Source organism: Lactuca virosa, chromosome 2, assembly GCF_052849685.1.
Source record: "Lactuca virosa cultivar CGN04683 chromosome 2, Lactuca_virosa_CGN04683_v6, whole genome shotgun sequence".
NCBI classification, from domain to species: domain Eukaryota; kingdom Viridiplantae; phylum Streptophyta; class Magnoliopsida; order Asterales; family Asteraceae; genus Lactuca; species Lactuca virosa.
Window position 1 is genome coordinate 132,593,473 of NC_136427.1, and position 72,089 is coordinate 132,665,561.

At 37.7% G+C, this 72,089-nt stretch overlaps 3 protein-coding genes and 2 pseudogenes across 3 annotated transcripts; 2 read left to right on the forward strand and 3 right to left on the reverse strand.

Annotated features, from left to right (window-relative positions):
- The first annotated feature begins 21,623 nt into the window (after positions 1-21,623).
- On the forward strand, positions 21,624-23,237 carry LOC145156511 (2-methylpropanoate--CoA ligase CCL4 pseudogene; annotated as a pseudogene).
- A 3,273-nt stretch (positions 23,238-26,510) lies between these two features.
- LOC145157763 (uncharacterized) lies at positions 26,511-27,080 on the reverse strand. Its single transcript, XM_079076761.1, has one exon. The coding sequence runs from the start codon at positions 27,078-27,080 to the stop codon at positions 26,511-26,513; it is 570 nt and encodes a 189-aa protein (XP_078932887.1).
- A 2,046-nt stretch (positions 27,081-29,126) lies between these two features.
- Positions 29,127-30,824, forward strand: LOC145157765 (serine carboxypeptidase-like 49). The gene is made up of 5 exons (XM_079076762.1): positions 29,127-29,219; positions 29,289-29,439; positions 29,515-29,585; positions 29,679-29,928; positions 30,775-30,824. The coding sequence occupies exons 1-5, from the start codon at positions 29,127-29,129 to the stop codon at positions 30,822-30,824; spliced, it is 615 nt and encodes a 204-aa protein (XP_078932888.1).
- Positions 30,825-33,165: 2,341 nt separating this feature from the next.
- LOC145157766 (uncharacterized) lies at positions 33,166-33,612 on the reverse strand. Its single transcript, XM_079076763.1, has one exon. It carries the CDS (start codon positions 33,610-33,612, stop codon positions 33,166-33,168), a length of 447 nt encoding a protein of 148 aa, XP_078932889.1.
- LOC145156512 (uncharacterized) lies at positions 33,214-34,501 on the reverse strand (annotated as a pseudogene).
- Between the last annotated feature and the right edge of the window lie 37,588 nt (positions 34,502-72,089).

Consider the following 72,089-nt stretch of genomic DNA (forward strand, 5'->3'; position numbering starts at 1 on the left):
CTCCATAAGTTATGGATATGAAAAGGTTTTTAAAAAAAATTGATTCAAAGTTTTTTATGGAGTTATAAAACTTGGTCTTAATGTTTTAAAGAATTCCATAACTTGTTCTTAAGTTATGGAACATGAAAAGTTTCATCATAAAACAAGTATTTAAATCCATAAGTTATGGAATCCAAAAGTTTTCAAGAGTTACAAAACTTGCCCTCAAGTTTTGGAATTTGGAAAAAGTTTTTTTATGATAAAAAAAAGAATTGAATTCTAAAACTCTTGGGTTCATAACTTAAACAATGAATTAAATGGTTTTAATTTTGAATTTAATAATTGGAATTATGATGTTTTTATTGAATAATTCAATTAACTCTTATGGACTTTATTAATAGATAATTAAAGTGTTTAATTAAAAGAGAATTAATAATTTCATAATATGCTAGTTAGGATGAAACCTTGGAATAGTTAATATTTGCATGTATAATAGAGAAAACATAGATCCAAGGTTTATAGGGTTGCATGTACACCATAGGAGTGTTAGAATGCTCAAAACCCAACAATTGACACTTTGGTTTTGTCATGGGATGTTATTATGGATGTTTTCTTATACTGATGGTTTTAGAATAACTTAATTAAAATGAAATTTTTGGCCTTGAATTTTGGGATGTTACAAGTTGGTATCAGAGCCTTGGTTTGAAGGATTCGGACACGCTCTTGGGTGTGTCTGGACTCAAATCTGGGGATTGAAAGATTTTTACAAGAAATTAATTTTCTAAAAATTAAAATAAAGAGTTTTGATAGAGAACAAGGAGTGTGATATGTGCAATCAGTTGAGCTCAAGTAAGTTTTCCCCAAGATACCCATATATGTTATGCGATGATATGCTATGTTTATGAGAACTGCATGCTAGATTAGGGCTAAGGATCTAGGATGGATGTCTTATATGCCTACTGTATGTGCTTGTAGATATGCATGCTAGTACTGATCAGTCAGTGATATGATAGCCTGTTTAGGTTATGTCTGATTGTATGAGCCTTCGAATTATATGCTAGTACAAATTTCTGATTAGAGGATAGAATGGTTTGATTGGAGTATGATGGTTAGATTTTCCATTGTCTGAATGTTGTTTGCTTTGTGCTTGGTGGGACTCTTAGTGATGTGAGTTAGCTACTAAGTGAATATGCTAAGTCATATGGGACACAGGCCAGATAATCTCAAAGTGATGGACTTGACCCTATTGCACAGCTCTTGTATGAGTCCAACTGTTATAGGGATGGGTCTTTTACTCGAAGGATTATTTGATCACTGTTGCATGTGGCTATATTCATGAGGTAGCTAGTTGACATTACTGGGAATCTTTCAGCAGTTGAGGACTGGGTGGGTTCGGGAACCTAGGAAAGCCTAGGATATGTTTCAATGGGTTAGTAGTAAGGTTTAGTGAGACTTGGGTGCATCAATTTGAGGAAGTGACTTGGAGGATTCGGGAGGATTGCCGAGGAAAGTATGGATAGGTGTGGAAGGTAGTATTGGGCCCATACTACTGAAAGCACATAATCTATACTCGAATCGGTGAGAGTCTTGGAGAATCTAAGAAGCTTCGGGGAGGAGTTTGTGACCCGGTTTGGGAATAGAGGATGTTCCAACTGTTGCAGCTCAGCCATTGGCAAGTGAGCTAGTGAGCGTGACAGGGTGTCAGACCCTGGAGGATATGACTTCTAAGTCCGAGGAAGCAAGATCAATTTGGAGCACTTTGAGAAGAGGGGGTCGTGCCAGGTGCATATAGTAGGGGGCCCCGGGGAGAAACCCAAGACTTCTGATCATCAGGAGAAAGGCCAGCAGGGCCGGAGTCAGTACAACACGTGTGGGAAAGTACACAAGGGAGTTTAACATTCCAGGGATTTAGGTTGCTACAAGTGTAGCAGGGTTGGTCATGTCAGCAGAAGGAGTCAGGCCCTGCAGTGTCAGATAGGAGCATTCAGAACTCCATCAAGCGATGTTGTGGGTATGTAACCTCGCCTTCTTTCAGTTTTATCTACACATTGTTGTGGGAATTGTGTTGTGGATTGGGATACTGTAGCCGGATGAGTAAGTGTATACCTGGTTTATTTTTTTGCTCCTGTTGGGTTAGATCATCAAATATCATCATATGCCAATTGCATACCGTAAATTACTAGTGGCTAGTGTAAGATCGCTTCCCTTTTTGCTGGTTCGGGGTGTTCAGTGTTCTCTCGGTTCATAGTACAGATTTGTCACAGGGCAGTTATGGGCTCATCTGAAGACCAAAGCCTGTGAATCCTTAGAGTCCTTCAGGAAGGAGGGTCCTATTGTTGTCACACCCCCAAACCAAGGATGGCGGAAACGTCTGGGGGTGGAGGACTTCATGTATAGTATCATAACAATGAGTATAATAGTGCTCAAAGTAAATACAACCATCATAGATATAATTGAAAATTTTACACCATAGTATGTGTTTACATGTTTCAAATCAATTATACTATGATGACAAAATGAAATGTTTGACGATTTAACGTCCCATCCTCAAAAGCTGTGGATTTCCTGTTTCACTGATTTCCTGAGAATACAAGTAGTTTTGAAAGAGAGTCAACAATTAAGTTGGTGAGTTCATAAGAGTTTTATTTGAGAAATAAGTCATTTTCCTTGTAAAAGCGATAGAGTATGCTTCCAGAAAATTCAATATTTTTCTTATAAAAGTCATGTAGACTTAAATATCAAGACTGAGAATATGTGTGTGTTTTGTACTTATAATGTTTATAATAGTGATGTGTTTCCAAAGAAAATCTAATATTTTCCTTATAAAAGTCATGTAGTCTTAAATCCCAAGACCGAGAATATGTGTGTGTTTTGTACTTATAATGTTTATAATAGTAATAGGTTTCCAAAGAAAATCCAATATTTTCCTTATAAAAAGTTATGTAGCCTTAAATCCCAAGACCGAGAATATGTGTGTGTTTTGTACTTATAATGTTTATAATAGTGATGTGTTTCCAAAGAAAATCTAATATTTTCCTTATAAAAAGTTATGTAGCCTTAAATCCCAAGACCGAGAAGATGTGTGTGTTTTGTACTTATAATGTTTATAATAGTGATGTGTTTCCAAAGAAAATCCAATATTTTCCTTATAAAAGTCATGTAGTCTTAAATCCCAAGACCGAGAATATGTGTGTGTTTTGTACTTATAATTTTTATAATAGTAATAGGTTTCCAAAGAAAATCCAATATTTTCCTTATAAAAATTTATGTAGCCTTAAATCCCAAGACCAAGAATATGTGTGTGTTTTATACTTATAATGTGTTTGTAGTTTTAAATAGATAAAACCCCTTTTCCAAGTAGATTTTTCCCTGTAAACTTGAAAGGTTGTTAACTCCCTATGTGAGTCGTTATAACCATACTATAACGAGAATTAACCTGCAACAACGTTTTTCAGACGTCAAGATCCTATGACTCTTGTCACCCGTAGACCTGCAGGTCCGGCTGTAGCTAGCAGCGAGGTGTGGGGTGTCAATCCCAATATAGATCCATACACAATTATCATGCTCTCCCTACAAGAGAATCTGGTAATAACTTACATGAATTTGAACACGTACTCTAAGAGTACGATGGAAGAATTGTCCCACAACTTACATTAACTAGTTTACATATAGTTTGAGTATAAAACCTCTTCCGTGGTGGAAATGAAATCACCTTTTATGAAATAACTTCATGATATGAAATCCATAAACTATTATTATTATTATAGTTTATCATGTAGTATATGAAAAACCCGTTTGATTTGAGAGTAAAACCTTTTTCATGTAGTATGCTTTTATTGTAAAATCCATAAACTATACTTATTGCAGTTTATTGTATGTGTTCGAAATGAATGAAAAACCTTATCATGAATGACTAATTTCTGTTTATGATGGTAAACTAACAAGAAATACCTCCAACATTTAGAAACTTATTGTTATGCACTTTTCTCAACATACTACAAAGTGTTGTTAATATTGTAAGCTATGTAACTAGTTTTTAACCTTTCTGCACTGTTTTACGAAAATTATAGAAAAATCATACGAAGTCGAAACCTAAATCCGTAAACTCTGAGAGTTTCGAAAACGTGTGTAGTTTATTCATAATTTTTATTATGATTTTTAGAACTCTCTAACGTGTGTGAAAATGTTCATATTCACAGACTGGTCCGAATTCGTTTCTGAAATGATAGGCAGTTTTGTAAAAATAACCATAAATTGTAGAAAAATTGTATGGAGATGTGCAAGTAGTAATATTAAAGGTATGAACCTGAACTATTTGCATATTAAATAGTTTTGAATGATATTAAGTTTACGATGGTCAAAATAGTTCGTGAATGGAACTAAACTTTCCTATTGAAAGCTGATGTTTGAGTTTAGTTAAGTTCTTGGTATTTTAACTTGTATTCTCCCCCTAAAACTTGAAGAAAACATGAAAATGTGGGGGTATGAACTCACCTTGAGTGGTTTCTTTAGATGAATGCTGAAGAGAAAGGGTTTCCAAGTCAAGAACACTTGGTAGGAGCTTGGAGAGTTGAAGATCTAAGAACAATTATGGTGACCTTTGTTATGAGAGATTCATAATCTGAGTGAAGTAGTGAATAATGTTCAATGTAGGATGAGAATACTTACTGAATGAGGGTGAAAAGCTCAAAGGCAGCCTTGGAGTCTCGAGTTCCTTGAGAGGGAAATGAGAGAGAAGTGTTTGTTTCTTGGTGAGAGAGTGAGTAAAGTGGAAGGAGAGATGGGTGTTTCCAATTTTTGATCAAGATTCCAGTTGGAGGAGAGCTGTGAGAGGACAAATAATTGACTAGGTATGGATGAATACTGACTGAGGGTTGTCCTATGTGGGTATGGGGGGTTAACTTGAGTCATACTTCATGGAAAGATCAACACTCTATCTCAATATCTCACCCACTAGATATTGTTCTTAAGTTGAGCCTTCCCCCAAAATGTGATTAAAATATGAATATATATGATCTTATATGTCAAAATATAAGTTTTGGTGAAAATTCCACGCGAAAATCATGAAAAACGAGCTTAAAACGCAAAAGTGGTCGAAAACCGGGAGAAGGAAGCGAACCTGCGAGGGTTCCGGAGTCAAAATCACACTTCCGGAGCCAAAAGTAAAAATTGTGAAGTTCTTTCATGGTTTCCGAAGTTGGGAGTCCGAAGCTAAGGCATTCCGAAGCTGAGATGCGAAATTGTCCGGTTCCGGACCAAGAGGGTTCCCTCCTTTGGTTTTGGGCTGTTTTCGACTGAGGAAGGTACATAGAGAGATTTGGGAGAGATTTCACACACTTGGAGAGAATTGGGAGAGATTTCACATGCTTGGAGGGATTTGGTAGAGATTTCACATGCTTGGAGAGATTTGGGAGAGATTTCACATGCTTGGAGTGATTTGGGAGAGATTTCACATGCTTGGAGAGATTTGGGAGAGATTTCACATGCTTGGAGAGATTTGGGAGAGATTTCACATGCTTTGAGAGATTTGGGAGAGATTTCACATGCTTTGAGAGATTTGGGAGAGATTTCACATGCTTGGAGAGATTTGGGAGAGATTTCACATGCTTGGAGAGATTTGGGAGAGATTTCACATGCTTGGAGAGATTTGGGAGAGATTTCACATACTTGGAGAGATTTGGGAGAGAGATAGATACAATGGGAGAGATTGAGAGAGACTTTGTCGGGAGCCTTTATTAATGTTTTTCCTCGTAGTTCAAAGACCGTAGGCTTAATTACATCCCATTTTGAGTGTTATACACCTCCGAAGGGCACGTGATAGTGTTTTATAGAGTTGTTACATCCCTCATTCTGATTAGGGTTTAGAATTTTGAACATTTGAAACTTTCAAGTGTTAGTTTGGTTTTAAGATTTAGAGTCATACATTAGTAACCATAAAGAAAATACCTAATCATATTAGTACTAGTTGAGTTGACCAGTTTGACTTGTTGACTTTCTTTGTCTCTGACTTGACCAGAAAGTGACGGTTGTCACATCATCCCCCCGTTAGAAGGAATTTCGTCCCGAAATTAGCACTTTGACCGGGACTTCGAGAGTTAGGGAAAGATGCGGGTATTTTTGTTTCATCGGGTCTTCGCGTTCCCAGGTGAACTCGGGTCCTCGTTTTACGTTCCAACGGAGCTTCACAACAGGGATGCGACCTTGATTTCGTTCTTTTCATCTTTCGATCCATGGTTTCTACCGATTCTTCCACGAAGTGGAGACTCTCGTTGATTTTGATCTCGTAGGGAGGTATCACAAGAGTCTCGTCAGACCTACATTTCTTTAAATTTGACGCGTGGATGGTTGGATGTACATTATTAGGTTCTTGTGGCAGTCGGAGTTTGTATGCTACCGGGCCAATCCTAGCGAGGATTTCGAATGGCCCGCTGTACCTTGGATTCAGTTTCCCATGTTTACCGAAACATATCATTCTTTTCATCGGTGAGGCCTTTAGCAGAACTCGGTCACCATCCCGTAATTCCGAGGGTTTTGCGTCGCTTATCTGTGTAGCTCTTTTGTCGGTTTCGAGATGCTTTCAGCCTTTCTCGAATTTGTACTAAGTCATAAGTAATAACTTCTCCTCGGAGCGCTGCATAGGGCCTGCTTTAGTGTTTCTCGTTTGATTAGATCGGTAGGGAGCATATGGGTTCGGTTTACACGACTAGACTTATTCGGATGGTAGAACGTTCATTCGCACTCCTGGATAGTCTTGTCCCGAAGTTAATGGTAGGACTCGTACCTGGTCCATCTATCATTAACTTGTGCATATAGGTCCTATGTAATTAGGGTTGGTAAGACAGTTGGATGGGTGGCTCTGCCCCAAGTCCACAACCAGACAAGGAACAGGAAATAGGGCGGAAGCAGACATCCAATGTCCGTAGAATCTTAATTATATATTATCCTCGCATATACACTTAGTAGTGATAGACTAACTGTATTCGTCCCAAGCTTCTGTGCTTGAACCTTATTTGCTGCATGCGTGACATTCCCGAAGGGTCTTCTGGAAATACTTGTGGAAAGGTTTCGGAAGGTATAATACTCCTCTGGTGAGTGTTTTGGGGTTTCGCAGCGAGAGATGAGCCGGAGGTCCATGTCGGATTTGCGTTTATGAGAGACGAGGGTTTCGATATTCAGCGGGTTAGGTGAAGGGTCTTTTCGTAACCGTTTTAATTAGGGAGGTGAGGACAAAACCAATCCAAATCGAATGACGACTTCGGATCTCTTTAGTGATACATGTGTTAAGTTGTATTCGCAAGAGATATTCGTTAGAGTAATAGTGCATCCTGTGTTTCTTTTTAGTGTGTTCCGTTTTGATCGATGTTATTGTTACTGCAAATGATTCATACCACAGCAGCTAGTACTGGTAGTAAGTGTGTTCTGGTAGCTAGTAATGATACTTTATATCATGATCCCCGACAGGTCACTCTATGTTCGAGCGGTATATGCAAGTCGTATCTAATTTGGTATTGAAGAAATCGTCGAGTGAGTGGCTCTACCCTAACCCCACTACTAGACATGGAACAGGAGTCAGGACAGAATTATTTGCTTTAAGACTGCAGTACTTTAATTATAATTAACCCTGATGTATACACCAAGTCATCACAGCTCACCAGCAATGATCCTAAGATCATACATAAGTATCTTTGATTTGATTGAACGAGAGAGTATTTTAACTACTTTTTGAAATACGGTAATTTTAGCAAACATACCAAATTTATTACAAACAGATGGTACTTAAACGTTTTTGTTGTTGGAAACATTACAAAAGTCCTAATAAGGTTTCTTGTTGCTCCTGTTGGTTTGTTTGTCACGCTCCTCCTGCTCCCCCGTCATTCCTCTCAGTTGGACAGTCTCTTTTGAAGTGTATCGTTTCACCGCATAGGTAGCATACTGGATTTACATTGGTATTGGTGATTGAAGCGATGCGCTGGGTCTGGGTCCTGCAGAAGCGGGAAGTATGTCCGTTCTTGTTGCAGTTTTTACAGTGCGGCACCCGACATACCCCATTGTGATGGTAGCCACACTTGTTACACTTTGGGAGTGTTCCCATATATTGTCTGACCGATGCTTGAGTGACAGACGTTGTGGCTAGTGTCGAGGCATGAGTCGTGACTGCTGTTGTAATTACAGGGTCAGCCACGGATTGTTGTCTTTTAGCGCGTTTTTGAGATAGGTTGCGCTTCTTTTTGTCCCAAGACTCTCGTTTCTTGTTCTTAGGCTTGTGGCCCGAGGCGCCTTTGTTGGTAGACACCTGCTGGTGTTCTTGACTGTTACTGCGGTTAATATTGCCGACACCGCCTTCACCTCTGCTGGCGTTGTTAGCATTGAGTTGTGCCATGACGGCTGTCACGGCTACCGTGACCGCAGCTTGAAAAGTAGCAGAGTCTATCTGCAGGATTGCTGCCTTGCTTGTTGGCTGGTTACCTCCTTGTGAAGACATAAATCTGTTGCATGGGGAGAAATGATTTCGTGAGTGGGGATGATTATCTCTAGTTATATCCTTATCATTTATATGCACATATATAAATTTCGCACTTTACTGAACTATTCTCTATGTTTCTGCTAACGTTCCTGAGACAAAAGTTACGGTAGTGGGTAGAAGTAGGTTTTGTACGGGCGTTAAGTTTTTCCCATCCTAGGATTAGGTTTGTCCAAACACACTTAGCTGAGGAGTTCTGATGGGATCCGGTGTATTAGTGCTGGTATGATCGCACCCTATAGGTCTACGAAAAGGCACCTTTCAACCATGAGGTTTAAAAAGGCGAGATGATAATGAGTCTTGAATAAGGGCTTATACATCGTGAGTTATCTCAATAAGTTTATATTAGTTCTGAGTGTATCGTGTTCCAATTTTTGTGGTGTTCTGAAAATAATTCATAACAAGAGTCTATATATAATAAACTTATGAATTCTTAGTAGTATTGCTCCCAATGAAACAATACGCATGCTCATTTCATTTGTATGATACTAGTATATTTAGTTTTAGAGAAAATTTTGTGCCTGAAGCAGGCCTACACCACATCATTGCAAGGAAAAGTTTGGACCGCAAATAAATCTATGACTAGTGTAATCACTAACTCGCAGGGTCGGGCCTACACATGGAGGGGAGTAGCACCAACCCATACTCATAGACCTAATCTACAAGGTCTTGTGAGTAAAATGAAATCTGCTCACGACAATACGTCCCCAGTGGTGCTTGAAACGAAGTCGATGCGTCCTGCAGTTCTGCCAACCTACGCTCGGCTGTGACCACTCTCTCATCGAGTGTCGAGTGTCTATCCTGACGCTCCTTTTCCTTCGCCTGAGCGGCGATAAGGTCCTTAATGAGTTGGTCTCTGAAATAGCGATCGTTGCCGCTGCTGGCGACTCCACCTCTCAATCAATGTTGCCCAACGGGGCACAGGTTCGATTTAGTCGAATCGGTTCGCGAGAGCCCTGGCTATGTAAGGAGAGTTATCGACCTCTGGCTCCACTTCCGACTCTTTTCCTAATCACCCACTAACTCTCCGGGTTCGGAAAGTAGGGGTCTCCTGGTAAGTAAAATCTTGTCATGATGTCCGTGCGAGAATAGGGGTGAGGTAAGAGGCATATAATAATCATATTCCTAGAAATACTTATAGGGGTTTGATCCTCCTTAGTTATTTCTATAATGACATGGTGCATACCAGTTACATATAACAAAAGATATGATAGACCTTCGAATAAGTGATCATACTCCAAAACCACAACCAAACAAGGAACATGAAGTAAAGCAATGATCACAGATTCCAAGTCTATGATATCTAAGTAATATATAACTTTAGCGTATCCACTTAGTGATGTAGATCTACTAGTAAGAATCTGTTTAGTTTTCACATAAGCTATAGCACCACAAAATACTCCTATAGTATTTTAAATGTTATGTTTGGTTCTTAACGATTTTCTTGTATGGGTGTTGGTAGGTTGATAGACTTGTTGTCCACTATGACTATCCCCCGGCACATACTAGTCACTTCTCGGACGAATACAGTTGATCAGGCTATATTCCTCCTAGACTTGATTGCATATCCCAGGGCATATTCACATTTCACAACTCCTCTATTTTTAACTTTTGTATTGTCCTAGATATGATACTATACTAGTATGTATGCATGCACCAATATTTTTAACAAGAAACTATTTATTTCTAAAATTATAGTTATTTGAAAATGTTTAATCAGAGACTTTAGTCCCAATGCATTTATAGTTTGTATATCTTATGTGGTTCGATATACTTAGTTCACTATAAACAATGCTCTGATACCAATCTGTCACACCCCCAAACCAAGGATGGCGGAAACGTTCGGGGTGGAGGACTTCATGTATAGTATCATAACAACGAGTATAATAGTGCTCAAAGTAAATACAACCATCATAGATATAATTGAAAAAGTTACACCATAGTATGTGTTTACATGTTTCAAATCAATTACACTACGATGACAAAATGAAATGTTTGACGATTTAACGTCCCATCCTCAAAAGCTGTGGATTTCCTGTTTCACTGATTTCCTGAGAATACAAGTAGTTTTCAAAGAGTGTCAACAATTAAGTTGGTGAGTTCATAAGAGTTTTATTTGAGAAAGAAGCCATTTTCCTTGTAAAAGCGATAGAGTATGATTCCAGAAAATTTAATATTTTTCTTATAAAAGTCATGTAGACTTAAATCCCAAGACTGAGAATATGTGTGTGTTTTGTACTTATAATGTTTATAATAGTGATGTGTTTCCAAATAAAATCCAATATTTTCCTTATAAAAGTCATGTAGTCTTAAATCCCAAGACCGAGAATATGTATGTGTTTTGTACTTATAATGTTTATAATAGTAATAGGTTTCCAAAGAAAATCCAATATTTTCCTTATAAAAAGTTATGTAGCCTTAAATCCCAAGACCGAGAATATGTGTGTGTTTTGTACTTATAATGTTTATAATAGTGATGTGTTTCCAAAGAAAATCCAATATTTTCCTTATAAAAAGTTATGTAGCCTTAAATCCCAAGACCGAGAATATGTGTGTGTTTTCTACTTATAATGTTTATAATAGTGATGTGTTTCCAAAAAAAATCCAAAATTTTCCTTATAAAAGTCATGTAGTCTTAAATCCCAAGACCGAGAATATGTGTGTGTTTTGTACTTATAATGTTTATAATAGTAATAGGTTTCCAAAGAAAATCCAATATTTTTCTTATAAAAAGTTATGTAGCCTTAAATCCCAAGACCGAGAATATGTGTGTGTTTTATACTTATAATGTGTTTGTAGTTTTAAATAGATAAAACCCCTTTTCAAAGTAGAATTTTCCCTGTAAACTTGAAAGGTTGTTAACTCCCTATGTGAGTCGTTATAACCATACTATAACGAGAATTAACCTGCAACAACGTTTTTCAGACGTCAAGATCCTATGACTCTTGTCACCCGTAGACCTGCAGGTCCGACTGTAGCTAGCAGCGAGGTGTGGGGTGTCAATCCCAATATAGATCTATACACAATTATCACGCTCTCCCTACAAGAGACTCTGGTAATAACTTACAGGAATTTGAACCCGTACTCTAAGAGTACGATGGAAGAATTGTCTCACAACTTACATTAACTAGTTTACATATAGTTTGAGTATAAAACCTCTTCCGTGGTGGAAGTGAAATCACCTTTTATAAAATACCTTCGTGATATGAAATCCATAAACTATTATTATTATTATATTTTATCATGTAGTATATGAAAAACCCGTTTGATTTGAGAGTAAAACCTTTTTCATGTAGTATGCTTTTATTGTAAAATCCATAAACTATACTTATTGCAGTTTATTGTATGTGTTCGAAATGAATGAAAAACCTTATCATGAATGACTAATTTCTGTTTATGATGGTAAACTAACAAGAAATACCTCCAACATTTAGAAACTTATTGTTATGCACTTTGCTCAACATACTACAAAGTGTTGTTAATATTGTAAGCTATGTAACTAGTTTTTAACCTTTCTGCACTGTTTTACGAAAATTATAGAAAAATCATACGAAGTCGAAACCTAAATCCGTAAACTCTGAGAGTTTAAAAAACTTGTGTAGTTTCTTCATAATTTTTATTATGATTTTTAGAACTCTCTAACGTGTGTGAAAATGTTCATATTCACAGACTGGTCCGAATTCGTTTCTGAAATGATAGGTAGTTTTGTAAAAATCACCATAAATTGTAGAAAAATCGTATGGAGATGTGCAAGTAGTAATTTTAAAGGTACGAACCTGAACTATTTTCACATTAAACAGTTTTGAATGATATTAAGTTTACGATGGTCAAAATAGTCCGTGAATGGAACTAAACTTTCCTGTTGAAAGCTGATGTTTGAGTTTAGTTAAGTTCTTGGTATTTTAACTTGTATTCTCCCCCTAAAACTTGAATAAAACATGAAAATGTGGGGGTATGAACTCACCTTGAGTGGTTTCTTTAGATGAATGCTGAAGAGAAAGGGTTTCCAAGTCAAGAACACTTGGTAGGAGCTTGGAGAGTTGAAGATCTAAGAACAATTATGGTGACCTTTGTTATGAGAGATTCATAATCTGAGTGAAGGAGTGAATAATGATCAATGTAGGATGAGAATACTTACTGAATGAGGGTGAAAAGCTCAAAGGCAGCCTTGGAGTCTCGAGTTCCTTGAGAGGGAAATGAGAGAGAAGTGTTTGTTTCTTGGTGAGAGAGTGAGTAAAGTGGAAGGAGAGATGGGGGTTTCCAATTTTTGATCAAGATTCCAGCTGGAGGAGAGGTGTGAGAGGACAAATAATTGACTAGGCATGGATGAATACTGACTGAGGGTTGTCCTATGTGGGTATGGGGGGTTAACTTGAGTCATACTTCATGGAAAGATCAACACTCTATCTCAATATCTCACCCACTAGATATTGTTCTTAAGTTGAGCCTTCCCCCAAAATTTGATTAAAATATGAATATATATGATCTTATATGTCAAAATATAAGTTTTGGTGAAAATTCCACGCGAAAATCATGAAAAACGAGCTTAAAACGCAAAAGTGGTCGAAAACCAGGAGAAGGAAGCGAACCTGCAAGAGTTCCGGAGTCAAAATTACACTTCCGGAGCCAAAAGTGAAAATTGCGAAGTTCTTTCATGGTTTCCGAAGTTGGGAGTCCGAAGCTAAGGCATTCCGAAGCTGAGATGCGAAATTGTCCGGTTCCGGACCAAGAGGGTTCCGGACTAAGAGGGTTCCGGACCAAGAGAGTTGCCTCCTTTGGTTTTGGACTGTTTTCGACTGAGGAAGGTTCATAGAGAGATTTGGGAGAGATTTCACACACTTGGAGAGAATTGGGAGAGATTTCACATGCTTGGAGGGATTTGGGAGAGATTTCACATGCTTGGAGAGATTTGGGAGATATTTCACATGCTTGGAGTGATTTGGGAGAGATTTCACATGCTTGGAGAGATTTGGGAGAGATTTCACATGCTTGGAGAGATTTGGGAGAGATTTCACATGCTTGGAGAGATTTGGGAGAGATTTCACATGCTTGGAGAGATTTGACATGCTTGGAGAGATTTGGGAGAGATTTCACATACTTGGAGAGATTTGGGAGAGATATAGATACAATGGGAGAGATTGAGAGAGACTTTGTCGGGAGCCTTTATTAATGTTTTTCCTCGTAGTTCAAAGACCGTAGGCTTAGTTACATCCCATTTTGAGTGTTATACACCTCCGAAGGGCACGTGATAGCGTTTTTATAGAGTCGTTACATCCCTCATTCTGATTAGGGTTTAGAATTTTGAACATTTGAAACTTTCAAGTGTTACTTTGGTTTTAAGATTTAGAGTCATACATTAGTAACCATAAAGAAAATCCCAAATCATATTAGTACTAGTTGAGTTGACCAGTTTGACTTGTTGACTTTCTTTGTCTCTGACTTGACCAGAAACTGACGGTTGTCATAATTGTTAGTTCCGGTCATCGAGATCAGAAGGGAGTTTTGCACCATGTTCTCAGGATGGTCGAAGTATCTCTGGAGAAGGTAATCAGGCTTCCTTCAAATGATTGTGGGTGTGTTATTTTCTACCACTTCAAGAGGGATATCGAGAAATCGTATCACTTGGGAATTTTGGTTGAGTTCGAACAAGTTAAGATCTCGGGTCAGTTCTCTGCTATCGTCTGGGTTATCAAGGGTTGTCATATGCCATTCTGCATGCCGAAAAGTCCTTGATGAACCTACAGAGGGACATATCTTGCAGAGTGGATTTCGCATGTACCGTTATCATTCCGGATCTTTGTCGGGATCTGTGCAGGAGTATTATTTAGAGGATATTTGGGCAGGGTTAGAGTGTAGTTCTGAAGTGAATTTAGAGTTCAGTGGTTCTATCATTGTTCAGGTATGGTCGACAATTGTCTATGGAAGAACTTTGGAGTTCAAGGCACTACCGTTGCTAGGAAAGGACTGGTAGTATGAAGATAGTGGTGTCAGTTGCGGGTGTTAGATGCATAAGTGGTTGGTCATTGGATGTTCAAGAGAAGTGTAATTTCGCATGGGCTGTGTTCGGTTGGAGTTCAGTGGTGCTGCGAGATTGGAAGTGGGAACAAGGATTCGTTAGCCAGGGTGAAGATTAAGGCCTCCAGTTGTCAGCATAGGAGGTGGATTGAGGTGTCAGATTGGACCAGATTTCAAGAGTACTGTTCAAGATTTCAGAGGATGGGCGATCTTAAGGTTTAATTGGTAATTGATCGTTAGCATTGGTAAGCACAGGTTGTCGACAGTGGAATTAGGTGTGAAATAGGTGTGAAACTAGGATGCGTTTCGCATCCCCGTCAGGGAGGAAGGCGATCGAGTGGCCGTCTTGATTGAGGATTGGGTGAGTTGGGAGTTCAAAAAACGTTCCAACATTTGGGTTACGCTTTTCCTTGGCATCAGATAGTAGGTTTAGGGAACCAGGTTAGAGGTCCAATTAGGATTCAAGTTCAGTTGAGTGTTAGGTGGAGTGCGTGTTCGATCTGGTATGGGCAGTGTTGTAAGACTACGGGGGTAGCCGTAGCATTCACAAGCGGTCAGATAGTATGGAAAGTGTTGTAAGACTGCGGGGGTAGCCGTAGCATTTACTAGCAGTCAGTTAGCATGGAAAGTGTTGTAAGACTACGGGGGTAGCCGTTGAATTCACTAGCGGTCAGATAGTGTTAGAATGTTGTAAGTCTGCGGGTGTAGCCGTAGCATTCATGAGGTTGGTAGATAGTGATAGAGTGTTGTGAGACTGCGGGTGTAGCTGTAACATTCACTAGGTTGGTAGATGGCATGAGCGTGTTCTTGGAACACGGAAGGAAAAATAGTACCTATCGGTTCGGGTGCAGCAGTGAGGGCGAGGCAAATCCACGGATTGGTTTATGGATTTCCCCAGAGGAATTAGACCTGGTTGAGCTAGTGATAAGATTGTAGGAACGCCACTACAGTTATGAGATCAAGGAAGCAAGGGACTGCTTAAGGTCGTTTGTGATATAAGGCTACCATTGGTCATGTAGCAATCACTTTTAGCCTTGGATATGGTAACGTTAGGACTCGACGTATGAACCTGCGCGGTTAGATCAGAAGGTCGTTAGAGCCACAGTTGCATGATAAGTAGTGACAACTAGTTCCAGAGAAGGATTGCGTTCGGAAGTCGTGTGAGGCGCCTAAGTGGGAGTCCTTTGGCTCCATAGCCGGGGCGGAACCCGGTATTTCGGATTATTGGCGAACGAATTGAGACTAGAGAGGTCTCGGTGGATTTTGGAGAACAGCCAGGAGGCAGCATACTATTTCAGGCAGTTTCAGTGTTTGGGTAGTATTAGTATTTGTGCTTTAGGTTGCAAGTACGGATGAAATAGATGATTGATTAGGAACTGCTAAGTCACTCACAGTGGGATTATATGAGCCTTGGCCAAGTATAAGTGATCTGCAGGGATAATTGGGTCTGTGACCCTGTTTTATAATGGGAACCTCGAGTTATCAGAAGTTGAGTGGTCAATTGAGGGATAAGTAGACTGGGTTCAACAATAATGATTCAGTATGAGCGGTTGTCAAGGAGTCAGACCATCTCGAGACTACATATTTCAGACGGAGTAAACGTGATCATGTTGCAAGGAATTCGTTCATCTTTGGGTTTTAGAACCTTGTGAAGGTTGGTCATGGTTATCCACGGAAGGCTAGGGTGTGACCAGAATTGTGGCCATGTTACTTGAGTGGTTTGGCGTGTAAGCGAGGTTAAGGAATGATTTCAATGACGAAATCTAATTTAAGTGGGGGAGAGTTGTAACACCCCGTTTCCAAGTCAAACCCAAAAATCTGAAGATGTGTTTTAAGTATTATTTTATTCCAATATATGTATATATTTAAATATGGAGTTTAGTGAAAAGTGTGTATTTGGCATTATAATTTGTTTTTGGAGGTCTAAAGAGTGATTTCGGGGTTAGTAGTGTAAAGAATATTCGAACATATGGCTAAAGGATAATCAATTGGGCTCGTTCTATAGTTTTTTGGGACTTATATTGAAAATATTTTGTAAAGGAGGGACTAAATGGGTAAATTTGGATTTAATTCTAAAGCAAAAGAGAAGGAAGGGATGAATATGTCATGATTGAGGTTTTGGGGGTTAAAAAGGTAATTTCTAGATTTAAATTGAAAAAGATCTTGAAGAAAGGGGCTGAATGGTAAGTATTGGATTAAAATTGAGAAGATTTTATGGAGGCAGAGGCTAAAAAGGTAAGATTTGGGTTTAAATTGGAAAAGAAATGTTGGAGAGGGGCCGATATTGTTAAAATAGATAGAAGTTTGATGAAACACGGGTTAAGCCCGTCACCCCCTCATGCAGCCTATATATATATATATATATATATATATATATATATATATATATATATATATATATATATATATATATATATATATATATATATATATAAGTGCATTACAAACCCTAACCCTAAAGGAATGCATCAGCCGCCATCCTCACTCTTCAACTTCCGGCGACGCCACCCCTCTCTGTTGTCAAGGTCACAAGCACTACTGCCAGCGAAGACGTCTTTGCTATGGTCCCATGGCCGCCGCCGACGACAAATCTCGGCTGTCTCTATTACCGTTCGTGGTTAGAGAAAACGAGCCTCTCCCATCTTCCTCGTTTCTGTTCCGGTAATACGCGTCGTTAGAGCGCTGCTGCTCCACTGTTGCCCGTTTCCGTTGAAGACAAGTTGTCACCGGTTTCTCGTGGATGGCTCAGGCGTAGGTACCGTCGTGTTCGTGCGTTCATGTTCCTCGGTGAGCTGCTACCAAACGTGATGACCGCCGGTGATATTGCCGCTGCTGCCGCCTTCTTCTGTCACTGCCGCAACCGTACGCCACCAGGTGGCTGGCTGTGTTACTGTTCCGAGCAAAGCATGTTTGTGTGTGTGTGTATTTCAATGAAGTGGGGTTTGGGGTGTTTTGTTTAGCCGAAATTCTAGGGAAAAGCCATCACCACCACCGTGAGGTGGTGGCTGCCACCTCCAACCACCGCTTGCAGCCACAACGGTGGCTGGGTGTGTGTGTATGTGATATTTGTGTGTGCGTTCATTTGGTTAATTCGTTGTAATATTGTATTTTGATTGGAATAATTAAAGAAATCCGTCACCACCATCGTGAGGTGGTGGCCGCCGCCGTAAGCCGCCATTGACCACCACTACCCGAGGTGGTAGTGGGTGGTGCCCAACTTAATTTATAAATAATTAACCTAAAAACGTAACTAATGGGCTAATTTGATCGCGATTGGGTTGGAAACCCTAATTTTGGATTTATCAGTTTGGACTTATCGGGACCCGCGTTTTGGGCCATTGGAATTGAATTGTGGATTACACCCGATCACACCATATGATTTATCTAGTAGAGTGATGGACTTAATGGATTAAGTCCTTAATGGGTTTAGTGAGAAACACTTAACCCTAATCATCATTTCATGTGAGAAACCCTAATTTTGCTTGGGCTTTGAGTTGGGCCTTTCTATTGGGCTTTGGTGATTGGCCTATTGATGGGCCATCCAAGAACAATCATATGGACTAGAATATTTGCATGGGCTTTAGGATAAGGCTCATGTGAGGGTTTGGGCCCAATTTGGAAAATTGGGCCATAGATGGGCCATAATTGGGCCTTGAGGATTATGAACGGTTGGACCATTGGAATGCCAAATGTTTGGACTAGAATAAATGGTTGGGCCTTAGGGTAAGACCATGTAGAAGTTTGGGCCCAATTTGGAAAATTGGGCCATATGTTGGGCTTTGATTCATAGTTTGACTTTTGGAACTTTGGATTGGGCTTTGAGTTGGAATCAAGCTAAGGTGGGGGTAAAGTAGTCTTTTACCCCAAGCATGGACTTATGGTTATGTGTTGGAACCTAATGATTAATTGGGTGTTATTTTGATGTTGAAAATTCGGGAACCTGTCATCTAGGAACTAGAGTTTTGTCCGCGGGACTTGAGCAGTGCGAGGTAAGTTACTTTCCAGTAGAAGTTGGTCTAAGGCCACAATGTCGACCCACTAGTAGGATTTGTTTGTTAGATGATTGTCTTTGTGATAATTGTCTGGTATGCCACTATTGATGTTCTTACATGCTAGGATGCTATGATATATGTGTTAGTAGTAGTAGGGGTGAAGTAGTCCCCGGATATCGGTTGAAAGATACCGAAGGTGTAGACAGTGCCCATGCATGCCTAGCAGTATGTTCCTGTTATGTTATTATGTGGTAGTGGTAGGGGGTGAAATAATACCCGGTTACCTGTTGAAAGATACCGAAGGGGAGGCCAACACCCAGATATGCTAGGCAGTATATGAATGATATGTATATGTTATGTTATTATGTGGTAGGGGGTGAAATAGTTCCCAGTTACCGGTTGAAAGATACCGAAGGGGAGGCCAACACCCATATATGATAGGCAGTTACCGGTTGAATGATACCGAAGGGGAGGCCAGCACCCATATATGCTAGGCAGTTACTGATTGAAAGATACCGAAGGGGAGGCCAACACCCAGATATGCTAGGCAGTTACCTGTTGAAAGATACTGAAGGGGAGGCCAGCACCAAGATATGTTAGGCATTATGTGTTTATATGGTATGTGGTATGATGGGGGAACTCACTAAGCTTCGTGCTTACGGTTTACAGTTTTGGTTTCAGGTACTTCGTTCTCAAAGGAAAGGAGTCGGTCCGATCGCAACACATCACACTATGTTTTCCGCACATGAGATCTTTGGGATTACACTCTGATATTATTTTATTATAACATGTTTTGGTTATTGACACTTTGGTTTTGACATGGAACGTTATTATGGTTGTTTTATTATACTGATGGTTTTATAATAACTTAATTAAAATGAAATTTTTGGCCTTGAATTTTGGGATGTTACAGAAACGAACCATTGATGGAGAGGGAAGAGGATTAGGGTTTAAGAGAGAATCTACCTTCAAGAATTTGTGATTAAATTTGGATATGATTATAATTCCTGATTTCTTGCTATGAAATTCCTGATTTCTTGTTATAATTCAAAACTAATTGCCGATAAATTCAAACGTCAATGCGTAACTATTAAAGCTGAAGCAGGAGGGCTTTTGGGAAAACTCACTTTGGTATTTTTAACGTAAAAATCCATTGGGGAGGGCTTAGAGAATGCCACATGGCAAAATTGATTTTATTTATTAGATTAGAAGATAACTTTTTGAATCTATTTTAATATCATATTCAAAGTGTGAGTTTCTTAAAAAAAGTCAATAATCAAATACATATCTCATTCTTATTTATTTTATATTAATAATATTATGTGAAAGTAGGTAGTTATAAAAACAAACAAAAAGGTAGAAAAATATTTATATTAATATTTATTTAAAAAAAAGTCAATAATCAAACACATTCCTTCCATGCCACAACAAGTGTCACCGACACCATCACCATCTCCGCCACCAACCAACCCCATCGCTGCCACCTCTCTCACCTCTACCATCGCCACCTCCGCCACCACTACCTCTTTCATTATCAACCATCATAATCATATATGATTAATCACTTTGTGAATATATATATATATATATATATATATATATATATATATATATATATATATATATATATATATATATATACACGTATAATCATTTTTGATTAAACATATATGTATAAACATATATTATTATAACTTTTCGTTATATAATTATTTGTGATTAGGCATATCCTGTTGCGTTGGTACGCTGATTGTAAGGAATCGTAGTGTGTGTGTGTGTGTGTGTGTGTGTGTATATATATATATATATATATATATATATATATATATATATATATATGGGAAAAGTTCAATAGACAACCATTATTAATAAAGGAACCAAGGAACCAATTCAATGCATCGAAATTTAAAGCGATCAACGGTAAAAGAAAGAGTTGTAGACTTTTACAATGGACGCACAATTACCAGATTATAACTAAACCTACTTCCTTTCTTTAGTTTAATTTTTTTAGGCCATGTTTTTTATCAAAAAAAAAAAAACGAATATACCATTGTTCGTGATTTTTCGTTCTCTTTCCATAGAGATCCATATTGATATATAAAAAATGATTTGTTTTTCTTCAAAAAACTCACTTCGTTTTCTTTGTTTGTTGAAAAGTACGTCTATTTTTTATAGAAAAAAGTTAATAAATATATCACAATTCATACTTTTTGGTAGTCTGTAAACATAGATTCATATTGATGTTAAAAAAATTGATATTTCAGTTCAGATTCACATTGTAAACCTGTTCAGATTCACATTTTGAACATTCTCAGATTCACAGTGTCCATAATAGTAAGTCTGATTCACAATGCGAATCTGAATTGATCGAGCTTTTTTCATATTGTCAATGTTAAAAATTGAAATATTTACAGTTTAGATTTACAGTGTGAATCTACACTAATCGAAGTTTTTTTAGTCGGTGTTGAAGTTTATTAATAGAGTACAAAAAATTACTATTTTTGGTATAATTAGTTTTTTTTTGATAAAAATAAACTTAAATATTGAAAAAACTAACAAAATGAAGTGAGTTTTTTTCGAAAAAGAAAGTTCCTTTTTTATATATCAACATGGATCTCTATGGAAAGTGAACGAAATATCGAGAACAACGTTATATTCGAGTTTTTTTTTCGATAAAAAATGTGGCCTAAAAAAATTTTAAACCAAAAAAAGATGTGAGTTTTTTTGGTAAGAAGATGAATTTTTTGGTATAATCCGGTGTGTGTGTGTCCAATGTATAAGTGTACATCTATTTCCTTAACCGTTGATCATTATGATTTCCGACGCTCACGATTGGTTTCTTGGTTCCTTGTTAATTATGGTTATATATATATATATATATATATATATATATATATATATATATATATATTAAATTATTCTAATTGATAATAATGAGTAATATATAGAAATATAACCAACTTTTTAAGTGTACCTAATTTTTTATTTTATAAAATAAATAAATTATTTTACATGAAACTACATGATATGAAGGGCGTGACGTTTATCATTTTATGTTATAAAGGATGAGGGGTTTGTGAGTTCAAATTTCATTCATCTATCCAAGTTTCATTAAAATGGAGGCATTAAGGAATCCTAACGGTGCAAACTCAAGCCCTCTTACTCCTCTTGGATTTCTTGAGAGGGCAGCCACCGTATTTGGTGACTCTCCCTCACTCGTCTACAACCATCTCACCTACACATGGTCTGATACATTTCGTCGATGTCTACGTGTAGCTTCATCCATCTCCACTCTAGGGATCGGGAAAGGCGACGTAGTGTCGGTGCTTGCACCGAATATCCCTGCCACTTATGAGCTTCATTTTGCCATCACCATGACCGGCGCCGTAATCAACACCATTAACACCCGTTTAGATGGCCGAACTGTCTCAATAATCCTCCATCACAGTGAGTCCAAGCTCGTCTTTGTAGACTACCAGTTAGCCCATCTTATTCAAGAAGCGGTTTCTTTGTTGCCGGATCATTGTGTTCACCCACCACTGGTTCTAATCACCGAGGATGAATCTCTGTCGGATGGTTTCATCAATACTTATGAAGGTATGGTTGAAACAGGTGATCCTGGATTCGAATGGATTCGGCCGGAAAGTGATTGGGATCCAATGACGTTGACTTACACATCAGGAACAACTTCGTCACCCAAAGGCGTAGTCCATAGCCACCGTGGCGTATTCATTGTAGCTGTTGACTCTCTATTAGAATGGGGGGTACCAAAACAACCAGTTTACTTGTGGACGCTGCCAATGTTCCACTCAAACGGGTGGACGTACGTCTGGGGTATGGCGGTTGTTGGTGCCACCAATGTGTGTCTACGCAGATTTGAGGCATCCATCGTATACAATGCCATACGTGACCACAATGTTACGCACATGTGTGGTGCCCCGGTTGTGCTTAACATGCTATCAAACAGCGAACCACTCGACCACACTGTCCATATAATGACCGGCGGAGCACCGCCTCCTGGGAAGGTGCTGTTAAGAATGGAGTCTCTGGGATTCGACGTCACCCATGTATATGGATTGACAGAAATGGGTGGGCCAGTGGTAGTTTGTTCGTGGAAGAAACAATGGAACCGATTACCGGCGACCGAGAGAGCTCGATTGAAATCAAGGCAGGGAGTTAGAACGAATGGGATGACGGCGGTGGATATTGTTGATCCTGTTTCAGGAGTGAGTGTACCTTGGGACGGGTTGACGCAGGGTGAGATAGTGATGAGAGGTGCGTGCGTTATGCTGGGTTACTTGAAGGATCCTGAGTCAACTGCGAAATGTATCAGAGATCGATGGTTTTACACCGGTGACATTGGCGTCATGCACCCTGATGGGTATTTGGAAATCAAAGACAGATCAAAAGACATAATCATAAGTGGTGGAGAAAATATTAGCAGCTTGGAGGTGGAGTCGGTGTTGTACATGCATCCGGCGGTGAATGAGGCGGCTGTGGTTGGACGGCCTGATGAGTTCTGGGGGGAAACGCCGTGTGCGTTCGTGAGTCTAAAGGATGATGATGAGGGGAAACCGCTGCCTACACCGATGGAGATAATTGAGTTTTGTAAAGGGAAGATGCCTGGTTACATGGTGCCAAAGTTGGTGGTTATAAAGGATGAGCTTCCCAAGACATCTACGGGGAAGACGCAGAAGTATGTACTTCGAGAATTTGCCAAAACTATGTGATTTGCTGTAAAAATTAATGTCCAAATATTATCCACAATGGCTAAATGTTTGCCACATGATTTATTGGTTGCTGAAAACTATACTTAAATAATACTTTGAACGTTTTTAATATCGGAGAAAGACACACAATTTGGTTAAGGGAGGTGATAAATCCACGTTAATTTTTTATCTAATTTTTTATCCTTCCACTGATAATTATATCTATTAACATTTATACCCTTATGTAAATTATCTTTTTGAAGAAAGAGAAAAGCTCATTCCATTTACTGTAAACCCACAACTACTCCTCCTCTCTCTCACACACTGCCACACATATCTCTTCTTCATAACCATTCCATTCACTGTAAAAAATAATCTCTTCCCTCCTTCCATCAAATGACAATAACCAGAAAGACTCGATTATCTCTCTCTTTACAATTTGAATAAGTTCTAGGTTTGCTTTAAGCCACAGAAAACCCATATTAATTTTTCTGCAAACTCCATCTTCAATCAAACCACCACAACCATGGAGTATCGTGTACATCTACAATTTTGATATCGATTGAAAAAAACACCCAAGGTCAAAAGCCTCATTAAACCAAAGTCTTCATGAGTGAACAAAACAGAAATCTAAGAGGCATCTTTGGATACACTTTGCTCGGTATCCTTCTCTTACCCCTTATTGGTGGTTTGGTGGCTCTACGGGGAATCCTGAGAGATTGAGAGATTTGGCTTCAATGGCAGTTGCAATCTGCTAATTTTATTGATTCATCACATATACGATTCAAATATCTTTCTGGTTATCCCGTAATTTTCCCTCTTTTCGTTTTCCTTTTTGTTGTTTACATATTTTGATCGCATGAAATCATTAGTAAATTAGAAGCTAATGGGCTTGAAGCGGTTCGTCCTCCAAGAAAAAAAATACTCAAAGAAAAAGAGTCTAAAGGTCTCCTCCGAGGTTTTTCAAATTTACCAGTTTCTAGCTCTAGGGCTTTGGCTTCTTGTATGATTTTCTCAATAAGTTAATCTCCGTTGACATTTTTTTGATGTTCTATTATTAAAATGCAAAATTTTAGTTGTTTATGTTTCTCAACTTGATAACCAATTTTTTTGGATTTACACATGTTGATAATTTAAACTATTCGAATTTAGTTGCACATAAAACTGGGTTCTTAAAATGAAATTATAGATTGTGTTGCTGTGTGTGTGTTTGTGTTTATGTGTGTGAGAGGGTGAGAGGACGCAGGTTTGGTAAAAAAAAAGGGTATAGTTAAAGTGAGGGTATAAGGGTATAAATGTCAACAAATTTAAATATTGTGGATGGATAATAAACCACCAGTGGAAGAATCAGCTCCCTTTGGTTAATCTATTTTCGTTTGTATACGGATGGATATAACTGAGTAGGTTACAACCCGTGGAAACCACGGATAAAAAAGAAAAAACATTATTGATAATTAAATTGGTAATAAAAATCAAAGATTTAAAAAATTTCAGTTAAATTAATAAAATATAAGTTTTGTTTAGACTTTTATATTCATTATTAAGAAATAGATTGTAATAAAAACTTATTCCACTTTTTGTCATTTGTTAAAGTCAATGTAGTTCCACTTCCATTCTGCATTTCCAATCATCAATTGAGGAATTGGCACCTCAACAAACTCTTGACATTCAATATAAGACTTTTCGGTTAACCGCAATGGAGAAACACATAAATTTGTCCCCCACCCCTCCCCCCCCCAAGATCTAATACATTAAAAAAGGGAAAAAAATGATTTGATAAAATAGACACAGACACAGACACAAACATGTCTTTACCTCCATCCATGTCTTTACCTCCACCTCCTATTGATGCCACCACCACTATTGGATTTCCAGTGACAATCACTAAATAAGCATGGAATTTCGAATACTTCTCCAACATTCATCCAAAGTTTGTCGAAATCTGATCAAATGATAAGCCTATAGTTGTAGTACCCAAAGTAAAGAAACCAAACCAAATGTTGGAAAAGGCTTTGCGTAATAATAATAATCCTACACAAAGTGTCCCAAATGTAGTTACTAAAACCAACAACTTTTAAAGAAGAATCAACAATATTAAAGAGACCAAATTTATCGTTTAAAATGAGTAAAGAACATGAGACATAAAGGTTGACTGATATCGGAGAAACTTTCTCGGACAATTTGGTTAATCTATTTCCGTTTGTGTACGGATGGATATAACTAAAAAGGTTTATATTTTTGTTTTGATGTCAAAAACGTTATAAGTTGATAAATATTTTTTAAGTGTTTGGCAAAAGGAAAAAAAAAAGGATTTATAAAGATGTGATAAGTATAAGTTATAAATATTATTTTATAAGTTAGGGGACTAACTTATCAAAAACGATTATAAAAAATAGCTAATTGGAGTTGCAGGGATGATATTAACTATTTTTTTAAATATTTATCTAAACACTTCTTTCGGGCAATAAGTTAATTTTTTTTTGCTTTCCTAAAACTTCTTGAAGTGACAAACTTACCTATCTAAATATATTTAATTTTATGATAAGTTAAAAAAAAAAAAATCTTTCCTGAAAACTTCTTGAAGTGACAAACTTATCTATCTAAATATATTTAATTTTATAGTGTTTAATGGTTGTTATATATTAGTATTCTTTTGTAACTTTATTATCTCTTTTCTACCATTCATTTTTGTTTAATGCAATATTATAAAGAAAACTAATATATTATAAAATCTAATTTATAACTTTTCTTAAAGATTAAAATGTTTTCTTTCTCACATGGAAGAAATCAATCATCATTTAACTTCATATCTATTTAATGGTCAGGTTGAGTTTTATCCAAAAAATATCATCTAAATATTTCATCTCGTTCAATTTTTCCATCATACTATTATGTTCTTATGGTTTTTTGTATTTCCACTTGTTATATAATGTACTAAACGAATATATGTGTGTTGCGCAAGTTAAATTATGTAATATAAATTCTAACAATATATATATATATATATATATATATATATATATATATATATATATATATTGAACCAGCAAACGAGAATAATATGTATAAGGAAAATCCACTTCTAGCAAGTCACTAAAGAGGACAAACAAAAGTACAAATGACAAGAAAAACGGAAAATAGGAAGGGAATTGAAATGCAATTACATTACAGACTACAAAAAGGGTTGAAGTTCCAATTTGTCCAACTTAAGCCACCTTCCTTGCTTCTATGATTGAACCATAGAAATGTAGTTGCCTTTATGATATCGACCACCTTGGTAGCATATACCCTTTTTTATTCAATAGGCTCTCGTTCATTGCCTTCCAGATACTCCATATAGTTCCATAGCAAATTCCATGTAACATTTTTCTTCTTCTTGGTGCAATTGCCCCACCTGGATGCATAATCTAACACATCATGTACCGTTTGAAAATTCTGCATCGGGATGTTACACCATTTGAATATCCACTCCAACGCAGTTTTTGCAAACGGACATTGAACCAATGCATGGTTTCCAGTTTCATCTGTTGTGGAGCATTGACAACATGTTTTAGATGGGAGAGATACGCCCATGTTGGTTAGTGCCACGGCGGAAGGGATACGTCCCATTTTTGCCCTCCAAATGAAGCAAATGACTTTGATTGAAATTTGTTTGATCCACCTAATCTTTCCACTGTCAACAGGTTCATGACTATTCAACAACTTTCGAAGGGTTTTCACCTGGAACTTACCGTCTTCATTTAGTTCACATCTCCATTGCTCCTCAGCCGTGGCATGTTGCCTTTTGACTATTTTGCTTGGAGAAATACTATTCTTCTCTAGCTCACTTTTAATATTTGCTATATTATTCCAAGTTCCTGTCATAGTATTCATTGAAAAGCAATTGTCAGACCTATTAGCAAGTTTATGGATTCCAATGATAACTTTTGCCCATAGAGATGATGGTTGTGTCCTGAGTCTCCACCACCACTTGGCAATCAATGATATATTTAATGATTTGATGGAGTTGATATTAACCCTAATAAATATTTTAAATACTTTTAAGACCCTAAACCCTAAACCCTAACAAATATATTATGCCGAAAATAATTATGTTGTTGATATTAACTATGAATTAATAATTGTTACACTAAATTGATTATCGCAGTATTCAATAGCATTTACCCGCAAGAATTATATGTTAATATAGTTAAATTTAAATATTGATGTTGAGTTACTTTTAATTGTTCTTGTGAGCATTGAATTTAAATATCACTTATTTGATTATTGTTTGATTGAAATCACGATGATTATTTAAAATATTAATAATTGTTTTAAAGATATGAAGTTTCAAATGAATGTCGATTCAGGTTTATATTTAAAAATTTAAACCTTTTTTAAGTTATTTAAAAATAATATTAGTCTATTTTCAATATTTTTTTTTGATATTTTAATTTAGGTTTTGGATTTAACATCATATTAAAAATAACAAATTAAATATCTTAGGATTATAATACAAAAAAATTACAATTAATATGATAATATTTACATTTAATAACATACTTCATTAAATAAATTTAACAAATAAGATGGAAAGTTGAATGGTTTGGGGGTGTCAAATAGATGTGGTGAAATAAAAATGTTTCTTTTATAGTATAGTATACATACGGAGTTATATTTCAGTTTTACAGTTTGTTACAAATTGGTTTCATCCAATAAAATTCGTTAAGGATTTGGTCCGAACTATTTTTTTTACAAAGTTATCCGAAACGTTTTTTATGATTTTTTTATTCTTTCGAGTCCATTAAAATTCGTTACGGATTTGGTTTAAACTATTTTTTACCATATTTTAAATACTTTTAAGACCTTTTTAAAACTTTTATTAAACATGTTTAACTTTTTTGAAAATAGTTATAAAAAGATTTAAGATTTCTTATAAAATTTTCTTTTCACAACTTTAAAAAAAATTTGTACCATGTCTAAACTGTTTTTGCAACTTTTTCAAAATATATATATAAATTCTCTTGCAACTTTCTATACTTGTTTACAACCTTTAGAGATACTTTTGTTTGAAAAATAATGTATGAATGTTTAAAAACAAGGTTGTATGAAAGTTAAAAAAAAGCCTAAAACAAAATTTTAAAATTTATATGAAAGTATAAAAAAAGTTGTAAACTTGGACATAATTCTTAGCAAAGTTTAAAGTCACAAAATGGCTATCAATAATTCACAATTTTCTCTTTAGTCACTTGTATTTTCAATATACTTAATATCCAATATATATATATATATATATATATATATATATATATATATATATATATATATATAGAGAGAGAGAGAGAGAGAGAGAGAGAGAGATAGGTTCAGGTGTTTAAAGTAAGTATTGTGTTATTGTATGTATAAATGTGGGCCAATCATTTCAAAAACTTAAATAAGGATATATAATCTTACTTATTAATTAATTTTGTTAATTAAATAAAAATTTAATTAATCCCTAAAATATTGAATTGCTTTCCTTTAAATCCCTTGAAACCGTTACTGCTTCTTTATCACCGATCCATCCCTTCTTTTTCAACCTAATTGATGCCGATGATTGAAGAAGATAAGAGGCTGGAGCTTGCCCGTTCGCCAACCAACACCATCAACCACCACCGAGCCACCATCGCCACCGAACACCATCAACCACCATCGTTCATCTTCAACATGTAGCATACTCGTGTTTTTCCTTTTATTTGGGGATCGACGTTTCTCTCTAGCGACAGTCGCTGCCTTTCCGCCAACGCCACCCCTCCTCCAGAAAATTAGTAAGTTTCTCTGCTCAATCTATGAAATCGATTTTTCTGAAACTGAAGTTGAAATCTGAAATTGATTTTCAATGCTTCGCCACTTTTTCTCAAAGAAAAAAAATGCTTGCCCACCTACCTCACAATGGAAAGTAGAATTCGCTTTGAATATTCAGTTCTACAAACGCCTATATTTACTTTATTGATGGGGTTCACGTGGGACGCCTTTGCAGGTGGTGTTGATTACAATCTTCTATCACTTTTAAGATTTTCAATTTTGCTCATGGAATTGTGATTAACTGGATAGGGATTTGCAATTGAAAACGGACTCACTGAACCTGGAATCCAATTCAAGGCGGATGTTGATATCCCTTTGGAAAATCAGTTAATTACAAAAAAATATTACAATGAATTGATTCAAATAGTACCAAAGTGTGAAGAAGCAGCAAACAAATGCGGTAATTTCATTATTTAAGCTTGTTATATTTTCGTTAATGTTGTATATATACTTGAGAGGTGTTCTGGTTTTTTAGGGACAAATGGTAAAGACAGTTGCCTTGATGCCCTGAACATATGTGGGGAAATTCACTCCAAGATTTTGTTTGTTAGCAATATATGTGTAACTAAGCGAATAAATATCCTATAATCATAACTGGAAGTGTAATTCATATGTAATAGAAACAATTGTGTATAACAGCCTTATAATTTGAGGAAGCAAAGATGTGATGACTTGTCAAAGATAGATGAATTCTTGAACTTGGAATCAGTGAAAAAGGAATTAGGGGTACCAGAGGAAATACACTTTGGGGCGTGTAATGGTGAGGTGTATCGAGCAATGAAGGAAGACATTATGAGAAACCTTGAAGTTGGGATTCCAGTGCTTTTGGAAGATGGTATTCAGATGCTTGTTTATGCTGGGGAATATGATTTTATTTGCAATTGGTTAGGTAAGATACGAATTCCAATTCTGTTGGAATGGAATCACGAATTCCAATTCTGTTGGAATCACAGAAGTTGATGCTTGAAGAACAGACCACAAAATTGAAACGGACCACATTATTCTTTTAGAATGTATTAGTCGTTGTTAGAGTTTGATGTTTTCTTTCCCGATTTGAAAGTTTTTTTAGTTTTATTCTTAACAATAAATGTAATTCTTAGCAATTGTTACCCGTATTCTATAAGAATTAATGTAATGTTTGTTTTTATTCTTCAATTGATGGTTCAAGAATTTGTTATTCTCCAAGAAGTTTTTAAAGTTATTTTTAAACTGATGGTTCAAAACTATTGTTTGTCTTCAAAATATTCATTCATTCAAAACATTTATTTTGTCAGAATAGATAATCTGACATTCTCATAAAATATCATTCTAACAGAATTATCTTAGAATTATAATCTAATTAATTAAAAAAATGAAAATTCAAAATTAAGAAAATCAAATATATCTAAAAATTCGAAACTTTTTATTAATTAAACTTGTGTTTCCTAATTAATAAATTTTTGGTAAATTAAGAAAGTGAATGTTACCTATTTATGCATACAATAACACAATAATTACTTTGAATAGAATAACCTACGCCTATATATATATATATATATATATATATATATATATATATATATATATATATATATATATATATATATATATATATATATATATTATCTTTCATTATGCCATTAAAGTGAATTACAACATTTGTTCGCATCCACCCACGGTTTGATATTCTTATGTAATGATAGGTCATAATTACATGGACATCAATTAAGAAATGTTATCATATTGAATGTTACAGTCGACGGTGTTTTTGGCACAAAGCTTTTGGAGATATTTGGGAGCTTCTAGCTTTTAGCTTTAAACAAAACGTTCTAGTTTAAAAAAAAAGTTTCGTTTGGCGGTAGGAGCGTTTAGCTATTAGTTTAAACAAAAAAACTTCAAATCTAAAAATTACTTCATGTAGCGTTTAACAAAACGATACTGAACTTTTGAAATCAATGTCTGTAATTGCCCTTAAAAATATATTCCCCAAATATATTTATACATGTATTTATTTTTAAACAATTATCCTTTTATGTAATTTTACATATTTCAACAGCTTCCAGCTATTTTTGTTAAACAATCATATAACAAATAAAACTACAACATCCACTACTAGCTTCCAACTAACAATTACTTTTGTCAAACACGTCCTAAGGGGCGGAACACAACCATTTAAACTAAGGGGGCGGAAATAACACTTTAAAATAACACTATTTAAATATTTTTTTAAAAGATAAAAAATGGATCATTTTTCATATATATTGATATAGGCTTCATAGAATATTAACTAAAAATTTACATATAATATAATAAAATAATAAAATACATGACAAATTAACAACTAACAAATATATATAATAGACAACTAATTGTTTACAAAATAAAACAACAAATTAACAAGATATTTTATATTATAAAGTTCTAATCATATTTGTTTGCTTAGTTTTTACTTTTATGTTTACGTTTTATATGATTTTAGTGTTTAATTCTAAATGGTACTTTTTATTTATTTATTTTCTTACTTTGTAATCTTATGTTTAGTTTTTATATGATATTAGTGTTTACTGTTTAGTTCTCGCATTTAGTGAGATGGTTCCATATTTTTCTTTGCAAACAAGTAATAATAATAATAAAATAAGACATAAATTTGTCCATCCAATAAACTAAAAAGTTGTTATTTGCCGGCTTTTAGATAAAATCCGTTTCAAATCTTTTATATTGATATATTCACAAGATATAATTTATGACTAGTGGCATACCACTAACCACTATACTGATAGGTGTCACATCATCACCACTAACTATCGTTAAACCTAGGTGTCACATCCTCACCACTAACTATCATTAAACCTAAGAGATACCCACCACTAACACTTACTCCACATCATTTTTTTATTTTTATTTTAATTCAAAAATACAATAAAAAAATAGGATTAAGTTTTGTTAATATGTAAAATTCTAGGGATTGAAACTGGCAATTTTTGAAAATTTTGATTATCTCTTTCCCTCTAATGCACACAAAGAACCCGTTGCATGCAATATTCTTCCTCTTCCCCTATTGGTCGTTGCCCTTCGTTGTGTGCACCACAATTGACCACGAACACGGAAGACCACGAAACACCAAGGTTGTGTGCACAAAGGTTTTCCGTGGCCACCTAGACTACGACATAGTTCGTGGTCAGTATATCGGTCGGCCTAAAGAGAAAAAGAGATAAGAAAGAAGGAAAAGAGGGAGGGGATACAGAATACATACATCATCTTTCTACTTACTCTGGTAGGGAGAGACTGGAGAGGAAAAACGACAACCGGAAAAGGTCATGACGAAGGTCATAGTGGCAGTTCAGAGAGAGAGAGAGAGAGAGAGAGAGAGAGAGAGAGAGAGAGAGAGAGAGAGAGAGAGAAAGAGAGATAAAACACATGAAAATAGAGAGCAGGTCGGCGACCGGTGGAGGAGGCTAGCAGCGGCGGTGGAGGACGCTAGCAACGGCGGGGATGTTATTCTTCCTGTCAGTTTTGAGATTTAGTTTTGAGATTTCGTTTTCCAGCGGCTGGAATAAAATTCTCGGGATATATACTCGTTTCTTAAACTCAAAGCTTGAGTTAACAAAGTTGTAAATTAGATTAGATTCTTGTTTTTTTATAGAGTTTTAAGAGTATTTTTCTGATAGATTTACTTTGATAACCAAATAAGCTTATATATGATTTCAGTGATTTTCGGAATTGTTTGTTGATATTTATCAATTCTCTTATAAGACCATCTCCAACCCACCTTCATTCCTTCCCCCCCCCCCCCCCCCAAGAAAAAATGTGGTAAATAGTGTTTCATCTCCAACCCTACTCCATTTTTTACCCAATTTTTTACCCCAAAAAGTATATTCCTACTATATTTCATTCTTCCAACTTACATAGATTGTCAAATACACCATTCTAGTAATTTAGTTTTAACAGATATATAATCTATATTTTTTCGTTACAATAATATTAAATATACAAGATTATATTTATACTACTCTTATAAATAAATAATATACATGCATTTATAAAAATATTACATATATACAATTTAAATAAATATTATACATATATTTATATAAATATCAGACATACACACTTTTAAATAAATATTATACATGTATAGATAACATATTTATGCATTGGAATAAATTTCCCACAAATGATCAACTAACGCAATTCGTAGATTGAAATGTGCTTCTTTATCTTTAGTATGTTTATATCGAGCAAACAATTGTTGGAATTGACTGTCTTCATCCGTCGTCAATTCAACATCTATCAGTGACACCTCTCTTGTAACTCCAATTGGTGCCTCAAGATCACGATCATCCTCGATTATCATATTATGTAAAATAATACATGTAGTCATTATGTCATGTAGTACTTCCTTTTGCCAAAAACGAGTTGATCCTTGAACAATCGCAAAATGTGATTGGAGAACTCCAAATGCACGTTCAACATCCTTTCGACATGCCTCTTGTTGTGTAGCAAAAACATTATTTTTTGAACTTGTTGGTTTATGAATAGTTTGTACTAAAGTGGACCACTTTGGATATATACTATCAGCCAAGTAATATCCCATGTTGTATTCTGTCCCTTAAATAACATAATGAGCAGGGGGTGCAATACCTTGAGCCAGATTGGAAAAAAGATGGGAAGACTCCAACACATTTATATCATTGTTGGTGCTTGGCATACCGAAATAAGCATGTCATATCCAAAGATCATAATATGCAACAGCTTCGAGAATAATAGTTGACGACCCACTACGACCAATATACTGTCCAGCCCACCTGGTAGGGCAGTTTTTCCACTTCCAATGCATACAGTCTAAACTTCCTAACATTCCTGGAAAACCTCTTTTTGCATTAACAGAAAAAAGCCTTGCAATATCATTTGCAGTTGGTGATCTCAAATATTGATATGAAAATATCTCCACTATTGCTAGAAAAAATCTTTTCAAACTTTCGATACATGTTGATTCACCTATCTTAATATATTCGTCTGTGGCATCGTTGGGCTACCATAAGCAAGCATGCGAAATATAGTTGTTAATTTCTGGAAAGATGACAATCCAGGCCTTCCGCATGAATCCATACCTTGCATAAAATAGTTACCGTGAGCCTTCAGTTCGTTATCAATGCGAAGGAAGAAAGAGCGAGACATTCGATATCTCCGGTGAAACAAAACATCATTATATAATGGAGTCTTTGAAAAGTAATCATGAAACAATCTAGAATCTACACTTACTCGATCACGGCCAATGAAAGAACGTCCGGGCATCGAACCACCATGGATCACTTGGTTATTTTGTTGGTCGAGGATGTGTTGGATGATCAAGTTATTATTGGTGACGGTACGACTTAACATATCTTCTTCTTCTTCTTCAAGACTTGCTATCATCTCCTCGTTATCGTTATTATCCAAAGAGGATGATGTATTTCCCATATTGAAATTCATTTCAAGTGTGAACAAATTTAATTCCAAGAAGAAATTTGTATCATACATATGCCTTTAAAATATGATGAGCATTTTTTGTTTGCTTCCTACACGTGAACATTTTTTGTTTGCTTCATACATGTGAGCATTTTTTGTTTGATGAGCATTTACACTGCCATACGTCTTTTCATGTATCCTTGTATGTTACATTTCATAATACACATTAGTACATAAGTTTATTGTTTAAATATTTTCTTGTGTGCCGCATAGGTATTATAGGGATGTAAATTGTTTAAATATTTAATCGACTAAATTTATTGTGAGATAGAAATCGATTCCTTTTATTAAAAGTGACTAACTCTATTGCTTCAACATGTTGTGAGACAGTTCAAATATTTAATCGACTAAATTTATATATCTTACTGTTAGCCTATATATTATTAGTCCACATGTTTATGGGCCCTTTAGTCTTTAGCCCATTAGGGTTTTGTCTAGCTAGTATTTATATCCGCTTTATTCTTTGTAGCCTTCATGCTTTTCATTAAGAACCTTCTAATTTCTCTCTATCAGAATCATATGACAATGTTATCATGGTATCAGAGCGGAGGTTTGATACGTTGTTAGAAGACTTTGTAGCAGTCATCTGTGGCGCGGATCGAACTGTTGATGTTTCTTTGTTGGTGATATTCATTTGTTTGATGGTATTCGTTTGTTGTTGCTGTTAATTCGTTGTTGTTGTTCGATTTCTTGATGTTCGATAGATTGCTTCCGTTGGTTTGTGACTCCTCTCATTCTCATATTGCTATACTATTATTGTGGTTATTTATTCATTACCAACATGACTGGAAAGGATGATTCCCTTCAGTCAATCAGTACTCGTCTAGATGCAAAGAATTATACGTATTGGAGTTAAGTTATGAAGAACTTCCTTCGTAGGAAGAATATGTGAGGATATGTCACTGGGACTAAAACCAAACCCTCAGTGCCTCAAGCTGAGAATTTTGATTTGTTGGTTGATGCTTGGGAGACTGATAACTCCAAGGTCATTACTTGGATTAATAATTCTGTTACTCAGTCTATTGGTATGTAGTTGGCTAAATATGACATGGCAAAGGAAGTTTGGAATCACTTGGAGAGACTGTATACTCAGTCCAACTTTGCTAAACAATACCAGTTAGAATATGATATTCGTGCCCTTCAACAAAATGACCAGAGCATTATAGATTTCTATGCTGTTATGTCTGATTTGTGGGATCAATGAGCTCTTACTGAATCTAAAGAGTTAAAAGATTTTGAGCCTTACATTGCTAGGAGGGAAGAACAACGTTTGGTCCAGTTCTTGATGGCCTCGTGTTCTGATTTTGAAGGCCTACGTGGATCGATTCTTTATCGCTCTCCTCTTCCCTCAGTGGATTCTGTTGTTCATGAATTGATTGTTGAAGGGACTCATATAAAGTCTCATGCGGATAAAGGGTTTAAAGCAACCTCCATTCCGACTTCCACTCCTGATGTGCTTGCTGTTTCCTCTAATCAGTCTCGACAAACTTCAAGGGTTTCTTATGATGAGCGTGTATTTTGCAAACAGAAAAATCATTGGAAAGCTCAGTGTCCATTGTTAGTCAACAAGGGTAAATCTGGTCAGCCTCAGTCGGGACAACAAAATAGGTATGGTAAACTGAAGTTTCAGCCACGTTCCTCTGGTACTCCTCCATGGGCTCCTCGTCCTCCGTAGTTTGTTGTTGCTGCTACATCACCAGTTGACACACAATCTGTTGAAAACATGCCACCATTTGCATTGGATCCCAAGGTGTTTGAGAGTTTCAGACAATATTGGGCCTCTAATCCCACTTCCATGTCTGCATATATGTCTCATTCTGGTCCTACTTCATCCGGTACATCAGGTATTACCTCATCTTTTTGGATTTTAGATTCTGGTGCAACCCATCACATGACTCCTAATTTGTCATAATTTACTTCTTTGTCACATGTGTCATCTATTTATGTTATGTCTGCTAGTGATACATCTATTCTAGTTGAGGGTGTTGGGCTTGTCTCTATTTCTCATATCACTCTCCCTGATGTTTATCACATTCCCAAACTTACTTTGAATCTTGTCTCAGTCAGTCAGTTATGTAAGTCTGGTAACTGGGTGTTCTTTTCTGATTATGTCTATGTTATACATGATCAACACACCCAGAAGGTGATTGGGATTGGCCGTAGGGTGGGGGAACTGTATGATGGGTTTTGAGCATTCTAACACTCCTATGGTGTACATGCAACCCTAGAAACCTTGGATCTATGTTTGACTAAGATACATGCAAATAAGTATTTTTCCAAGGTTCTTATCCTAACTAGCATGGCATGGGATACTTGAATCAAATAAGACTAGTAGAATTACTTACCTTGTAGTAGTAGTTGATTGCTTGGAGTTTGAGAGCCTAGCACCAATAATGTGGATGCCTCAAATGGAAGTCACAAATCACCACAAACTTGGAAACTTGAGAGAATAGTCACAAACTTCTTGAAATCGGCCCTCTTGGTTTACACACATCAACTAGTACAATTTCAAGAACCAAAGTCTCCTTTATATAGTGTGGTGGATTAGGGTTACATCTATGTAAACCCTAATATCCATGTCTTTTCATTTCCATGAGATCCATGGGTTAAAGCTCCATGGAGTATCCATGGACTTTCCATGCAAGCCTAGCCCATTCCAAATAAGCATTAGCCCACACTATATAAATACAAGAGCCCATATTTAATTAGTCATACTTTTGATCTCTAAATTAATTCTAAATTAATTATAGATCAATACTAATTAAATAATATGATTTGATATTAATATATTAGGACTTATAATATATTAATAAATCATAACTTATACTATTCTCAAACGATTATCCATAAATTGTTCGTGTGAAGTGCAACCCAAATGGACCATGCCGGGTCGGGTCAAGTACATACCAAATATAGTTATGGACTTAGACACTATATCCAACAGTCTCCCACTTGGATAAGTCTAATAACTATAGTTGCAAGTATGACTTCAGGAACCGATAAGCAATCGTAGCTCTTTAAACTCTGTTGAACTATGAAGCGCCATTTTAGATAAGTGATCATATAATCCTCTGTTCTAGATATCAGCCAGACAAATACATGGAACATGGTCTTGCTTATTGTCCAGCATTTGTTTCCCGATTTCCGATTTGTTTGACATAGAACTTAACTGAACACATCAATTTAGTTCTGACCGGGCCCGGTACATAGGTCAAAACAAAATCATCGAGGGGCCCAGATATCGCTTCTAATCCTAGAAGGAACAGATAAACTTCGACTCATATGTTTGCTCTACTACTTGTTGAACTACACACAAAGGCACGGTTTATAACATCAAGTTACCAATGCGTTTTCGTGCAATTAATGCATAACCAACTCATAGGCAACAAATCATATCTCTAGGTTTGAAGACTTATATGATATTACCGTCTCACGATCACTCGAGATAAATTCCATGAAGTGATACAAGTGAGCGTGGGTTGAATCCAATACTCAGAACTTATGAGCACTCATGAGTGTTGTAGCCCCGCTTTGTCTAACATCTTAGACCTCTACAAGCCAACCCATGACAGTCTTGATTCATATCTACTTCCAACATATGACCGACTGTGGATAGTTTGAATAATATGATATAAACCATAACATAATTATTCTGGAAGTCAAAACATGCAAAAAGAAATAATAGTAAACGATTGGCAAGAGATAGCAACACTTTACTCATAAATAACAACTTTTATTTATCATCAAATGTCAATTACATTTTACAAATTTCAAGATTATCTAACTACTAAAACTAATATCATCCTTCAGCCCTATGCTCCGAGCATGCTGGAGATGCTTAGCCCGAGTCAGTCCCTTCGTGAGGGGATCTGCTGGGTTCTCATCTGATGATACCCTCTTTGCCACGAGGATTCCTTCTTCTATTCGATGTCTGATGAAGTGATATTTTCTGTCAATGTGTCTGGATCTCCCATGATCTCTTGGTTCCTTGGCTAAGGCAACCGCACTATTGCTGTCACAGAAAATCTCCATTGACTCCTTTATAGCTGGTACAGCTCCAAGGTCTCCGATGAAGTTCTTTAGCCATATAGCCTCCTTTGCTACCTCGCTTGCTGCTATATACTCTGATTCACAAGTGGAATCAGCCACTGTCTCCTGCTTGGAACTTTTCCAAGTAATTGCCCCTCCGTTTAGAGTAAAGACCCAGCCCGACTGAGAGCGGAAATTATCCCTGTCAGTCTGAAAGCTAGCATCACTGTACCCTACAACTCTCAAGTCCTCACTGCCACCGAGGGTAAGGACCCAGTCCTTAGTCCTCCGTAGGTACTTGAGGATATTCTTTACCGCAGTCCAGTGTGCCTTGCCAGGGTTCCCCTGATACCTGCTAACCATGCTCAAAGCAAAGGCTACATCAGGTCGAGTACACATCATAGCATACATGATCGATCCTACAGCTGAAGCATAAGGTATTCGACTCATTTCTGCTATCTCAACCTCAGTACTAGGGCTTTGTATCTTACTCAATCTGGCGTTACTCTGGATGGGTAACTCTCCTTTCTTGGAGTTATGCATGTTGAACCTTTTCAACACTTTGTCCACATAGGTGCTTTGACTAAGTCCAATTAGTCTTTTACTCCTGTTTCTCAAAATCCTTATCCCTAGGATATAGGCAGGTTCTCTAAGGTCCTTCATAGCGAAATACTTCCCAAGCCAGGACTTTACTTCCTGCAGGGTTGGGATGTCATTTCCTATGAGTAGTATGTCATCCACATACAGTACCAAAAAGCTGACTATACTCCCACTAGCCTTGATATAGACACAAGATTCATCTTCACTCCTTGAAAAGCCAAATTCTTTGACTTTCTCATCAAAGCAAAGATTCCATCTGCGAGGTGCCTGTTTTAATCCATAAATGGATTTCTCGAGCTTACACACTCTACTAGGATACTCTGTACTGACAAAACCCTCTGGCTGAACCATGTAAACATCTTCAGCCAAGTTTCCATTAAGGAAAGCGGTTTTGACATCCATTTGCCATATTTCATAATCATGAAATGCAGCAATGGCTAACAGAACCCTAATAGACTTAATCTTGGCCACTGGTGAAAAGGTCTCATCATAATCAACTCCCGTAGTTTGAGAATAACCCTTTGCAACCAGTCGTGCCTTATAAGTGTGTACATTACCATCCATGTCGGTCTTCTTCTTGAAGATCCATTTGCACCCAACTATCTTACGATCAGGTACATTTTCAACCAAGTTTCAAACTTGATTGTCATACATGGACTGTATCTCGCTATCCATAGCCTCTTTCCATTTAGCAGCCTCAGGGCCTGCCATGGCTTCCGTGTAGCTGTTAGGCTCATCCAGATTTACCAGTGTGTTATCATTGATAAGTGTCTCACCTTCTGCAGTAATATGAAAACCATAATAATGCTCAGGTGCATTCCTAACTCTGGTGGAACGCCTCAGAGGTATAGATTCTTCAGTCGGCTCAACAGGAGTTTCCTCCTCAGGTTGAGGGCTAGGGTTTGAGGTTCCTTCACCACTTGACTCTTGAATTTCCTCAAGGTCAATTTGCCTCCCACTGTCTCCTTGGCTCATGAATTCTCTCTCTCGAAAGAATCCTCTTCTTGCTACAAAGACCACATTATCACTGGGTCTGTAGAAGATGTAACCAAAGGATTTCTATGGGTAGCCGATGAAAATACACCTTTCGCTTCGGGGTTCGAGCTTATCGTGAGTCTCGCGTCTCACGAAAGCCTCGCAACCCCAAATCTTGATGTGGTCTAGATTGGGAACTTTTCCAGTCCACACCTCGTGAGGTGTTTTGGCAACCTTCTTTGTAGGGACTAGATTAAGGATATGGGCCGCAGTCTCTAAGGCATACCCCCAAAATGAGATTGGTAGCGAAAATCGACTCATCATGGAACGAACCATGTCCAACAAGGTCCGATTGCGCCTCTCAGCTACACCATTCAACTGTGGTGTCCTAGGAGGTGTCAATTGTGAGACAATCCCACATTCCTTAAGATAGTCAAGGAACTCAGTACTAAGATACTCACCACCACGATCGGATCGAAGCATCTTAATGTTCCTGCCCAACTGATTCTCCACTTCTTGCTTAAACTCTTTGAATTTCTCAAAGGTTTCTGACTTATGCTTGATTAGGTAGACATATCCATATCTACTAAAATCATCAGTAAAAGTCATATAGAACCGATTAGCATCTCTTGTGGCGGTTCTGAAGGGTCTACACACATCCATGTGTATGAGGTCCAACAAACCTTCACCCCTAGCACAAGTGCCAGTAAAAGGTGACTTTGTCATTTTACCAAGCAAACAAGATTCACAACTATCATCTGACTTTAGGTCAAATGACTCCAAGACTCCATCCTTTTGGAGTTGGCCTATGCGTTTCTTGCTTACATGTCCAAGACGACAATGCCATAAGGATGCTTTATCTAAGCTAGTGGAAGAGTTAATACACAATACATTATTTCCTAGATTATCTACAACAGATACAGTTTCATACACGCCATCACAAGGTAATGCTTTAAAATAAAGAACATTATTAAAGAAAGCATCAATACTACCATTATTATTATCAAAATAAAAGGTAAAACCTTGTTTATACAATGCATGAAAGGAAATAACATTTCTTGCCATTTCTGGCGAATAATAACATTTATTAAAATCTAATGTAAACCCACTATTTAGCACTAAGGAATAAACTCCTATCTTGGTGACAGGTGAAGCTTTCCTGTTTCCCATGATCAAGTTTATCTTTCCCTGCTTCACATTCTCACTACTTTTTAGTCCCTGCAAATCACAACATATGTGAATACCACAACCTGTATCAAGGACCCAAGACTTAGAATGAGGTGAGTTATTAGACAATATAGTGTATATACCTGCATGGTTGGGTTTTACTTTCCCATCCTTCAAATCTTGCTGGTACTTTGGGCAGTTTCGCTTCCAGTGCGACTTTTCATGGCAATAGAAGCATTCAGCCTCATTAGGGTTAGCAGAAGGAGTGACAAAACCTTTCTTGGTTTTGCTTGAAGAGGATCCTTCAAGGGTCTTACCCTTGGTACCCTTAGAAGGGTTCTTTCTCTTCTTCCCTTTGCCATGCCCGGTTGCCAAGACATTGGCCGCAGTTGGAGTAGGAGTAGGAGTAGTAACAACCGACTTACCCTTTAGACCACTTTTGGCGGTCTTCAAGAGTCCTTGAAGTTTGCTGACGGTGACTTCTTCCTTGTTCATGTGATATGTCATGCGGAATTGATCATAGCACGATCGAAAGGAGTGCAAAATGATGTCTATTGCTAACTCCTCAGGGAAGTTCACATTCAGCTTCAGTAAACGGTCCACATACCTTTGCATTTTCTGCATGTGGCCCGTGATGGGTTCACCATCCTTCATTCGGGTTGTTATCATGGAGGAGATTATTTCATATCGCTCTTGACGAGCACTTTGATGGTAGCGGTCCATCAAGTCCTGGTGCATCTCAAAAGGATAATAGTCCTCATAGGACTTTTGGAGCTCGGCTGTCATGGTGGCCATCATGATGCATGCCACTTTTGTAGCATCTCTTTCATGTACCTCATATTCAACAAGCTCTTCAGGAGTAGCAGTTGGCTCGGGTACCTTCAGCTCCTTGTCGAGAACATATTCTTTGTTCTCATACCGAGTGACCATCCTGATGTTTCTGATCCAATCTGTAAAGTTGGACCCATCAAAGATGACTCTCCCACAAAGATTCATGAGAGAGAAGGAGCTAGTAGGGTTTGAGCCAGAAGCATTGTTATTGGAAGACATCTGAAAAGAAGAGGGAATAGATTAGATCAGATATAGAGATAGTCCTTAACAAAACACCCAAATGTAATATTAAGGCTAGGACCCAACACAATATTTTATAACTTAGAAGAGGGATGCCGTAATCTAAGCTATAAGATATTTGAAGGTAGGTGAATGACGATTCACCAATTTCCACCATGAAAAACGAAATATTTAATTAGGTTTTAATTGGTTTAGAAACTCCTAGATTCTTTGAGATTCATTGAACTTTCTTCAATGGCATGTTTCAATCTCGAGTGTGCCCTTCAAGTTTTGTGACTGGGATGCCGAGGATCATAAAACAAGGTGTGAAGTAACCATGCAAATTACTTGGTACCCTTAATGTATTACCCCTCAATCGATGTGCCGGTTAACCACACACGCTCCATCGATACTATGATAAACATTAAGTCACCCTTTACCTACCTTGTTAAGTTCAAGTTAGTGTTCCGGTTAACCACACACGCTCCACTAACGACTTAAACAAAGTGTAAAGTGTAATTTCATGGATTAGCACCTTATTCACATTTTCCTAAAATAACTAAGATTGGGAATTCAATAAAGTTTAGTTACTTTAGTATTATCATTATACTTTTAATTAGAATTTATAAGTCCTTGTCCTACCCGTTCGGCTAACGACCCTCCACCGATCAAGGAAGCGGTGGGTGAGAGTGGATACCCATTAAGTTGCCATTTTATAGGCAACAACCTTATACCCCCCTTATAGACCGGCTTCGTGAATGAGGCGTACTAGCGGTAAGACGACTTGATCTTATACATATATAAATATTATTAAACTTATAATATTATAAAGTATAAGGGTTGAATTTTAACTTTTAAAATTCTAGGGGTTGGAACTAAAGTTTTTAATATGACTTTACATGTTCCAAAACTTGAGGGCAAGTTTTGTAAACTTTCAAAACTTTTCATTTCTAATAACTTATGAGTTAATGGTTATTAAAAATGAAGACTCTTCATTTTTTGTAACCTATGTGTTCTTTTAATGGTTATTTATAAATGTGACTTTTGGTTATCCATAACTTAAGAACTAGTTATGGACTCCATTAAAACACATAAAGATCAAGAATTAATCTAATCAATTATTAGCACATAATTTCTATGATCTTCTAAACTCATATGTTTATGAGTGTTCATATCAAAAATTTCAAGAATCGTAAGTACATATACAAAACTTGAAATTTTGATACGAGCTTTTGAACAAAACTTCGATTTTCAAGTTTTTTTTTTTTGTTTTTTTTTTGCATCAAGTATCAAATAAACAAACCTGGCTCTGATACCACTGATGGGTTTTGAGCATTCTAACAGTCCTATGGTGTACATGCAACCCTAGAAACCTTGGATCTATGTTTGACTAAGATACATGCAAATAATTATTTTTCCAAGGTTCTTATCCTAACTAGCATGGCATGAGATACTTGAATCAAATAAGACTAGTAGAATTACTTACCTTGTAGTAGTAGTTGATTGCTTGGAGTTTGAGAGCCTAGCACCAATAATGTGGATGCCTCAAATGGAAGTCACAAATCACCACAAACTTGGAAACTTGAGAGAATAGTCACAAACTTCTTGAAATCGGCCCTCTTGGTTTACACACATCAACTAGTACAATTTCAAGAACCAAAGCCTCCTTTATATAGTGTGGTGGATTAGGGTTACATCCATGTAAACCCTAATACCCATGTCTTTTCATTTCCATGAGATCCATGGGTTAAAGCTCCATGGAGTATCCATGGACTTTCCATGCAAGCCTAGCCCATTCCAAATAAGCATTAGCCCACACTATATAAATACAAGAGCCCATATTTAATTAGTCATACTTTTGATCTCTAAATTAATTCTAAATTAATTATAGATCAATACTAATTAAATAATATGATTTTATATTAATATATTATGACTTATAATATATTAATAAATCATAACTTATACGATTCTCAAACGATTATCCATAAATTGTTCGGGTGAAGTGCAACCCAAATGGACCATGCCGGGTCGGGTCAAGTACATACCAAATATAGTGGCGTTTTGGGTCATTTGAACACTTGTGATATTTCTGATTGTAGTGGTTGTAAACTGGTAAAATTCTCTGCTTTACATTTCAATAAAAGTATGTCTTGTTCTACTGCTCCTTTTGACATTATTCATTTTGATGTGTGGGGTCCTGCACCAGTATCCACAAAGGGTGGGTCAACCTATTATGTAGGGATGGAATTTCACCCGACCCGGTGGGGAACCCGGTTGACCCGCCCCAATCGGGGACAGGTATTCCCTGCCAAAACGAGTACTGGGTACGGGGCCGGGGATCCCCATTATGCTAAAACTGGGGATGGGGCCGGGGCCGTGTATAACAATCCTCAACCCGCCCCGCCCCCGCTTTGATGACTATATATATATATATATATATATATATATATATATATATATATATATATATATATATATATATATATATATATATATATATATATATATATATATATATATATATCGATCATTTATTGAATTTGAATTAAGTCCACTAAAATGAATTGATCTATATTAGACCATTAGAGATAGTCTGTATATCAAATTATGTTCCCAATTTCAAGAGTTCATCAATTGTCACGTCGTTCCATTATCTGTATACCAAATCGTCACTTTTCGTTTTGATGCTTGTTAAACTTTATGATTGATGTAAACAGAATCGGATTATGGCATCTGGTTTTGATCGGTTATTAACCTTGGTTTTTTTGTGTAAGTTGAGTTTATAATGTTGATAGATTGGGGATGGGTTGGGGATGGGCCAGGGATGGGCTGGGGAAAAGCCCAAAATACAAAGGGGAGGGGATTTGATTCCCCGCATCTGTCGGGGATGGGGATGGGGATGGGGACGAGGTCAGACACTCGGGGATGAGGAGAAGGATGGTCAACCCCGCCCCATTTCCATCCCTACTATTATGTATCTTTTATAGATGATTATACTCTATACATGGGTTTATCTTGTGAAACGCAGATCTGATTTCATTGGTATTTACAACAATTTTAGAGCTCTTGTTAAAACTCAACATTCGGCTGTGATTAAGTACTTTAGGTGTGATTTAGAGGGTGAATATACCTCTAATGATTTTACTTAGTTACTTGCTTCTGATGGTACCATATACCAGTCATTGTGTATTGAGACTCCGCAGTAAAATGGTGTGGCAGAACGAAAACACCGTCATATTGTTGAGACTGCCCGCTCATTGCTCCTGTCTGCGTAGGTCCCTAGTCCCTTTTGGGGAGAAGCAGTCCTAACTGCTGTTTATGAGATTAATCGTATCCCTACTTCATTGAATTCAGGAATGTCTCATTTTGAGAAGCTATATGGTCACCTACCAGACTACTCTTCCTTACGAGTTTTTGGATGTACTTGTTTTTTGTTCTTCGTCCTCATGTTGAGAGCAACAAGTTGGGGCCGAAATCTGCTATTTGTGTATTTTTGGGGTATGGTTTTGGACAGAAAGGATACAGTTGTTATGATCCTGTTAGTCAGAAGTTATATGTTTCCCGACATGTCACTTTTTTGGAACATATTCCTTTCTACTTGATTCCTGCTACAACCCATAATGTAACGAAGTCAGATCTTCTGTATATTGATCCTTTTGATGAAGAGATAGAGGCTCGAGACCCATCTATGCCATCTGATCCTTCAGCTCATGACACACCCACTTCTTCAGAGAGTTCCTCGAATCCCCCTATTCCTGAGTCTGCTCCTCCGACTATTGAAATTGAAGATCCACCTCCACCACCACCCATCAGGAGATCTACTCATCCTGTCAAGTCCACCAAGCTTCCAGATTTTGCTTATTCTACATACTCAATACCATTTACTTCATTTATAGCGAGCATCCATCATCTTTCTGAACCTAAATCATATAGAGAAGCTATTTTAGATCCTTTTTGGCAGAATGTTATGGTTGAGGAACTCACTGCTCTTCCTTAGACTCATACATGGGATTTGGTATCCCATCCTTTTGGGAAACATACGATAGGCTGTCATTGGGTGTACAAGATAATAACAAAATATGATGTGTCTGTTGAGCGGTAGAAAGCCAGACTTGTAGCAAAAGGGTATTCCCAACAGTACGGTTTTGACAACAAGGATACATTTGCCCCAGTTGCAAAGATGACGACAGTCCGTACTATGATTGCAGTTGCATCCGTTCGACAGTGAAATTAATGATGATAATGTTCCTTTTGAAAATATTTTTGTCAATTATATGTGTACTAGTAGTCCTTTATCTGAGGGCTGCTGTGGGCTTTCTAATGTTTCTGTGCAAGAAGAATTTATAGACAGGAATTTATCATACACGTTGGAGGAGCTAACAGAAGATAAGTTTGGGGATGTGAAGGAGGAGTATCTGATTCCTGCCGAGGACGAATCAGAAAAGAAAAAAAAACTTTTGGAAGAAGAAGAGGAAAAAGAGATGATTTCTGTTGAGGAAGTTTCTGGTACAAATCTAAAAAAAAGAAAATCTGAAGAATTTGAAGAGAAGATCTATGTACAGAAAAAGAAGAAGATCAGAAAGAGAAAGAAGTCTAAAGATCAGAAGAGCTTACCTGAAGACAATCTGAATTATTTTCAATTTGCTGAACAAGTTCCAGATCAATCCATCTTTCCATATTTGAAAGGATCTGGAGTGGCAAGAAAAAGAGTTGAGCTTCAAAGAAGTCCCAACCACGCCATTGATAAATCTGGTTGGGCGAAGTCGAGCCAACGACTTTAAAAATGGGCGGCTTCCAGGAGGCAACCCGAGGGTTAATTTTTAGTTTTTCTTCGCTTTCAATACAAAGATGGTCACAGTTCCAACCAAGCTGGGGGAAATCAGAGGATCGACAGAGTTGCTGAAATTCAGATTTTTCGCCACATGTTCGTCAAAATCAGATTTCTGCAATTTTATCAGGTACATTCTTTCCTAGCTGCACATTTTTGTTTTTATTAACTTTATTGAGCTGTTCATTCCTCTCTAAGTATTGAGGACAATGCATCATTTTAAGCTTGGGGAGGGGGGTTAGTGTAAAAAATTTGCATTTTTTGTTAAAAAATTTAAATTTTTCAGTTTTTCATTTAAAACTTTCAAATTTTGTTTTTTTTTTTTTTGCATTTGCATATAAAATTTCGAAAAATCCAAAAACAAAATTATTTTCCTTTTTATTTTCTGCATTCATAAAAAAAAACCCAAAAAGATTGTTATTTCTAGTTATTTTTATTTTCTTCATGTAGAAATCAAAAAAAAAAAATAAAAATAAATAAATTTACATGAGATGAGGATATTATTTACATTCAATAGTTATGTTAAGATGAAGTGTGATAGTTACCGAAAGTAACGGTCTCATTACAATCAATTTTATGAATTATCTTTTCAAGTGTTTTAAATGTTTTCTATATGAACCAACATAAGAGTCAGATAATTTTTACAATGGAAGTGTGGGATGGAAAAACGAACAACGTTTTGAAAAAAATTTCCTTGAATGCCTTGAAAAGAACCTAGATTGGATAACCCTTATCATTCCTTAAAGTACTGAATCCTATAGTTTCTACGCCTTTTGAGGTTGGGAGGGAATTCTTGTTATACCCATAATTTATTATTATTTTTGAAGTATTGAAGATATGGTGGGCCTCAAAGTAAAATTCGCGCCTAGTTAATGTATATATGTTAGAAATGGTACATCAAACAACTTGAAGAAATCTACAATTCAAAGTCAAATCCAAGTCAAGTTCAAGTCGAAATCAAGAACTAAACAAGTTAAATCACAAGAGTTGATCAATACGAAGAAGATGTGTGGTATAATGAGATTGATCCCTCGATAGTGGTATCATAGAGGTAAGCTTGAATTTTCTGTCCATAATGGAGCTTACCGTGTTTACTGGACGAGTTCGGAAAAAAAGGAGGGTTTGGTCAAGCTATGTTTATATAAACGAATTTTTGTGAAATGATTTTTAAAAATATATTGTTTTCAAAAATTTAATACGGCGTAAAAATTATTTGCTCAAGCTTGGTTTGACTTATTAAATATGAAATCTGAACCGTTAATATAAAGTATTGAGACTGTTGTCTAGTTAATGATTTCATTGGAGCTTCCTCGTTGTGAAATCTGATCATGTGAACAAAAAAAGAGTGAAGTGTTTTGATAAAGTTTGAATTTTTAGTTTCCTTAATCTTGTTTTAGTTTTTATTGTAAGTTCCTTTTTATGTCATCTACATCTTTCCATATGTTAATAATGTTTTATTCTTTTTTCTTACTTGAGGGCAAGTAAGGTTTAAGCTTGGGGAGATTTGCTAGATGCCATTTTATGGTTCTTTTAGGGTAGTTTTCATTTGCATTTAGGGTCATAATTTGTACATTTGCATGTCATTTATTTAAATAATGTTCAGTTCATGTATTTTGTTAGAATTCCCGTACTGCTCATGTTTTTATGTCAATCTCAGATAGTTCGAGTGGAGCAGTGCTTTGGGAGTACTTGGATGCGTGTTTTGGAGCTTAAAATGGAGTTGGAACTAAAGGAGTATGTTGAGGAATGCTTGGAAGATGTTTTGGTCAAGAAACATTCGATCGAATTGATTACACGAAGATTAAATCTGCAATCTGAAGTTAAAGGACGTTGCTGGCAGCTTTGACCCCCTGTCAGTATTTTGACCATATCTCATGAACCGTAACTCCGAGTGACACAATTCAAAATGATCTGAAAAGTAGAAGAAATTTTGGACTTCCTAGGAAGAACATGTGATTGCAACTCTTGTACATGCAATCGCATGGAGCGTTTATGCGATTACAAGTTTGGTCGCAACATGTCTTCGAGGTTTTAGTGCCAAAAATTCATACGGGAGTAGAAACTCAAAACATGCGATCACAAATTTGCTATATGCGATCGCAAATTTTCCAAAAAAGTGTCTAAATAGCTTCCTACTTCATTAAAAAGGCCTGTGACGCGTTTATTTTAAAACATGCGATCGCAACCTCAATACATGCGATTGCATGTTATCCGTTTCTTGTTCCGGAAGCTTCCAACTTGAGTATAAATACAACCCTCCTAATCAGCTGTAAGGGTTGGACGATTCCAGACGAAGAAAACCACTTCAGAAGGCGATTTTTGAAGTCTTTCAGCGATTTTATGAAGATCTGAAGGCTGCAAATCATCTCACACATTTAGTTTAGAAGATTGATCAGTAAATGTTTCTTTTATCTAGTTTGATTTCGTTTTTAGCCATGTCTGGCTAAACTTTAGTTTTCAGTTCTAGATAGACTAGTACTTTTCATGTGATTAGTTTTCAGATTTGATTTTCGTTTTGAGCTTAATGAATGTTTGGTTTTAAATTCTTGTTAGTTTGATCACCTTGCTAGGGTTTCATCATTCCAGTTAATCAGTTAATAGAATCTGTAAATGTTCTTGTCAACTGGTAAAAGTAACAAGTATCAGATTGGTTCCGTGTTTGGATTTAACTCTGGTATAAACTATAAAAATCATACATTTACGCTACCGAGCTTGTGAGAAGTATTGTGTATTGTTGGGAATTTTACAAAGATCTTAATGCGATTTTTCTGATTTAATTAAGAGCTTGTTTAATTGAACAGTAAAAAGTTAGGGTTAATTCAAAGAGCTTGTTTTAATTAACTAATTTAGGTAAAAGAGATTATACTAGAGTTTGTTAGTTTTTCTCAGTACCAACTTAGATAGAACATATCTCAAATAATCAGATCTGGGCTAGTTGCATGATTAGGAAAGTCACAACAGAACTGAAATCGTTTTTATAATTGAAATTCGTTTAGTTTAATATCACTGCATTTTTAGTTTTTAGTTTTAATCAAAATACCCCCTTCTTTTTATATTTTTGTCTTGACTAGATTGTGCCTGATGCAAAAAGGCATTAACCATTAGGTTGTGTCCCTAGGGATTCGACCCTGCTTCCCTGTGCTATATTTTTAGTGCAACCAGCAGTGATAAAATTTATTTGTTTAATATGCGCGCGACAGCGTGTTAACACATACCTTAGAGTAGATGATTAAGAAGAGTATTGATACACTTTTGAGAAAAAGAATGAAAAAGGTCTTTCCTTAAAATGTCATGGGCTACCCCCATCGTCTTTACTTAAAATGTCATGGGCTACCCCCAAGGTTGGAAATCTAAATGCCATGGGCTACCCTCTTGGTCTTTCATGAAATTGTCATGGGCTACCATTATGGTCTTTCATGCAATTGCCATGGGCTACCCCATGGTCTTTTATTTAGTTGCCATGAACTACCCCCATGATATTCAATGTAAGTAACAGAAAGACAACTAGCATGCTACATAGTATAGTTAGAAGACTCACCTCAAAAGTGTCGAAAACAGCTAACATGCTCAGGTAGACAAACAACGGGTGCTACACACCACCTAATAAATCACACATATTGAACCCTTACTCCACCTTCTAGAACTAGCCAATTGACGAAAAGTCAACCAAGTTAAAAAGTGAACACTCAAAGTTAACGGTCAAAGTCAACTTCAGAAGGATGTCACGTCGTGGCAGCTAACCAACAAAACAGTCGGGAATCGTTAGTCGCCAAGTCGTGGTATCAAATTTGCCACGTTGTGGTTTCTGGGCATGGACAACTTAATGGGTTTCGATCTTAATCCATTGAGCTCTCAACTCATATTCTCCAGAAGGATTCTAGGGACCCTAATGATCCTTAAAGATTTAAACTTTAGGTACATGCATGCCCCATGCACGCCCTTTCAAAAATCTAGGTCAAAAGATGAAATATAACCTAAAATTCTATGCATATTATCCAAACCACAACCACATCCTAGATCTATGAGCTATAATGTTCTTAGGACTTAGAGAAATCATAAAGTTGCGAACTTTTTCTCTTTTACTCATTCCAACTTCACTAATGAGGCAGAATGCGACATAAAATCTATATCCGAGAAGCATACAACAAAAAGGTGAGAGTTTGAGGACTTACAAGAAGTCCAGAAGATGCACACAAGGATTATAAGGGATTGCTTGGAGAAACTAAGCACCAAAAGTTCTTCTTCTTCCTTCAAAACCACCAAAAGCTTGGAAAATGAGCTCAAAAGCTTCGAGAGGGCTAGGTTTGGGCCAAAGGGTCATTTGGAGGTGATAGAGGCTGAGGGTGGAGGAAACCCTAACCATCACTTCCTTTAAATTGCACTTTGAGACCCAAAAATTAGAGTTTGATATCATACAGTACCCACGTTGTGGCCAAGATAGTGCCACATCGTGGGAGTCTAAATGATGTTCGCAATTAGTCGGGCCATGCCACGTCGTGGTGGTGCCTCCACCAAGTTATGGCCATCGAAAACCAATAAAATAGTTACAAATTCATACCTAGAAAAATGTGAATGTTACAGCTCTCCCCCACTTGAATCAGACTTCATCCTTGAAGTTCGCTGCTGAAAATAGCTCGGGGTAATGCTCTCTCATCTCCTTCTAGGGCTAGAGATGCCACCACATCTTCACCAAACCCATCACCTTGTTGCACAAGGTCTTCGTTTTCCTATGGAGACTCGCGACCGGTCTCTCAATGTTATTCAGACGCTCATGGACCTGTATATCATCCAATAGAACCAATGCGAAATCATCATCCAAATACATTCGTAACTGAGAGACATGAAAAGTATTGTGGATCTGAATAAGCTCGATAGGCGGATCTAAAAAAGTAAAATGGGAAGATGCATCTTGGCCGAAAGAGTAAAATGGATATTTTATGCTCTTTGGGCCCTGTTGGTGACTTAATAGGTTAAGAACCATATTAAGTCATTGAGAAATGATCATAGATCAAGGGTTATAAATGAAGAAGTTATGAACCTTATAAGTTGGGACAAAAACTGTCCCAAAGCTAAAATAGAATCATCTAAGGAACTGTTTTCAAGTAGTTACAGTGACACGGTGAGTAGATCGTCATGGAACAGTAAGGGTGACATAGAATGGGTTATGTTCTCATTGTAAGTAAAGTGCAACGTACTTTTCCCATGACGCAAATATGATTGCCACGACGCGGTGGTCAAAGTAAGTTGTTGTTGTGGGAAGTCATCGCGACCGGTTAGAGGCTGACCGCGAGTTCATTTAACGCACCACATCATGATGCCACAATCAGACTAGAGGTTGTTAAGCCTTCATTCTCATCATAACGCACTGCCAAACCCTCCATAGCCAAGCTCTAGCGATTTTAAGGTTGGAGAAGGACCAAGAAGCGATAGATGGTGCTTAAGGCTTGGATTGAAGGTTGAAAGTGCATGATGTAATCATCTTCTCCATTATTAAGCTAAATAAGGCTTAATGGTGTTTTGATGAATTGTGTCACACCCCAACCCCGGAACGGCGGAAACGTTCGGGGGCGGAGGACGTCATGTATATTATCACAACAATTATATAATAGGAATCAAAGCAAACACAACAATTACATTGATAAGGTAAAGTATATACATCTATTCAATACATAGTTTGTATGGCATCAAAATGTATAGCAAAGATATTAAAAGACGCGTCTCTAAAGACTACGACTTCTCAAAATCTGCGTGTGTACCTATCTTATCGGTTCCCTGAGAATACAAGTGATTTTGAAAGTGTATCAACATTTAAGTTGATGAGTTCATAAGTATGTTTTAGTAATTGAAAACTCGTCTTTGTACTTTGAAAATGCTAGTAAGTTTCTCCAGAAAATCCAATATTTTCTATAGTGAATGTAAGGTAGTCATGTATGTTCCTTAAAAATATATACTGTAGTGGTGTACTTAGTACTAAAAAATAGTGTATTGTAACTGTAATGGTATGAAAACCCTTGTATAAATGCCTGGATAACACCAGTTATAGTGTAAACTAGTGTATCATTGTAGTGTTTGTATGAAAACATTGTATGAATGCCTGGGCACCCCCGGCTGTAGTGTAAAGTAGTGTATCATACAGTACTGTAATTTTATTAAATAAATTAAAATCACTGAAGTAGTGTTAATCCCGTAAACATATGTGTTAGTTATACTGTTGTGAGTTTCATATAACCATGCTTGATATGACCTAGTGACCTCTAAGACGTTCTTCAGGCGTTGAAAGTTATGACATTTGTCACCCCAGGCCTGCCGGCCTAACTGTAGCTAGCAGTTCAGGTGTGGGATTGTCAGTCCCGTATAGATCTATACACAAATCTCACGCTCTCCCTCCAGGAGACTCTGGTTATATTGTACATGATGTAGTTCCGTACCCTGATGGATACTAGTGAAGTAGTGCCACACAACCATGTATTAACTAGTTTACATGTAGTGTTGTAGTGTTCTCTTGTATTAAAACTGTATGTATTGCCTTGTATTAATGTACCTTGTAGTGTAAAATAATTATACTTAAATAATTATTTTGTAGTGTATTCTTGTAGCGATGTATTAGCGTAGTGTTCTCCAAACTATACCTTCGATTACGTGTCCTTGTTCCGTGTATTGTACTTAGCAAAATAGTGTAGTGAATCTCAAACTATAATGATTATAGTTTAACTGTAATGTTCTGTAGTGTACCATAAACATTTGCCATCTATTTGTATAAAAGTAATTTACCCTTATGCTCGACATAATACAAAAGGATTCAAAGTATATGAATTACTTTTAGGAAATGTAGAGAATACTCGATTTGCAATAATTGCAAATGTTTTGAAACTATTTAAAAATGTTTGAATAAACACAAAAGTCCTTGTGTTTTACTTGTATTCCCCCCTAAAAATATTAAAAACGATGAAAATGTAGGGGTATGAAGTCACCTTGAATGTGCGTTGGCGATGGAATTTAACGAGTTGTAGAAACGATCCTCAGGTAAGCGTACACGCTAATAACGTTACACTAAAATAATTGTATTTGTCGTCGTATCTAAATTAATAATAAATTAATTTAAATAATGTGTTAATAATTAATTAATTAAGTAAAGAGTACTTACAAAAATTAATTGGAATAATTGGTAATGTTGGAGGGTGAATTCGGTGGGGGAAAAATGGGTTTTCGGTGTGATGGTGTTAGTGGTGTGTGTTATTGGTGTTCTTGGTGGGTAGTTTGAAGATATGAAGAATGTTATGAAGATTTGAAGATGGTATGAATGTTCTTGAGGAATTCGGTTGAAGATATGAAGATTATGGGCAAAATCCTTATGACTTTTGAGAGAAAAATTGGGAAGAGTTCGGTGGAAGAAGTGAGAAATGAATTGGGAAATCGGTTATACACACACATACACACACACACACACACACACACACATATATATATATATATATATATATATATATATATATATATATATATATATATATATATATATATATATATATATATATATATATAGAATTTATTCAGCCTTAATGGGCCTCAATTGAGGTGTCTTCGGTCCTATAAGACCGAATTCCTTCATGAAATCGGTCATAAAGTCAATGGAATTATGAGTGTTCGGTTTCTAGTCAATGAAGAATAGAGAATTCGGTCCAAGCTTTACAAATGGGGTGTGAATTCGGTTTCTTGGTCAAGGGGAAAACAAAATTCGGTCAAGCCTTATATCTTTAAGGGAATTCGGTTTTGGCTTTTCCAGTTGAAGAAGAATTCGATCATGGATTTATTTAAGATTCCTTAGAAAAAAAATACAAATATACTAAGATATAATATGATTTAAGCTAAGTATTAGGATTATGTATGAATTAGTGCAACTCTTTGTTTGATCTAGTGTAAGCTTTGATTGAACTAGTGTGAATTTCATTTACTTTTATTGACTCGAAACAACGGGTTGTTACATTATCCCCCCGTTAGAGGGAATTTCGTCTCAAAATTCATTCTATAGTGAATAAATTATGGACTAGGGAAAAGATGCGAGTACTTTTGTTTCATTTGATCCTCTCGCTCCCAAGTGAATACAGGTCCCCACTTGTCATTCCAGCGAACCTTCACTATTGGTATGCGACTTTGTTTCGTTCGTTTGACTTTCATATCCATAATTTCTACGGGTTCCATGAAGTTAAGGCTCTCGTTTATCTTGATTTCATCGAGTGGAATCACAAGAGTCTCTTCGGATAGACACTTCTTTAAATTTGACACGTGGAAGACAGGGTGTACGTTGTTAAGGTCTTGTGGTAAACGGAGTTTTCATGCTACGGGGCCGATCCTAGAGAGGATCTCGAATGGCCCAATGTACCTTGGATTTAGCTTTCCACGCCTTCCGAAGCATATCATGCCTTTCCAGGGTGAGACCTTCAACAGAGCGCGGTCACCAACCTGGAATTCCAAGGGTTTTCGTCTTCTGTCTGCGTAGCTCTTTTGTCTATCTCTTGAAGCTTTCAACCGTTCTCGAATTTGTACTATCTTTTCCCTGGTTTCTCGAATGATTTCTGGGTCATTGAGAGTGCTATCAGGGACTTTCCCTTTAGCTAGCTCTGTGTCACCCACCTCAGCCTAACACAGAGGTTATCTGCACTTACGGCCATAGAGGGCTTCAAATGGAGCAGCCTTGATCCTAGTGTGATAGCTGTTGTTATATGAAAACTCGACCAGTGGCAAATGGGTGTCCCATGCTTTACCAAAGTCAATCACACATGCTCTCAACATGTCCTCTAGGGTTTGAATGGTTCTCTCACTCTGCCCGTCAGTTTGAGGATGGTAAGCTGTGCTCATGTCCAACTTAGTTCCAAGAGCCTTCTGAAGTGACTGCCAGAATCTCGAGGTGAGTCTATTATCTCTATCCGAGATGATAGATATGGGCACACCATGCAGTCGTACTATCTCTCGGATGTAAGTTCGGGTCAACTTCTCCATCTTGTCTGTTTCCTTGATTGGCAGGAAGTGGGCAGATTTGGTTAATCTATCGATGAATACCCAAATAGTGTCATGACCACCCGTAGTCTTGGGTAGCTTGGTTATGAAGTCCATCGTAATCCGTTCCCACTTCCACTCAGGTATTTCTGGCTGTTGAAGTAAACCTGAGGGCTTTTGATATTCTACCTTGACCTTGGCGCAAGTTAGGCACTTGCCCACGTAGGTAGCAATCTCTGCTTTCATGTTTGGCCACCAATAGAGTTTCTTGAGTTCCAGAACATCTTATTTGAACCTGGGTGGATGGAGTATTGAGTTTTGTGGGCTTCATTCATGACAACCTCCTTGTAACCACCGAATTTTGGGGTCCAGATCCAGTTCATGAAATAACGAACTCTGTCTCCCTTGATCTCAAAGTTCTTCTCCGTTCCTTACAAGGCTTCATCTGCCACGTTATCCGGCTTCAAGGCTTCTAACTGAGCCTCCTTGATTTGTGTGGACAGATGTGAATGGATTCTCATGGTTGGTGCCTACACCCTACGACCTGTATACTCCTTTCGACTAAGGGTATCCGCTACTACATTGGCTTTACCGGGATGATAGCGAATTTCGCATTCGTAATCATTGAGTAGCTCTACCCATCGTCGTTGTCTTATATTAAGTTCTTTCTGGTCAAAAATGTGCTGAAAGCTTTTGTGGTCGGTGAAGATAGTGTACTTGGTACCATAAAGGTAATGTCTCCAGAATTTTAGCGCAAAACCACTGCTCCTAACTCAAGATCGTGAGTAGTGTAGTTGACTTCATGTGTCTTAAGCTGTCTCGAGGCATAGGCAATAACCTTTCCTCGCTGCAAAAGCACACATCCTAGCCCCTAATTGGATGCATCGCAGTAGACTACGAAGTCTTCTGTCCCTTCTGGAAGGGACAAGATAGGTGTGCTGCACAAGGCCTGCTTTAGTGTCTGGAATGCAGTGTCTTGTTGTTCTCCCCAACTAAAGGTTACACCCTTCTATGTCAGGGTAGTAAGCAGTTTAGCGATTCTGGAGAAATTCTGTATGAATCTGAGATAGTAGCCAGCAAGTCCCAAAAATTGGCAGATATCTGTGGGCATTCTCGGTGCTGACCAATTCTCGATTGCCTTAATTTTTGAAGGGTCCACGTGTATGCCTTCTTCGCTAACCACTTGACCAAGGAAATTTAGTTTCCTAATCCAAAACTCGCACTTTGAGAATTTAGCGTAAAGCTTCTTCGTCCGTAGAGTTTCTAGAACTTGTCTCAAGTGCTAACTATGCTCTTCCTCGCTTCGTGAATAGATGAGTATATGATCTATGAACACTAGCACGAACATGTCTAGGAAGGGTCTGTAACGCCCCGATTCCCGAGTATCCATTTATAGTTATAAATTCTCATGGTTTCAAGGTCTACTCGACGAGTTGGTGGCCTGAATCGCCGAGTAGCAGCGGGTTGGCCCGCAAGTTTAAGTGACCTACTCGCCGAGTCCATAAAGGGACTCGACGAGTAGGAGCTGGCAGATGAAACCCTGAATCCCGAGGTTTTGCACCCTATTTAAAGAAGCATAAGCCTCCTTTGGCCTCTCTGCAGTTCTAGAGAGCTCTTAAGAAACCCTAATTCGTGTGGTGCTCTAGTGTGTGTGTGTGTATTAAGCTTGGGAGGAAGATCTTTGGAAAAAAGGAACTTGGAAGGCAAGGGAATTGGAGCAAGGAAAGTGTGGGAATCAGAATCTACCTCAGTTAGCATCTTCCAGAGGTATCAAGTCGGCACCTTTACTTCTTTTCCCTTCTAGATCTCTTTTGGTTGAGTTTGGGGCTTTTATGGATCTTTGAGTTGATAAGGTGGGCTATGGGCTAGATCTGAAGTTGTAAATTCAGATCTGGACCCTTCTTAAGTCCTAGAGTCATAAAGTTTCTGGTTTGGGCGTGAATGAAGCCTTCCTTGGGTTGGAAACCCCATTACGGGCTTGGATTGGACATTTAGAGCCTTTATTGCTATGCATGCATGTAAAGTTTGCAACTTTACGTGAAAAGCATGCCTTAGAAGCTTGGATCTGTAGTTTGGAGCCACTGCATGACTCAAATGAGTCTGTATGGCAAAAAGGACTGAAGGAACTCGGCGAATCGCAAGGTTGACTCGGCGAGTCTCATGAAGATGAGTCTGGACCCGACGAGTTGGATGAACAACTCGGCGAGTCCGATGAAGATTGCCGTGGACTCGACGAGTTGTATGAACAACTCGGCGAGTCGGTTGAGGTTTCCCCAATTTATGTATGCGCGTGTAACCGTCAAGTTGCAAGAAGGAAACTCGACGAGGAGCCTTAGGGTTTCGATCGTAAACCGAAGGAACTCGACGAGTCACTACGGTGACTCGGCGAGTGGACAAGTCCTTCAAGGAACTCGGCGAGTAGCCGAGGGTACTCGGCGAGTTAGGGTCAACATGGACTGTTGACCTTGACTGTTGACTTTGACCGTGACCAGGGGTTGACTACTTGACCTCTGGGGGTATTTTGGTAGATTGGAGATTTATGGAAAAAGGGTTTATGGTAACTACAGGTGGTGGAGTTTGTGTTGGTGATTCAAGAGTTTTAGCCTATCATTTTCAGTGCGACATTGTGAGGTGAGTTATCCTCACTATATCAACAGGGTCTACGGCACCAAGGCCGGCCCTTTATCGGATTTGTATCCGGGTAATTGCATGATATGTTTACTGATCTGTAGATCTGTGTCCTGGTAGTGAGGACGATATTATGTTTAGGACCTGGTTTAGGTCGGTATCCTGGTATATAGGATGATGCTATGTTAGTGACCGGTTAGGTCGGTATCCTGGTTATAGGATGTTGCTATGCTATATGATCTGTTAGATCGGTTTGTTTGCCTATAGATTGTTATGTGATTATTTGTTATATGTGCACATGTTTATTGGTTTGGGGAAAGGGTTGAGGAAGGTCCTGCTGTGTGCAGTAGGCCAAGACACCCTGCGCGGACCGGGTAGACTACAGGCCCGGGCCGGGCAAATCTAGTCAGGCCGAAGGCCCGGCGAGCGGTCCAGTCATACTGTAGGCTCGGGATAGATCCAAATAGACTGTAGGCCCGGTGCGGGCGGTCCAGTCATACTGTAGACTCAGAGAGTGGACCGGGTGGACTGAAGGCCCGGTGCGGGCGGATCAGTCACACTGTATACTCGAGATGCATGGCTGTTATGTATTTGTTGATATGATATGATTATGGTTATGTGAGATTGGTATTTTGGGGGTAACTCACTAAGCTTCGGGCTTACAGTTTTAGTTTATTGTTTCAGGTTCAGCGGATGGCCGCGGGTAGGCGAAGGCGTGACCGTACACTTCCTCGATTTACGATTATGATTTCTGGGAACTCTGATGTATAAACTATTTTGAAAACAAATTGTAATAATTGAATGGTTTCAAATGAATCAAAAAGTTTTAAATTGGCTCAAAATTTTGGGATGTGACAAGTTGGTATCAGAGCCTTGGTTTAAGTGAATTGGAGGAACATTCGTGTGAATCCAGTCTCAAATCAAGGAAGGGTTTTCAAAATGATTTTTATAGTTTTTCAAAATAAGTAAAAGAGGATGTGAAGTGTACGATCAGTCGGAGCCAGTAAGTAGACCCCAAAATACCATACGGTTATTTGATATTGTGATATGTTAGAACAGCATGCAAGTACTAGACTAGGGATCTTCAGGAATTGCATGATAGAATTGCCTGATTTCATGATGCCTGTTAGCCTAGGGTATTCCTTATATGAGATTGACATCATTACTGTAGTTACTTGTGTATGCATCACAGTTGTATATAATTAAGATCTTATAGCCTGAGAATGTTTGATCTGGCCTTATGTTCTGTTCTTATTGATTAGGGCTTAGGGTAGGATTGGGTATTCGAAAGTCTATAGGGTCCAGCGTTATGTATGGCTAGCATACACTAGTGCTGCAGGGGTTGATGGAAGTTTCATGGATGGGTGGGTAGTGAGAGGCCGGGAGGCCAGTGATGAGATATTTAGCATTCGTCTAGAGTGAGGATTTATCGCTCGCTATGTATATGTATATTGTAGGGTGTTGTGGTGATACTTGAGACAAATATGGGTAGGTGTGGAAGGTAGGACCCATACGCGTATCAAGGAAGTCACAACCCCCAGGGTTGGGTTGGAGTCGGTTCCCATGATTATGGTATGGATTATTCGAGATGTTTTGAGACTGGATCCGGATCAGGATCGAGAACTGGCAGCTAGGATAGGCTAGTATTGTTAGAAGATCGTGTCAGGAGGGGATCATCCGGGAGTAGGTGATCGAGATCATCCAGGGACAGATTCCGGAGATGATTGGGTCTTTTAAGACCGTCATGGTTGAGTATTTCGACGAGCGCTATGTAGCCATTGCCGAGACGGTTGCCGTGGCAGCTTTAACAGCTGTAACTACGGCAAAGGGAGGAGCTGGTCGAGCTTCCTAGTTCTGGGACATATTCTGATGAGCAGAGGGCTGCAGTTATTTGGATCGGGAAGATGATCTGTACTCGTTATATTTCCACGGGTTGAGCGGGAGAGGTTAGCACGTGGGTTTCTAGATTTGAGGCTCGGGGGTTTGCTCGAGGCCGAAATGTAAATCGCGGGAACTCCGGAAGGGAGTGATGATTATGTTCAGCTGGGGTTTTGCAGTTGGAAGTGGAATGGTTAATTGATGGATTGGATTGTCGTTTTAGGGCAAGTATTGTGCCCTTTCAGTTTTCCGAGCTCGAAGGAGTAAGCAGGCTTGTGACCCCAGGATCAGGTGGTATTCTTGCTCGGGGTCAGTTGGTTGAAGGGATTGGCGATATTATTTCAGCGCCGGTGAGCTCAGGACGGTCGACGTGGCATAAGTATTTGTGAGGTCCGGTTCGCCTTGGATATCTTGTATCGGACGGAAAGGATTGATTGTGCGATCTATTGCACTTTTGGGATTGTAGACTATGTCTTGGGAGTAGTTTGTAGCCCGGTTTAGGGCAGAGGTTGTTTTAGCTGCTGCAGTTCAGCTGTGGGCGGTTGAGCTGGTAAGTGAGTTAGGGTGCGAACCCTGAAGAGAATGATTTCTAGAGCCCGAGAGCAGGAAGCTTGTTTGGAACACCTTTAGGAAAAGGGGTATTAGGTGTGAAGTCGGCGGATAGGGTTCCACAGAAGGGTTATCCATCATCGTCATGATTCAATGGTTTCAGCAACCGTTAGTGATTTACGAATGAAAGCGCCAAGGGAAGTGGTTCGTTCCTGAGGTATTATTTGCAACATTTATCTTTTGGTCTCCAGGACATGAGGGTGGGGCCATTCAAGCATTAGTGACTGTCGGTTGCACTGGGATACAAAAAGTGTTCATCTGGTTATTAGAAGTGTGTGATCAATTGGGGAATAGTTGGTTGTCATCGGATCGATTGTGGGTAAGTGAGAAGGGTTGGGAATGTCCCCAATGTCCATGTATTGTGGAGAATTAGTCGAATCTAAGTGGAGGAGAATCGTCCCAGGATACAGAAGCAGGAGCGGTGTTGAAAATGGGATAAGTCTCGCATCATTGGCAGGAAGGAAGACAAACCAAGTGGCTGTTGGGTTGGAGGATTGTGTGAGTTGGGAGTTTGGTAAAACTCCCCATCATGTGTATCACGTCTTCTCGGTGGTTGATAACAGGATTCGGGGAATCAGGTTGGAGTTCTGATCATGGTTTGAGTTCAGTACGAGTATTCGGTCGAGGGTGTACTCGACTCTGAGGGTTTTTGGATTGATAGATTGAGGGTTTTGTTAGCTGCCAGGGCTCGGCAATACATTCAGCACAGGAGTGCGGGTTATTTAGCGTTTGTAGTAGACACGCGGGTCAGGGAACAGACCACGGATTTCCGAGAGGGTGGACAATCGACATGAGGCCTAGGGTTAGGCTGGGGATATAGTCCACATAGTAGATCTGGAGTTCGAAGCCCCAAGTGGGTGAGAACAGGATGCATGGGAGAGAGCACCAAGAGGGGTGGTCCAGGGAGATGCTCAACAGTTTAGAGCGGTCCGGATAGACTGAAGGCCAGTGGGGCGTACCAGTCAGACCGAAGGCTCGGAGAACGGTCCAGACAGGCTGAAGGCCCAGAGAGGCGGTCCAGACATGCTGAAGGTTCTGAGAGTGGTCCAGATAGACTGAAGGCCTGGTAGGGCGGTCCAGTCAGGTTGAAGACTCTGTATATGTTCGTAGATCTATGTTCGGGTATTGAGTAGGCTGCTATGCTATAGCAATCAATAGGTCTGTTCCAAGTGTTGAACATACTGCTGGAGTAGGCTGAAGACTCCAGTGTACTTTGGTTTGATCGGAAGTTGTTGTTAGAGATCAGATGGAGTGCAAAGGATCTTGGTGATCCCATCAGTTCAGAGTGCCTCCGAGGTTTCATCTTCTTGGATCGGGTAATACTCCAGTTAAGGACTGAGAGTGGATCCGAATGGGTATTAGTCAGTTTTGGGAAGGTTTGGGATTAGAATATCCTGCCATTCAGGTTTTGGGAACCGGGTTAGATCTTTCTCATAATCGTCTATGGCATTTGGTGTTGGGTTTTAGTATACTACAACATCCTATGGTGCACATACAACCCTAAATACCTTGGATCTATGTTTTCTCTATTATACATGAAAATGGTTTCCAAGGCATTAAACCTATAACTAGCATGCATTTGACATAAACCATATAATTTACTAGTTAGGGAAACATACCTTTTATGTGGCTTGAAGTCTTGATGTATTTGGCCTTAAGAGCTTAGCACCAATAGTATGAAATGCCTCAAATGGAATCACAACACACCTAGGACAAAGGTGGCTCTTGAGAGAGAATTCCATGCACCAAAACACCTCCATATTTCTCTAAGAAAAGAAGTGGTGATTTTGGCTATGGAGTAACCTATTTATATGTAGGATTCCAAGGGTCATGGGTATAACCCATAATCCATACCCATGGGTTTTATGATCCATGGTTCATGTGGCCCAACTCTTTATGTATCCATACATAAACTTGGTCCAACATGGATCATAAGCCCAACACATATAAATATAACTAATTATCATAATTAGTCCCCACAGATTTAATTAGTCTCTTTTGATCACTAAATTAATTCCAAATTAATTCTTGATCGATACTAATTAAAACATATGATTTCATATTAATATATTATAACTTATAATATATTAATAAACCATAAATAACCTTCTCTCAAAAGTCCATCCTAACAAATTGTCCTGATGATATGCAACCCAAATGGACCATGCTACTCTCGGGTCAAGTACATACCAATAATAGTTATGGGCTTAGACATCTAATCCAACAGTCTCCCATTTGGATAAGTCTAAAACTATTATTGTAAGTACGACTTCATAACCCGACTAGCAATCGTAGCTCTTAAAGCCGCTGTCGAACTCTGAACAAATCAATGACGCGTCCATTAGATAAGGGATCATATATTCCTCCATTCTAGATATCATATGGACTGAGACATGGATTATAATCATTCTCTCTGTCCATTTGTTGTTTCCCGATTTTCGATTTATGATGACTGACTGATTGAACAAATCAAATCAGTCCTGGCTTGGCCAAGCACTCACATGTGTCATCGCTAAATCATCGAGGGGCCCACAGATATCGCTTTTATCCCGAAGGTAAAACGAATGGATAAACTTGTTGAATCATACACAAAGGCACATTTTATAACATCGAGTTACCAAATGAGTTTTCGTGCAATCAATGTATAACCAACTCATAGTAACAACTCATATCTCTAGGTTTGAAGAATATAAGATATTATCGTCTCATGATCACTCGTGATAAAATCCATGAAGTGATTCAAATGAGCGCGGGTTGAATCCAATACTCAGAGCTTATGAGCACTCATGAGTGTTGTAGCACCACTTTGTCCACCAACTTGGACCTCTATAAACCAACCCATGACAGTCTTGATTCATATCTACTTCCAACATATGACCGACTGTGGATGGTTTGAATAACTTAATCATTCAGGAAGAGCGACTTAGTTATTCTGGAAGTCAAAACATGCAAAGTGAAACACAAGAATAAATGAATCAAATATGGTATCAAACCCTATGAATATAAATAAACACTTTTATTTATCACCATACTGATTACTCATTATTCATTGTTTCGGTTTTATCAACTTTATACTTGAATTAAAAACACTAGTTGTCCCATGCTCCAAGCATGTACACTATGTTTTTCTTAAACAATAGCTTTGCCATACACCAAGTATGCACTCTATGTTTGTCTATGATCCTTACTTTGTGAAATAAACCAATTGAACATAATTTCAATGATTCTAATTTCACACTCCCAAATCCTTATCGAAAAATGTGAGAATTTCAAATTCCTATCATTTATCGAAATCTGTTTAGATTTTAAACTTATATGCACTGACCCTCCTGTAATGAATATGTACAAAGTCACAAAGACTTGTCAACAGTCATTATAAGGTATTCCAATGGAGATCAACTCCATGGAAACTAAGTCTCATATTCAAAGTACATTGCTTTGGACATGCTTCTTGCATTAAGTTTTCTAATCTTACACATATAACTTCCACCTATGGAGACAACTCCATATTCTCATTTTGACTATCACTTCTGAATAAGAGATGCCTCTTTTCAGAATATGTCAATATGGTCCTTCCAAAATTAGCACTATACTTCCAACTGTCCCTGAGCAACCAATCTTTGGTAAACCTCAGATTGTCCTCGACAATTGCTTAATCATTTTAGTCATATCCAATTCTAGACTTTTTCCCTTCTTAATGCCTCTGGGCATTTGGAAAAATTTAGAAATGACAAATATTATAGCACATGCAATCGATCCTGTACCCAAAGCAAATGGTACGCGATTCATGATGTCTCACATAAAGACATGATTCTAGACCAGTCTTCTGCTACAATATTTTTATTTGCCATGTTTTCAAAATTTGACAATGAAGAGGGATGTCGTAATCATAATCGAATTTTGAGAACGCAATATATAGAATTTCCTTAAGTTGAACCAATCCAACATGAAATTCATATATATATTCTTGACTAAAGATGATTAAGGTCTCAATCTAAGCCTTTAGAACTGAAATGAAGTATATCCTCTCCCTTAATTATAGCAAAACAACTTTTTCAATCCCTGCAGCCTCACGAATTGAAACTTTTGTTTTCTATAATTAACATTGCTAACTTGCAACACTAACAATAATTATCATGCTCCCACTAACATGATGATTATTAGCATAACACTTATGCTCCCACTAGCTTTGACATGTACTCAGAAATCAGCTGGACTTCTAGAAATCAATACTTTATTGACTTTCTTACCAAAGTTCAGATTTCTAATACGAGATGCTTTGATAAAACTTTATCAAAATCATACACCTTTCCTTAGATATCATGCATGTGTGTCTAAACAATTTTAGAACTATGAAAAGGGATGCCGTAATCATAGTCTCAATTGTTTAGACCTTTTTCCATCTGCTTCAAATCTACTTGGTGGAAGTGTTTCCTCGCCATCATTTTCATGATTCGGAAAGAAACCTTATGACCCTTAGATTTTATGGTGTATGTGTTCTTATCCATGTGAATCGTCAAAACCATAGTCACAAGACAAGGATAATGAGAAATCCAAACTCATATGGACTGAACTTATGCAATCTTAACTTCTTGCCACCTGGCAGTACAGGGCCTGCCATTGCTTCCAAGTTGTTATGCAACCAATTGAGAACTTTCAGAACTCCTATGCAAAGCCAACTTTAACTGGAATGGGCACAGAATATGTCAACACGATAGGTTATAAACCTCAAGTCGTGTGCTAGTGAAGAACCTCAGGTTTTATTCTTGATTAGTTCTTGAAATTCTTTTTAGGATCTTTAAGACTCCCACTATCCTCTTGACATATAAGACTATCTTGCCAAATATTCAAGAGATAGTGCGGATTCTTTATCAAGACAAACACTTCACACAATTGGCCTTTGTTGGTCTTTGTTTTATCCAAAACATCACAACTTACCAATTTCAATTGTACAAGAGTAGGACACTTTTACTCTTACATTTGACAAGTGTTTTAAACCTTTCTTTAAGATATGTCACCCAAGTTACAATCTTGGAGTATGACTCTAAGAATTGTTTTGGAACGAAGTATGACTCATCTTCCTGATCTAACCATTTCAACAATTCATGACTCCTCTTCTTAGTCATATGTAACACCGGGTTCATGGTATGATTTTATTTAAGTTTTTATCCTAATTTTGCCACGAACTCGGCGAGTCTGCGTCCCGACTCGCCGAGTAGCAGCAGGGTGGACACGGGATTTGAGCGGTGGACTCGGCGAGTCCACCTGTCTAATGAACTCTATTTCAGGCATTGCACCCTATTTTACCCATTCTAAAACACCCATTTCGTCCCATTCTCTTCCAGAAGAACTGTAGAGCGAACCCTAGCCCATTTTGATCATTGTGAGTGATTTTGGCTTGGTGAAGGAAGTTTGAAGCTTAAGAGAAGAAGGAGGAAGTTGGAGGGTGCAAGGAAGTGTGGTAGATCCGAAATCTACCCTGGGAGAAGCTCCTAACCAGGTAAGAAAGCTCCTTCTTGATCTTTAGTATAATAGATTCCCTTTTTGTCCCTTATATGTGGATTGCAAGACCTTAAACCTCCCAAACTCCGTGTGTTTATGACCTAGGAGCTTAGATTTATGGTTTGGAACCATTGCATGTCTCAGAATTGGCCAGAATGGGTGAAGAGTCGAAGGGTACTCGGCGAGTGCCAAAGTGCACTCGGCGAGTTCCATGAAGATGGCCTTAGACTCGGCGAGTTGGATAAACAACTCGGCGAGTCCTATGAAGATTGCCTGGTACTCGGCGAGTCGTTCTTCAAACTCGGCGAGTCCCTTGAATATAGCCTTGAACTCGGCGAGTGTTCTTCAAACTCGGCGAGTCATATGAACTGTCACTAGGATAAGAAGGGTTTAAGTGTAGGAGGTCCAACCCTTCGTAGTCGCACGTGGAATTAGCAATTTAACGTGTAGCTATAGTCCCAGAATCTCCAAATCTCCAAGGTTGATGTTCTGATGGAAGATTGGAGCGAATTGTGAGATCTGTTCGTCGGACTCGGCGAGTCCCCCCTTGGACTCGGCGAGTCCAGTCGCGGGTTTTTTAGTTGTCCCCGTTTAGCGAGTCAGGATGACTCAGTGAGTGGGAACAGGGACCCGATGAGTCAGAGTCGGGCTAGACGTAGAAGGACTCGGCGAGTCGCTATATGGACTCGGCGAGTCCAGTCAATCAGAGAGTTGACTTTGACCAAGAAGTTGACTTTGACCAGTCATTTGACCTAAGGGGTATTTATGAGTACCTAATCCATGATTACAGATCTATTGCCGGAGGGTTACCGGTGCGGCAGCCAGGCGTAGGTTGAGCGGGTTTTCAACAGCTACCCTCGAGGTGAGTTACCTTCCAGTAGCGGTGGGTCTACGGCCACAATGCCGGCCCACCAGTAGGAGTTGTATGTTGGATGATTGTCTTTGTGATATCATCTAGGTTTGCTACTACCTGATATGTTATGTGCTAGTATGATATGATGTTATATGCTAGTAGCAGTAGGGGAGATAGTCCCCAGGGTTTCCGGTCGATAGGGCCGAAAGGGGTAGTCATACCCAGTCATGTTAGACAGATTATGGTTATGTGATATATGTTATGTGGGAGTAGTAGAGGGGTGAAATAGTCCCCAGTATCCGGTCGAAAGGACCGAAGGGGAGGCCAGCACCCAGATATGCTGGACAGTATCCGGTCGAAAGGACCGAAGGGGTAGGTCGGGCACCCAGATATGCCTGACAGAATCTGTATGTTATGTGATTGTATGGTATGTGGTACGATGGGGGGAACTCACTAAGCTTCGTGCTTATGTATTATAGTTTTGTTTTCAGGTACTTCTTCAGCTAGGGGAAAGGAGCCGGCGCGGTAGCGGCATATCACACACTCTCATGTTTTCCGCACTATGGATTTTCTGGGATGTACTCTGAATATTTTACTATGATGTTACCGGTTCTCAGACATAAATTAATATTATGAATGTTTTGTAACGATGTTTTTATGAATTAACCTAATTTAAAAATGAAATTTTTAGCTGGTATTTTTGGGATGTTACATCATAAGAATGCACTAAGATGACCTTTAGAGGACTAATTGTGATATGATTTCTAAATCATTAAGATGATCACAAACATGATACTAAAGTACTCTCCCATCTTTTCAGATTTGAGAAACTTTTATCTTTCTGCCTAATTTGATTCTTCCCATTCGTTCTGCCATACATTGAGACTTTTCCAATGTTTCAGAATTATACTTAAACTTGTAAGTATAACCATATTTACTAAACTTTAGTAAATCAAATAGTATTAACGAGCTTTGTGGTGGACATGACCAGTGCACAAGAATGTGTACTCGATCCCTTTAGTCCTTCACTTGACTCACACATCCATGTGAACAAGTAATTAGTCTTGATTTTCCAATGCTTGAAAGTTCTCATTCATCATACTATTCAACTTGCATGATTCCAAGTTTCGGTCCAATTGGAACTTGGGTGATGAGGAACTTTCCTGATTTGGTAAATTTAGACACTACCACAAATGAAAGAATCAAATCCATTTTCCAATATTGCTGTCAGTGGAATCATATAAGCAACAATTTTCCACAATTGCCATTGTAAGGATACTTCAAATAAATAAAATTAAACAATTTTATTTTATTTGAAAACTTTGCGGAAAAACTTATCCTTACAATCCACATGGAAAATTGTTGTTATCTATTCCTTAGCAATATATCATAACTTCTTAAGCAACTGCTCAAAATTCTGATGCGATCCAAATCCACCTTCGCGATCAGAATCAACATATACTTCCTTTAAGATTTCTCTCTATTCTTTGATTCTTAAAACATCAACATGTGACCCAGTCACATCATGTAATGAGGATCTCAGAATAGAACTTAACAGAGTTAGATAATGGGCTCTACCTGATGTAGAGTCAAACTTATTGACTTTAACATCCTTAGGTAACTTTGGCAGCTTTGCAATCAACGCCCCTTCCTTTGGCAAAATAAACATATGGACCCTTTGGTAATGGGACTATCTCAGACTTAGCCTTTCTCTTTACCATTTGGTCAACCGGGTTGACTATGGCCAATCCCTTTCCATTGGGAAGAGAATGCTTTTTCTGGATTTCCAGTGTCACCATTGTCACTGTCCATAAATTTTTTTGGTTGATCTTCTAATCAAATTTGATTTACTATCGTTCCAAATCATTGCTGATTCAGCAGCACCAAGCAAATAGATATGATCATTAAGGTTCATGTCATAGTCTGTTTCATAGTAGTCCCAAACGAACTCACTATGTGACTTAGAAAGTGATTGAACATCCAAATTTCTCAAGACTTTGACACCCAACTCTCCCGGCTTGTCAATATGTGACTTCATCTCTAAGATGTGATCACACATAGACCTTGCTTGCCATTAGGGCTTGAGTGACCTTGAACTTGTGGGTTAGGGAGAATAATTGGAGGAGGTGGAGGAAGAGAAGTATGACTTCCATGAGCCAAACTCGGGAAGTCATATTCATTAGGAAAGCTTGGTTTGGGAAGATCATTGTTGTCTAAACCAGACATCAACAATGGGAGAAATTCACGTAAAGTTGATTTAAGTCCTTAATATAACACCCAATATGATATATTAAGGCTAGGACCCAACAAACTATTTTATAACTTGGAATAGGGATGCCGTAATCCAAGCTATAAAATATTTGAAGGTAGGTGAATGACGATTCACCAATTTCCACCAAGATAAACGAAATGTATTATTAGGTTTTAATTGGTTTTGAATCTCCTAGATTCTTTTGAGATTCATTGAACTTTTCAATGGCATGTTTCAATCTCGAGTGTGTCCTTCAGGTTTTGTGACTGGGATGCCGAGGATCACAAAACAAGGTGTGAAGTAACCATGCAAATATACTTGGTACCCTTAATATTTACCCCTCAATCGATGTGCCGGTTAACCACACACGCTCCAACGATACTATGATAAACATTAAGTTACCCTTTGCCTATCTTGTTAAGTCCAGGTTAGTGTGCCGGTTAACCACACACGCTCCACTTACAGCTTAAACAAAGTGCAAAGTGTAATTTCATGGATTAGCACCTTATTCACATTTTCCTAAGTAACTAAGATTGGGAATTTATAGGTGTTTAGTTACTTAGTATTTATCATTATACTTATAATGAAGGGAGAATTATAGTCCTTGTCCTACCTGTTCGGCTAACGACCCTCCACCGGTCAAGGAAGCGGTGAGTGAGAGTGGACACCCATTAAACTGCCATTTTATAGGCAGTAACCTTATACCCCCCTTATAGACCGGCTTCGTGAATGAGGCCTACTAATGGTAAGACGACTTTATCTTATACATATCTATATAATTAAAATTATATTAATAGTATAAGGGTTGAATTTTAAACTTTTAAAATTCTAAGGTCTAGTTTGGAATTAAAGTATACATGGGGGGTAACTTTACAAATTCCAAAACTTCAGGACAAGTTTTGAAACCTTTCAAAACTCTTGGATTTTTCATAACTTATGAGTTTAATTAAGGTTTAATGAAAAAAAAAATTCAAGTTCCATAACTTGAGGACAAGTTATGGAAGACATTAAATCATTTAATGATGACATTAAAAATGGTGACTCTTCTATTTTCATAACCTATGAGACTTAATGACACTTTAAAAAGAAAAACTCTTCACTTTCCATAACTTGAGGACAAGTTATGGAGTTCATAAAAACCATTAAGATCAAATATTCCAATTAACACAATAATCAAATAATTTTTCTATGATCTAGATTAAACTCATAAGTAAAGATAATTCACATCAACAATTTTCAAGAAATTAGATAATCATATAAACTAATACAAATCTTGAAACTTTGACAATTATCCTTTGAAGACTCTTGGAATTCATAACCTAAAGAGTTAATAAATGAGACATTTCACATCCATAACTTATGGAAGTTTCAAAACTCTTAAGATCATAACTTTAAAAAAACTTTTGAGTTCCAAAATTTTATGACAAAATTTGTAACTCCTTAAAACCATTTAGATCAAACTTTTAAAACAAATAAAATAATCATATCATTCTATCTTTTAATAAATTGACCTAATTCAACTCTTGTAGTAAAGTGACTCAAATTTTATAAATAATTAGTTTTTCATAAAATCAAGTAATTATCATAAAATTTGACAAACTTCATGTTTTTTTTCTTTTTTTTTCCTTCAACTTGAAAAAAAAATACATTTGCATCAAATATAATAGAAAACAACCTGGCTCTGATACCACTGTTGGGTTTTAGTATACTACAACATCCTATGGTGCACATACAACCCTAAATACCTTGGATCTATGTTTTCTCTATTATACATGCAAATGGTTTCCAAGGCATTAAACGTATAACTAGCATGCATTTGACATAAACCATATAATATACTAGTTAGGGAAACATACCTTTTATGTGGCTTGAAGTCTTGATGTATTTGCCTTAAGAGCTTAGCACCAATAGTATGAAATGCCTCAAATGGAATCACAACACACCTAGGACAAAGGTGGCTCTTGAGAGAGAATTCCATGCACCAAGACACCTCCATATTTCTCTTAGAAATGAAGTGGTGATTTTGGCTATGGAGTAACCTATTTATATGTAGGATTCCAAGGGTCATGGGTATAACCCATAATCCATACCCATGAGTTTTATGATCCATGGTTCATGTGGCCCAACTCTTTATGTATCCATACATAAACTTGGTCCAACATGGATCATAAGCCCAACACATATAAATATAACTAA

Coding starts and splice junctions, on each gene's coding strand:
- LOC145157763 (XM_079076761.1), bottom strand. CDS start 27,080: ATGACAGGAACTTGGAATAATATAGCAAATATTAAAAGTGAGCTAGAG.
- LOC145157766 (XM_079076763.1), bottom strand. CDS start 33,612: ATGGGATATTACTTGGCTGATAGTATATATCCAAAGTGGTCCACTTTA.
- LOC145157765 (XM_079076762.1), top strand. CDS start 29,127: ATGGAAAGTAGAATTCGCTTTGAATATTCAGTTCTACAAACGCCTATA. Junction 29,220..29,288: donor GGGACGCCTTTGCAGGTGGT/GTTGATTACAAT, acceptor TTAACTGGATAG/GGATTTGCAATTGAAAACGG. Junction 29,586..29,678: donor TTCACTCCAAGATTTTGTTT/GTTAGCAATATA, acceptor TGTGTATAACAG/CCTTATAATTTGAGGAAGCA.